This window comes from Trachurus trachurus, assembly GCF_905171665.1.
Source record: "Trachurus trachurus genome assembly, chromosome: 10".
Taxonomy (NCBI): Eukaryota; Metazoa; Chordata; class Actinopteri; order Carangiformes; family Carangidae; genus Trachurus; species Trachurus trachurus.
In genome coordinates, this window is record NC_139894.1 from 733856 (window position 1) to 805944 (window position 72089).

A 72089-nucleotide genomic window follows, 5' to 3' on the forward strand; every position below is an offset into this window, starting at 1 on the left:
GTTAACATGTAGTTTTTCACAATAGGTGTTGCATTGTTTTGAGACAGCCTGTAGCTTTCCCAGGTTTTGAAGTTCCTACTAGACATCATTTCTGGTGTCAAACCTTTTACAACGCTCTGTATATGTTTTCCAAAAAACTGGGATTTTGCCCCCCTGGGTATCCATCAGGGAGCTCGGACCACTATGACTGTATAGGGGGGGGGGGGTAAAGGGGGTATGGAGGGGTAGTTCTGTGCAGCCTGGCCCCCGCAGCAGCAGCAGCAGCATTAACAGCAGCAGCCATGCAGCATGGCAGCAGGCAGCATGCGGACAAAGGCCACGCTGCTGCCGGTGCTCGGAGCTCCGTCCCCGGCCTCTCCTCTCTCCTCAGCCCCGTCATGGCGGCTGCTGCTGCTGCTGCTCTGGACCCCCCCTCTCCTCCCTCTCCTCCCTCCTCCTCCCACCACCACCACGCTGCTGCTGCTGCTCCAGATATAACCCAGACTCAAATAGCAGCCAGTCCAGTCCGGTTGCGGAGCTACAATCTCCCAATTTTCCCCGATTTTTCCCTGTTAAAAGGGTTTTCCATTGAGTTTTCCCTCAGTGGATGTGACGGTCTAAGGGCAGAGGATGTTGTTATGATGGGATGTAAAGCCCTTTGAGACAAACTCGTGGTAAAAACAGGCTATACTACTAAATAAAACTGCCTTGTTAATGCCTACAGACTGGAGCTCCAGAGCTACAACACGTGTCTTCCTCTCCTCTGGCCGGCTTCAGCCACGCTTCCCCCGGCCCAGAGAGCTGCTCCAACCCGCTGTCTGACTCCCATTCAACACCGAACCACAAGCCACACTCGGTTTACACAACATAAGGTGAAATAAAGACAGAAAACCGGTGGATAAAGGCGGTAAAAGAGGAGAGAGAGAAGGAGTCACGACTGACTGAATGAACATTACATCTCTAACATGGGCTGCGGCTAATTCCTGGAGCAGCAATAGTGAAACATGACAGTAATGGCGGCGTAGTTTTCATCCCAACTCTAAACTTCCAGATTTAGATTTAGATTTAAAACACACTCATTAAAAAACACAGAAACGTTAATTAAAAACTCCAGATAGTAGTCAGTAGCGGTGTAACGGCCGCAATGCTAACGAGCTAGCCGGTTATGCTAACACTAATTCCTAGCGCCGCACAGTGAAACATGACAGTAGATTAATGGCGGCTGGTTTTCATCCCAACTCCTCATCCACAATGAAACAACCAGCTCTAAACTTCACATTTAGATGTAAGACACACTCATTAAAACACAGAAACGTTAATTAAAACTCCAGATAGTAAGTTAGTCAGCGGTGTAATGGCCGCGCTGCTAACGAGCTAACTAACCGCTGCGCCGGGATGTAGACGGAGCCCTGGAGAGCGACACACTTATCGAAAACCAGCCAGAAAAGACAGAAATTAAAACTTTTTCCCGCCGCGGATCGATGATATTGATCAGAAACAACCATAGCAACAACTCACCAGCAGGTCAATTATCAAAAATAACTCGGTTGTTCTTAGAAACAGCGATGAATGGTCTGAATCCCCGCGGCGGCGCCTCACTCCGGAGCGGCTTCACAACGTGCTGCTGTCCGCTGGTCGCTTACCGGCGGTTTCTGCTGGGCCGCAAGCCCCGCCCCCTTCTCACACCCAGCAGCCAATCAGCTAACAGCTCCGCGGCGCCTCAGCCAATCGCGTCACTGCGGCTTCAACGATCCCGGTTTTACAGCCAATCGTTATCCGCTGTGGTTCCTCTGCGGACCAATCAGGTCACAGCGATGGAGGAAGGAGCGTTTGATTCAGCACCTGGGATCTGCCGGTGTCTTTATACTGTAGTAGTAATTAGTGTAAACTCAGTGAGCAGCACCGCGGGCTGCGCTCCGCTGGGCGGCGACAACACTACATCTACTGCCTGGTAGGGGAGATGAGAGTGGAATTTTTTTTTTTTTATTCAAAAATTTGTTTCACAATACAAAACCAGTTTTTCATGGTACAATGCAATTAATAAAGCACATTTATATTATACGCCAGGGGGAATTTATAAGTTTACAACAAAATTTTCAAGTTTTCACATATATTGATAGTCTTGATCGCTTTCTGATTGTTTGAAAATTTGATGGAGGTTATGTATTGCTTGAGCTCACCGTTAAAAGCAGTAAAGGAAGGTTTTTTTTGAATGAACTTACATTTGTGAATATGAAATTTTGCCATTAAAATAATAACCTTGATAATAAAAGTTATGTTAGCTTTTTCCTTGTTTTTTTCAGGTCAGGGAGCCCAAACAGAACATTCCTCCAAAACAAAATAAAATCACCATCAACATTGATAGCAACAAAATTACAAATATCACTCCATTGTTTTTGCTCAATATGGCAGAGCCAAAACAAATGGGTCACAGTTTCAGCATGTACATAACCTACAATTCACATCAATGTCTTTTTAAAATCTTTTTACAATAGTGGAATACGAATACTTTATTAATCCCTAAAGGTATTTTTTTTTTCAACTTTATTTGACCAAATCATGTACAAACAACATGGCTTATATCAATATTAACATTGTAAAGGAGCAGGTGCATTGAGGAATGCAGAATACCGTGGTAAATTGATGTGTCTGTCACCTACTTCAGGTCTGGGTGTGACCCCCAGCCCAGGGGAGCTGATTGATTGCACCAGGTGAAGTTGATTTAGTGATCAGAGGAGTCAGAGAAGTCAGAGAAGGCACTCTGAGGACGGTGAGCAGCGTGTGAGGATGTGTGGAGACATGGAAATGGACATGAAGAAGTGACGCAGGACTAAAAGCTTGTTTCAAACGAGGAAGAAGGAGCCGGTGAGCTTTTGTTTGTGTGGATTTTAATATTTAGTGGATCATGCAGTTAAATTCATGTTAAAATGTGTGTATTTAAAAGTAGTAAATCATGGTATCAAACTCAGGTAAAATGTCAATTAATAAATCATGTTAAAAATGTCATGTATTTGAAATTATGTAGGTTTAAAAAGAGTTAAAAATGTAATGTATTTTAAAAGACTTTAAAAGGTTAAAAAGTTAAAAGTATGGATTGTGCGTGTTTATAGGAGGTTAAAGCTGCTAAGGTTAAAATTATCATTGAGAATGATAATGTCTTTATTTCATTTTGGTTGCTTTAAATATGTTTTTTTTCCTACATATTCTTCAGATTAATTTCTAGTTGTTTAAGATTAAGGTTAAAATCAATTATGTTGATTTATTTATTTTTTCTTGATCTATTTGTGTTTGTGTTTAAGGTTTTTCAGCTGCATTTGGCCATGACAACTTTTCAAATAAAAGGCCTACTATAGATTACAAACTAAGATGGAAACCAAATATATTTTATTTTCTAATTTTTTTATTTGATTGTTTATTTAATCGTCATGCACATCTTTTGTGCCCAGCTCACATGGGCTTAGATTAGAAGACACTGAGCATTAAAGGTCCAGTCTGTAACATTTGTCAAGGTTTAAGTAAAGTAAAGTAAAGTATGCCTTTACTCATCCCACGACGGGGAAATTCGCAAGTTACAGCAGCAGTAGCAACATAGAAACACACTCACATGCCATTTGACATATTGTCAAAATCTGAATACAAGTGTATATAATCGCTATAAAATAAAATTAGTTTGGTTTTCTTAGCCTTATAATTATTCTTTTATATACACATAGCAAGAGTTTTAGATTAGAGTTTCTAGAATCTGAACGCTGGATGTCACAGTTTCACCCTCATTTCACACACTGGACCTTTAAGTAGCCTACATAGCCTACATCAAGAATGGCTATAGCTATGTGTCGTCTCAACAAAACAGACAAGATAGTTATAGGCCTAATTTATGGTTTTATGTGGGATATAATATTTTCTTTTTTATCAATTTACCAACACAACATATAGTGGATTAGCGGATTAGCTCAATATTTTACACCAATCGTTCACTTTGTCATAAAAGCATGAAATTTGGTGGATGTGTTGGTGAATATGTTTCAAACAAATCTGGATATTGGGCCACCTCCAAAGCGCCCCCTAGTGGCCGTGGCAGCCATTTGTTATGCGAATAAATGAATGATGAATATAAACTGCCGTTTTAATAATACCAACTGATGATGTATTGTATATTGATGGAAAGCCTGATTAGTCACCTTTACAACGAGGTACAGCTTGTAAGGATCGTGCATTCATGGAAGGAGCAACGGGGCTAAACGTGTGGGTAGCGCCCCCCAACAATGTGCATCCCCTGTGGGGCAGATTAGCTCAATAAATCACAAGAATTGTTTATTTTGTGACAGAAGCACAACATTTAGTGGAAACATGGTTTTTAAGGACCCTTAAAGCAGATATCAGCTTCACGGCCGTTTCGGCTAATGCTGCGTTCAAGGCAGGCTTTTGAAACCGTAAGTTACAGCTTCAAGTCACAACTACGACTTGGTAGCGTTCCAGGTAACCCGTAGCTCGTGTTTTTACCATCCTGTTGTCTGTGAAAGTTCCCTATAACGGCCACTCGTAACTTCCGACCCGTGAACTCGTACCAGATCGAACTGGTATGACTTCACAGGAAGGAAAAACACAAAGTACGAGTTTCTTTGAACGCACCATGAGTTAGCAGCCCCCGCCCTTGTCAGGCATCAATTGGTCCTCGTGCTACGTCACCACATTCACGCGCATCCCTTGGCTGCACACACAGCCCTTCATGCCGTTCTCTCTCCTCATTGGATAACACTTGTATCCCACAAGGAAAATTTTCTCCTCGGGTTACAGCAGAGCAGAGTGACGGAGAGACTCGTGTTTAGGCTGAAATACTTCATGTAAGTGATTGCTGACGGAAAATAGGACTATTTAGGACTTATATTAACAAAAACATTCCACTGATATCTGCTTTAAGATGTCAACTTAAGATGTTTGCTTGTTGCCCGGGTCAACTAATGTCCCATGGGAGTTTTTCGGTGGCCATTTTGAATTTATGTCTGAACGAATGGCGAAAAGGCCAATTTTCATAACTCCTAAACAGGACATCATACAAAGACAAATGAACACACTTTTTCCAATAATTATGACACTATAATACATAGTTGGTATTATTAAAAGGGCAGTTTATATTCATCATTCATTTATTCGCATAACAAATGGCTGCCACGGCCACTAGGGGGCGCTTTGGAGGTGGCACCTTTAAGTAGCCTACATAGACTACATCAAGAAAGGCTATAGCTATGTGTCGTCTCAACAACAAAAAAGAAAGAGGAAAAAACAGACAAGATAGTTATAGGCCTAATTTATGGTTTTATGTGGGATATAATATTTTCTTTTTATCAATTTACCAACACAACATATAGACAAGCCCAGAATAAGTTCCTGTCTCAGTTCATCACACAAAGGACATTGAAACAGAAAATATAACAGTATTAATGTTAGATAAAACACATCAGCTGCTCTCCTGCTGTAACCTGTATTCCTCCTATGATTCTGTACAATAATCTTCTTTAGTTTGAACATCATTTCTAAGTTTTCTAAGGTCTCTGTGTGAATTACATCCTGAAACTTCTCATTTTGTAAATTAAGTTTTACACACAAACTGGATAATCTAATAATTTATATCAAGTTACATTTGTTTTATCTCTGTTCTCAGGGTTAACTTCATGTTTCTGGTGTCAAACCGTCAGAGCAGAGTGACAATAAAGTTTTAAAGACAAAAAAACATGAAGCTGCTGCAGTGACAGCAGAGCTACGGTGGCCCTGAGGACTCGGTTAGAGAACACACACACACACACACACACACACACACACACACACACACACACACACACACACACACACACACAAGCTGCATAAATAAGACTCATCACATTTTTCACTTGGAATAAGTAGAAAAATCTGATAGTGGAGCAAGTTTTTCTTTCTTATTACAAGCAACAACAAAAAAACTTGCTTTCACTGGCAGATTTTTCTACTTATTTCAAGTGAAAATTAGTTTGAAACAAGTGAAAATGATCTAAAAACAAGTTCATTTTTAGGTGATGAGTCTTATTTTAAGTGCAAAGAGATTAGTTTTGACTAGAAATGAGACATTTGGACAAGAAATAAGACAAATATTCTTGGAGAGGTGTAGAGTTTTTGCAGTGCTCTTCTTATCTCCCACCCTTCGCTTCTTCTCTCTCCCTCTCTTCTCCTTCTTTCCCTCCCCCTTTCTTCTTTTCTCTCTGACTCAGTCTGAGAGAAGGAGGGAGAGAAGGAGGGAGAGAGGAAGGGAGGGGCTGTGGTCTTTGTGGACGAAGCTCAGCTGCTGTTGTTCCACATTCTTCCCTCTGCAGCTCTGGATGAGCGGGTGGAGATGGTGACAGGGTGCTGCTGCAGCGCTGCGTTCTCCCAGGGGACCATGAACTACTCACAGCACAGTGCAACACCAACAGTAGCTATAGTATAGAGTCCAAGTGAGGCGTTCAAGGCCCAGGAAACTTCAACACTTATACTGTGTATTTTCAAGGCCCTTTTAGGCAAATTATTACCACCATATATTTTACATTAGTTAGAATGGAACTCAGGCGCTTACATACACGACCCGTTCAACTGAACTGCTGCTTTTCTCCACTCTATACTTTTGGCTGTCATGATTTTTGTTTTGTTGTGCACACTGCAAAAACTCAAAATCTTACCAAGAATATTTGTCTTATTTCTAGTCAAAACAAATCTCATTCTACTTAAAATAAGACTCATCACATTAAAAGCAGCTTGTTTTTAGACACTTTTTACTTCTTTCAAGCTGATTTTCACTTAACTCATTGAGTGCCGCGCTCCTTTCCAAAGTTTTAGTCAAGTGTACCGGCAATTTAGACCATTTTTGACATTTTATGTAGAGCCATAGTGTATTCTATATTATTGCCACCAACACATACTGTGGCTCAATTGAAAGGTTTAACTTTATGCTTCAAATAGCCACAAACCGTTTGTTTCTACGTGCCTCTGTTCCTGAGAAAAGTCAAGCTAAACATGGCTGGGTTTCACCAAAATCCCTCCTTTTTTTCTAGAAAAGGAGATAGAGCGTCTTTTATGAAAGCTGCTCTGTTTGTGTCTGTCGCTCTTCTGACACTCGCATTTCTGGATCAAAGGGCTCGTATAAGATAAATATATACAACAAATGTTGTTCTATTCACAAAACCACCATCGGGGGCGGGGGGGGCGCCACTAAACAACAATAACACAGACGCACCGTGCCGTGTCACAGCTTCTCGCCGCGGAACGTGAGGGTCTGTCGGCCACCGCGGCTCGGGAAGACCGGTCCCGCCGGTGGTCGCGGTCCTTCTGTGGTTCGGGTCGGTGATGCCGGTCTGCTTTGGCCCAGAGACCATCAGATTTTACCGCGGGAGGACTTTGGGGAGGACACGGTGTTGCTCCAGATGAAGACCGGGCGGACTGTCGGCTGAGAGCTTCCTGTTTCTGCTCCGAGCAGCTCGAGCAGCTGGAGCAGCAGCGCGGGTGAGAGCAGAGCAGCTGCTGCATCTGCATGCAGAACTCGTTTGCAGAAGCCGAGTTATGATAAAAACTTCCAGATCATGAGCTGTCATGTGACTTTGATCGTCATCTATTTCAGTTCTCCTCGTCGTAGAGTCCCCAAATTTACATATAATGTGTATTAAAGTGACTATTTTCATAATTTAAAAAAAAAGCAAAAAACGAAAAATCTCGTTTTTGGCACTCAACGCATGGGAACGAAAAACGAGAAATTACGTGGTTGGCACTCAATGAGTTAAAATAAGTAGAAAAACCTGATAGTGGAGCAAGTTTTTCTTTCTTGTTACAAGCACAAAAAACTTACTTTCACTGGCAGATTTTTCTACTTATTTCAAGTGAAAATTAGTTTGAAACAAGTGAAAATGATCTAAAAACAAGTTAATTATTAGGTGATGAGTCTTATTTTAAGTGGAAAGAGATTAGTTTTGACTAGAAATTAGACATTTTGACAAGAAATAAGACAAATATTCCTGGAAAGATTTTGAGTTTTTTGCAGTGCAGTGCGCGCCTATATACACGTATGTATGCGTGCGCTGAACTTGCCTTGTTTTTTTGTGTGGTCATTCGTCTGGTTTTCTTGTTGTTGTGCAGTGCATGCCTACATATACGTATGTATGCATGCACTGCATTTGTCTTATTTTTCTATATTGCAATTTATCTCTGTAAGTATGTGTGTGAATGGCACTTATACAACTGCTGCTACTGTCTCCAATGTCTTGGTGCGGGCCATCACATTCTAGATTCATCCATTTAGACTTGCACTTTACCTTTAAACTTGCATTTGCACTTTAGAAACTGGCACTTTACAGATCACATGCACTTTATGTCTAGGTATGACTGTGTATATGATTGTGAACCACTGTATAATTCTTGTGTATTTCTGTCTGGTTGTGTGTCACCTGCCAAGGGACTACGGATGCAAATTAGCAACCAGTGATTTGGTGTTTGCGCTTAGAGTGCAGGGCCACAAACCATAACCTTGTTTAGGGGGCCACCAACATCCTAGGGCCGGCCCTGTCATTAAGCCTTCAGGTGGATGAGACTCTTTGTAATTCAACAGTTTAACCATAGACTGTATAAGAGTTTATAACCTTACAGTATCTCCACAACACGCAGCGTGTCAGTGTGTCCACTAATCAGCTGTTACACAACCAGACGTTTTAATTAAACACCAATGTTGTTGTTGATGTGTTTAATGTGTAATGTGTATTTGTGTCTGCAGCCTCTCTGGGCCAGTGGTCCGTGTGTTTGTATAAATGAGAATCTGTTCTCAAACATTTGACCGGGATAAATAAATAAAGGTTAATGAAAAATCAAATAAATAGGCTACAAAGTTGAAAAGTGGAGACAAGATGGAGTAAAACTCTAACTAGTGAATGTGGAGGTTGTTTCAGAACGACGACACAGGAAGTTCACAGACGAAGCCTTTAAACTGGACTCACGAGGGGAAAGTCCTAACGAGGTTTCTGCTGCACAAAGACTTCCTTCAGACCCACTCTTCATCATCAAAGTGCAGATATTGATACTTCAGAAACCAGATGTGTGCGATTTGGGATCAATATCCATAATAAAGAATCAATACATCCACCGTCTGCACTAATTTGCGCTAATACACTGCAAAAACTCCAAGAATATTTGTCTTATTTCTAGTTAAAACTAATCTCTTTCCACTTCAAATAAGACTCATCACCTAAAAATTAACTTGTTTTTAGATCATTTTCACTTGTTTCAAACTAATTTTCACTTGAAATAAGTAGAAAAATCTGCCAGTGAAAGCAAGTTTTTTGTGCTTGTAATAAGAAAGAAAAACTTGCTCCACTATCAGATTTTTCTACTTATTTCAAGTGAAAATCAGCTTGAAAGAAGTAAAAAGTGTCTAAAAACAAGCTGCTTTTTATGTGATGAGTCTGATTTTAAGTAGAATGAGATTAGTTTTGACTAGAAATAAGACATTTTGACTCGAAATAAGACAAATATTCTTGGTAAGATGTAGAGTTTTTGCAGTGTAAACAGTTATTTTCCTCACAGTAGAAAGTTATTTGACTATTTAAAGGACCTGTCCCCTGTCGGTTGGAGGGAACTGCATCTGCTTCCTGAATGAGAGCAGCAGGATTAAAGTTAGGATGTTAATATTGGGGAAAAAAGTGTTTCTAATTACAGAATAAGAAAGATAATCTGTGATTTATTCTCTAAAATCTCAGGGAACTTTCAGACTGTTCCTTTAAATGTGAATTAAAATGGTCGATGGTATTAATAGCCTAATTATCTATTTTGTGAAGTGATTCTTTGTAACAAGGGGTAGACAGTATAAGTTGCTTCTTTCTGCCCCGTTTCATTCAACAGTTACAGTGTTGTCGTTGTTTTGTTGAGTTTTATTTTATTTTTTGTTTTTATGCTCGATAAATGACTGAAATAAATAAATAAACTAAACTAAACTAAACAACGTCGTCCTCAAAACCATGTTCTCAATTAACAATTAACACATTCTGGTGACACTTTATAATAAGTAGCCTACACACTATGACTGTAAGCTTTAGTTAAGCATTAATAAATACTGAATTCTTTATTTATTACACATGAATACTCATTAGTTTGTAGTTTATAAACAGTTAAAATGTTTTACTCATCTTTGATCAGCACTAACTGTGTTTATTAACTACATACTAATGAGTGTCCATGCATTATAAATGATGAATTCAGTATTTATTAATGCTTAACTAGTGCTTTTACCCACATTTTCAGATAAAATCATGTCGGAAATGAACTTTAACCCTCTATGTTACGCTGCATTATGATGCCAGTGGGGGAAAAAATGTTTGGAATGTTTTTGTCTCAAAATAGACTAAATAAACATAATCTAAAGACATTAGAAAAAAAAATTAATTAAAAAAACAAAATTATGATGAATTATATGTTTTTGAACATCATATTTACACCTAAACACACACTACCATAGTCTCATAATGCAACATTGATTCCATAATGGTCCACTGTCGCCTCAAGGCAACACTGCAATTCTCTATAATGGTACGTTGTTGCATTTTAACAAGTTTCCATTATTTAATAAATAAATAAATTGCATGGAACTGTTAAAAATTAAACTTTACTAATCTATTAGTGTAAATATATTTTTTTCCAGTTGAAAAAGGGCCAGGAAGTTACTGTATGTTTTCAGACCGTTTTAGTGGAGCAAAATGGCAAACCTGTTTCCTTTGAAGAAGTCTGCAGAAAAGGGTTTCAGTGGCTTCTTGAAAGTCATGTGATACATTAAAGCATTGTTATTGGTTCTCTAAGGTCTCCTCTCTTTTTTAAAGTATCCACCACTTTCCGGAGAACGACGCTGGGTGTCGCCATGACAACTCCATTCATTAGGTACATTTTAGATTAACGTTAGCCGGGCTAACCGTTAGCTGTTAGCCGTTAGCAGTGTCAATAAACAATAACTCAATAAACGCTCCATGAAAAAATATTTTCTCCAGCGGATATCCTAGTTCCAACATGACTGAGCTAACTGGAGTAGTTTCATGTCGTGTCCCACAACGGGAGGGTTTTAACAGCTGACGTCCTGCTGTTAGCTTAGCTGCTGCTGTTAGCTGTCAGCAGCAGCAAAGCTAACGGCTACGATAACCATGACTAGTTGCAGAGGCGTGCACACACTTCTATTTTTATTATCGTTATGGTTGTGAAGTCTGAACTCCAACAGTTTTACCAGTTTCCTTCTTTGATTAACAAAACAAACATTTGTGAGTTGTTTCTTTCTCATATTTGTTCAGTTTTAATCTCAGAATTGTGTGTTTGCTTTAATATGAACAGGCTCACCCCGTCTTATAAAAACTACACTGCAAAAACTCAAGATCTTACCAAGAATATTTGTCTTATTTCTAGTTAAAATGTCGTTTCTAGTCAAAACTAATCTCATTATACTAAAAATAAGACTTATCACATAAAAAGCAGCTTGTTTTTAGACACTTTTTACTTCTTTCAAGCAGATTTTCACTTGAAATAATCTGATAGTGGAGCAAGTTTTTCTTTCTTATTACAAGTGTAACGGATGCGCACTCACTCCACCCATAAAAAAGACGTGCTAACCAACCTGCCAAGTGGTTGTCAACCTCTTGGCGAAGAGGTTAGCATCGTCGCCTCCGGTGTGGGAGGTCGTGGGATCGAACCCCACCTAGGGCAGGCCGTGAGAAACACAACGCAGAGGGCCAGATATGACATCGGTTACACAAGCACAAAAAACTTGCTTTAAATGGCAGATTTTTCTACTTATTTCAAGTGAAAATGTGTTTGAAACAAATGAAAATGATCTAAAAACAAGTTCATTTTTAGGTGATGAGTCTTATTTTAAGTGGAAAGAGATTAGTTTTGAAGTGGTGGTCGGTAATTCGTTTTGTAGACTTGACAAACATCAGATTAGTCAGGGCGGTTTTGGCAGCCTGGAGCCCCCACATTTGGTACCTACACCGGTGGCTAACGCTACCAGTTAGCCGCTAACGCTACCAGTTAGCCGCTCGCTAGAACGCTACTGGACGCAATGGATCATGGGAAAATAAAGTGGTGGATTACAGCATTAAATGGGATGAATTGTGGAGATGTGAGAGGCCAGAAAGTGGTACGTTGCCTGAGGGCAACATGGTAGCCTACCATAGAGGGTTAAAAGAAAATTCAGGGGCAGAGCTCTGATTGTTGTCTCATGTTTACACCCTTACATACAGTATAATGTGTTTCAGTGTTTTATTGCCACTCTTTGGTTTGATTTAAACTGTCAAAGACATATATGTTTTATAGTGTCAATGCGTAACAAACATTTGAGACACTATTTTTTTTTTTGTTTCCCCCTCCTCAACTCCTACCACATCCATGACCCCTGGACAAACTTTAGACATCAGTTACTCCCAAAATATGTGTGATAGCCTCCTACATATAAGTCTGGGTCTTCTTGACTAAACATGAAACTCACTGTTGCCATGGGTTTCACCATGTTTAACCCCTTCCTGGCCGGTTGTTTTAGCTGCAGAAACACATGGTTTCTATATAATAGGGCTCTATGGGCTTTTTTTTTTAAGGCTTGTGACAGTATTTTCTCATTTACAGAGTGATAAAAAGAGATATCCACAATCCTCCTCTGGAAAAATGTATGACTCTAATATGTCAACAAAATAAAACAAGAATTTTGAAAGGGGCTTCATCCATTGTTTTAGATTTCGGTTCTGGAAATGTATGCAAATTAGCGCACATTTCATTAGATATTGCCTCATTTACATATTTAAACATAACATTTGACAAAACTTGTAATACAAAAAATATTTGTCTTAATGTGAGTGATAAATGTGGGATGTTTCATGTGATATCTGTTAGTTTTTTTTTTTTTTTTTTTTTTTACCTTAAAATACATTAAAAAAACCCATAGGCGGAGGTTGAAGGGTCATGGATGTTGTTAAAATGCATTACGAGTCCAAAAATTGGACTTTCATTCTGAAATTTGGGACATCCAGAGTTTACCCAAAGACAAACCTTTTTGCCAAAAACCAGCCCCCAGTGACCTTTCATTTGACCTCGGGGAGGGGGGGGTTGGGAAAGTGTGAAAGGTGGACAGAAATGTCCACACTGCAAAAACTCAAGATCTTACCAAGAATATTTGTCTTATTTCTAGTCAAAACAAATCTCATTCTACTTAAAATAAGACTCATCACATACAAATTAACTTGTTTTTAGACACTTTTTACTTCTTTCAAGCAGATTTTCACTTGAAATAAGTAGAAAAATCTGATAGTGGAGCAAGTTTTTCTTTCTTATTACAAGCACAAAAAAAAACTTACCTTCATTGGCAGATTTTTCTACTTATTTCAAGTGAAAATTAGTTTGAAACAAGTGAAAATGATCTAAAAACAAGTTAATTTTTAGGTAATGAGTCTTATTTTAAGTGGAAAGAGTTTAGTTTTGACTAGAAATGAGACATTTTGACAAGAAATAAGACAAATATTCTTGGATAGATGTAGAGTTTTTACAGTGCAGGGGTAACATAACAGGAGGATTCTGTAAAAATGTGTCGGTATCGGTGAAAACCAGCTTTGGGTTTTTCCTCGGTGTGGGATCGGGATGAGACTCGGTACCAGTCGGACAGATGAAGGCATGCAGAGAGGGGCCACGTCTTTTCATCATAGTCTTTTATTATTTAATGGCAGGTTGTGTTTGTGCTCTCAGTGTCAGTATAGAAACAATGTTAGTTCATTCGTTCGTCAGAGAGCGAGAAAAAACTCTCAGCCTGCGAGATTTTCCCCTCAACGTCCACACAGAAAATTGTATTTACTTGCTCTTTTTTTTTTTTGTTCATTTCTTTTTTTAAATATCAGTACAGGCGTGTGTGTCCGCAACAACAAAAAAAATGAACAACTCTCTTTGTAGTAGCAGTAGTCAACAGGTTTTAGAAAGCAAAAAAATTAATAATAAAAAGTAAAACACACAACGTGACACAGTCGTAGAGGAATGAATGAACCCACCACCACCAGAGAGACTGCAGAGCGCTGTGACCAAGCCAAGCAAAGGGAACATTTATTTAGAAACTTTATTTTGGACTTTTTACACTTTTTTTTTTGTTGAAGTTTCCAATCGACGTCCAAATTTTAAAAAATAACAAAACCCTGAACAATGACGACAACGATTCATTTACATCAGAGGTCTACTTGCACTCGGTTTCTCTTCTTTTTGTTCGGTTTGTTTTAGTGGTATAAGGTAGAAAGGTCTTTATTCAAAACAACATTAACAATTAAACAAAATAAAACATGACTTTGCAATTAGTTAGCACCGTTACTGTGATTTTATTTGTTTCTTTTTTATTTTATTTTTTTGTTTTAACGTAGCGATCGATCAGCAGCTTCGTCCCGTTAGTAGAAACTACGAGTCGTCAGGCGGCGGCGGCTGCTGCTGCTGCTGCTGCTGCTGGTCACCAGCTCAGATGATCAGGTCTTTGTCCACGTCCTCTGTAAACACACACACACACACACACACACACACACACACACACACACACACACACACACACACACACACACACACACACACACACACACGCGTCAGTGCACATACATAGTAAATATATTCTATTTCTAAAAAACCAAACCACGTAAACGCTGCTGCTGCTGCACTGCAAAAACTCAAAATCTTACCAAGAATATTTGTCTCATTTCTAGTCAAAACTAATCTCATTCTACTTAAAATAAGACTCATCACATTAAAAAGCAGCTTGTTTTTAGACACTTTTTACTTCTTTCAAGCAGATTTACACTTGAAATAAGTAGAAAAATCTGATAGTGGAGCAAGTTTTTCTTTCTTATTACAAACAACAACAAAAAAACTTGTTTTCACTGGCAGATTTTTCTACTTATTTCAAGTGAAAATTAGTTTGAAACAAGTGAAAATGATCTAAAAACAAGTTCATTTTTAGGTGATGAGTCTTATTTTAAGTGGAAAGAGATTAGTTTTGACTAGAAATGAGACATTTTGACATATATTCTTGGAAAAGATTTAGAGTTTTTACAGTGTATATAAAATCTGTTGATGTTATTTGATCTTCGACTGTAAAAACCTCCAGAAACAAAAAGTTTCATCCTCTTCGTCGTCTCAGCTTGAAGCGTTATGACTCTGCTGATATGTGTCTGATCAAAGTCTATAGTTTATACACTGTAAAAACTCAACATCTTTCCAAGAATATTTGTCTTATTTCTTGTCAAAATGTCTCATTTCTAGTCAAAACTAATCTCTTTTCACTTAAAATAAGACTCATCACCTAAAAATGAACTTGTTTTTAGATCATTTTCACTTGTTTCAAACTAATTTTCACTTGAAATAAGTAGAAAAATCTGCCAGTGAAAGCAAGTTTTTTGTGTTTGTAATAAGAAAGAAAAACTTGCTCCACTATCAGATTTTTCTACTTATTTCAAGTGAAAATCTGCTTGAAAGAAGTAAAAAGTGTCTAAAACCAAGCTGCTTTTTATGTGATGAGTCTGATTTTAAGTGAAAAGAGATCAGTTTTGACTAGAAATGAGACAAATATTCTTTGGTGAGGTTTAGAGTTTTTGCAGTGTAGGTCGTCATGGTAACGGCGTTTATGGACGGACACTCACGGTCCTTGATGCCGAAGCAGGCGGCCCACTCCTCCAGAGCGATGTACTTGTCGCTGTCGGCGTCGCACTGGTCGAAGAAGCGGGTGGTGCAGTGCTCCATGGGGATGAGAGGGGCGCGCAGCGGGGACAGCTCAGTGTGGGTCAGGTAGCTGCACGCACACACACACACACACACACACACACACACAGACAGAGACACACACACACACACAGAGACAGAGACACACACACACACACAGAGACAGAGACACACACACACACACACACACCGTCAGGTTAAGTTAAGGTAGAAGCTCAGTGGCCAAAATGTCCTCACTTGCTAAAAACGTCCTCAGTCTGTTGGTTAAAAACTCTTTACGGTCCTCACAACGTAGTAAGTACAAGAACACACACACACACACACACATTCTTGTAAATCTATCTTTGTGAGGACACTCGTTGACATTATGTATTCCCTAGTCCCTTACCCTAACCTTAACCATTACTCTAAACCTAATTTAAACCTAATTATAACCTAAAGTCTTAACCCTCAAACAGCCCTTTGAAAAAGTGAGGACCGGCCAAAATGTCCTCGCTCTGTTGGTTAAAAAAACTCTTACCTGTCCTCACAACGTAAGGTAAAGTACAACAACACACACACACACAGTAGGTCGGTTTAACTCAGCACCTGAGGATGAAAGACTATGCACATTATGTAATCTAAATGTAATTGAGGAAGAACTGCATTTTGTGTTTCATTGTCCGTTATATGACGAAGCCAGAACAGGCAGTTTGTGTTTCAGAAAATGCAAAATGTGAAGCCTGAGTTGTTTTGTGCTGATGATGATGATGAGGTGAAGTTGGAATGGTTCTTCAGAAAACAAGTCTTTACTAGAGCTACTTTCATAAAAAGTGAATTATTGATGTGAACTCCATGTGGTTTCTGTTTCTGTTTGGTTTTGTCTGAGCTCTGATGATTTTGTTTGGTGTCTAAATATGATGATAATGTGTCTTGTAACTAAGCCCTGATAGGCTGCTGCACGACACGTAAATACATATAAATTCATTCATTCATTCATTCATTCATTCATTCTCCTACCCGTCGACGGGGTGCTGGTCCAGCTGTCCGAACTGCCAGTGCACGGGGAAGATGTACATGTTGTAGTTCTTCTCAAAGTCGTGGGCCAGCAGGTCCAGAGAGTGTTCACCGGCCTGCAGGCGCTTCTCGTTCTCGTAGATCTTCTTCACCTGAAGACAGCCAACGCACCACACGTCACACACTATACACACACCTTACACTACACACATGACACTACACACAACTGAGGCATCAACACAACAGTGCAGCGCCGCGTTTTGAAATGAAGTTCTTGAATGCAATACCTAATAAACTTGGCTGCATTTTGTAACAAGTTGTTATATAAAGCACCAAATTATTACAAAATAATGCAGATGTTGCACTTTTTTATGAAAAAATTTAATAATTTGGTTCTTTATGTAACAACTTGTTACAAAATGAGGCAAAGTTTATTTCATATTGCATTCAAAATGCGCCGTAAGTATATAATGTGGCGCTACAAGCAGCACAAATTTAAATTTTGGGTTATTTTTCCAGAGTGTAACCCATTTTCAGGGTTATAGAGCTATTAATTTTAACCCAATTCCTGGGTTGTTCAAGTAATTGGGTTATTTTTCAGAGAGGAACCCATTCGTTGGGTTAAGGGTTGGGTAATTCTGTGACTTTGGGTTATTTTTAACCCAACTATTGGGTCGCTTTATATACGACCCAATAGTTGGGTTAAAAATAACCCAATGTTGTAGTTAGCATAACCCAACTCTGGAGTTCAATATTCAACCCAAAAGTTGAACGCAACATGTAATAAACTTTGCCGCATTTTATAACAAGTTGTTATATAAAGCACCAAATTATTACAATATAATGCAGATGTTGCACTTTTTTATGAAAAAATGTAATAATTCGGTTCTTTATGTAACAACTTGTTACAAAATGTGGCAAAGTTTATTTCATATTGCGTTCAAAATGTACCGTAAGTACAGTATATAATGTGGTGCTACAAGCAGCACAAACATTTGATCTGTCTTGACTGTTTTTGCTTCTTTTTATTATTTTCGTCTTTTATCTTATAACTTTGTTTTATTTGATCTGGTTCTTTTTGCTTTTATCTGTTTTCATTCTTTTAATATTTTGTCTCCTTCAGTTGTTAATAGATCCCCATCATCTCACTCTCAGTCTGTCCTCTTTCTGCTGTTCTGTGTTAAACTCTGTTTTTACTGGTGCTGTATAAATAAAGGGATGATCCGTGTTATTATTAATAATAATTATTAACATTCCAGTAGAGTTCAGTTTACTGTGACTCTGAACAGTATCAACACTCACAGAAACATTTCCTCTGTGAAGTGAATAAACTTCATCCTCCACTGTTGATCATTAAAACTGTATATTTAACTTTATATATTTATAATTAACACTTTATAACAGTAACTCTCGGTGTTGGAGACTTTAATGTTTCTTTCCTCTGAGGAACCAGAGCAACAACACGTTACTTCATGCAGCCGGTTGTGTTTTACAGTGAACGCACACTGCAAAAAAATCAAATATCTTACCAAGAATATTTGTCTTATTTCTAGTCAAAATAAATCTAATTCTACTTAAAATAAGACTCGTCACATTAAAAAGCAGCTTGTTTTTAGACACTTTTTACTTCTTTCAAGCAGATTTTCACTTGAAATAAGTAGAAAAATCTGCCAGTGGAGCAAGTTTTTCTTCCTTATTACAAACACAAAAAACTTTCTTTCACTGGCAGATTTTTCTACTTATTTCGAGTGAAAATGTGTTTGAAACAAGTGAAAATGATCTAAAAACAAGTTAATTTTTAGGTGATGAGTCTCATTTTAAGTGGAAAGAGATTAGTTTTGACTAAAATTAAGACATTTTGACATATATTCTTGGAAAAGATTTAGAGTTTTTACAGTGTATATAAAATCTGTTGATGTTATTTGATCTTCGACTGTAAAAACCTCCAGAAACAAAAAGTTTCATCCCTTTCGTCACCTCAGCTTGAAGCGTTATGACTCTGCTGATATGTGTCTATAGTTTATACACTGTAAAAACTCAACATCTTTCCAAGAATATTTGTCTTATTTCTTGTCAATATTAGTTTTTACTAGAAATGAGACATTTTGACAAGAAATAAGACAAATGTTCTTGGAAAGATGTAGAGTTTTTGCAGTGCAGCTCTAGCTGGTGCTGAACGACTATATAAATATAATAACTGATGCCTCGGTATTGATTGATCAGGTTGATTAGCCCCTCCCCCTCCTCTCTCACCCGGAGCTTCTGCTTCTCCGTCAGCAGGTTGTTCTCCACGTCGCGCTCGTACAGAGTCACCAGCACGTTCTTCAGCCAGTCCCTCATACGCAGCGGGAACTCGCTCAGCTCGTTGTCCAGACACGGCTCGATGTCTGTGGACCAGAGGGTTCAGCAATAAAACAACAAGCAATAACCAGTTATCAATAATAATAAAAAATGGTTAGCAAACCGATAAATTAAATCAAAAGAGCCGTGAAGCACTACACTGCAAAAATTCAATATCTTACCAAGAATATTTGTCTCATTTCTAGTCAAAACAAATCTCATTCTACTTAAAATAAGACTCATCACATTAAAAGCAGCTTGTTTTTAGACACTTTTTACTTCTTCCAAGCAGATTTTCACTTGGAATAAGTAGAAAAATCTGATAGTGGAGCAGATTTTTCTACTTATTTCAGGTGAAAATGAGTTTGAAACAAGTGAAAATGATCTAAAAACAAGTTCATTTTTAGGTGATGAGTCTTATTTTAAGTGGAAAGAGATTAGTTTTGACTAGAAATGAGACATTTTGACAAGAAATAAGACAAATATTCTTGGTAAGATTTTGAGTTTTTGCAGTGTAGATTATTGTTTTGTTTGTGTTTGTGTGTCTGTTTTATGTCTTGTTGCTTCTGTTTGGGACCTAATCTCTTTTTTTTTATCTATTTCATCTTGTTCTTTCTCTTCAGTGTTGTCGTCTATGTGCCTTAGTGTCTCTCTCCCATGTTTTTAGTCCATGTGTTGTGTGTTTGTCGTCCTTGTTTTAAATCCATGTGTAGCTAGTTGTCGACCATCACATAGGACCACAATGGAAACAAGCCTTTACAAGGGCTTTATTGTGTTTTTAATCCTTTTGAACACTTGTTGTAATGTTGTTCAATAAAGTTTTCAATCAATCAATCATCATCTGCATCCAAAAGAAGCTTCACATCACATCAACACGGTGTAGAGTTGCAGCTGAACCCGATCTCCATCTGAACCCTGCACACCGACTCACCTCTGGCTGTGTGTGTGTGTGTGTGTGTGTGTGTGTGTGTGTGTGTGTGTGTGTGTGTGTGTGTGTGTGTGTGTGTGTGTGTGTGTGTGTGTGTGTGTGTGTGTGTGTGTGTGTGTGTGTGTGTGTGGACAGCGTGTCAGGACTGGCAGCAGGAAGTGGATGTTTCTCCAGATAAACAGAGAAACAACTAAACAGCAACTTCACATTCCTGCTGCTCTAATGAAGCTGCAGCGTGTTGCTGCTCTACGGTGGCCCTGAGGGGACAACTCACACTCACAACCACACACACCGACACACACACACACACAGACACACAGACACACAACCGTGTTTCTGGGCCTTTAGTCCCATGACTTGTCTCAGCAGCTGCGTTTCCATCTCAGTTTTTTTGCAAAATCAAAGTGATATTTCTGAAATGTCCAAACAGTCCAGTTTCTGTTTTACAGGTGTTTCTATTGAAAGGTGTTTTTATGAATGAGCCGTAACTCTGGTAGATAGATAGATAGATAGATAGATAGATAGATAGATAGATAGATAGATAGATAGATAGATAGATAGATAGATAGATAGATAGATAGATAGATAGATAGATAGATAGATAGATTAAACTCTCGTCCCGCTAGACTTCAGTTAGAGGAAGACGGATGTGAGTGTCTTGTGTTTCCATCTCTCCTTCTGTTTTTAACAGAAGACGAAGGCAGCGCTCGACTGCTCCAAGGCAAAGCCCTTCTGTATTTATATTATATTATATACAGTATATGATGTGTTTAAGGGGTTTCTGTGAGAGCAGCGTTTCCTCTACATTCATTTAGGAGTGGCGGTCCTTAAAAACCCCTAAGAGCTGAACTCTGAATACAACATTTCAGGATGAAATCACCGTAGTTACTTAACTTTACCGGTGGAAAAAAGCAAAAGAAACATTTGTTGTGAGCTGAACCCTCCACTAATTAACCTAATTATCATTATAAATAATAATAATTGTTATTATTATTACAGGCTGTAGCTGTGTGGTGTCACTTTTTCCAGCTTCTCTCCTCAGCAGCTCGTTAGAACATTTAAACTGAAGCTACACAAACAGCACTTTGTATTTTCCACTTCCTTTCATTAACGAGGTTGTTGGCGTCGGACCGGACCGGACTAGACCGGTCTGGACCGGTCTGGACCGGTCTGGACCCGGGTGGAGACAAGGACAGACTCATGACTCAGCAGAGTGTGAGTTTCTACTAACCAGAGCTGAGATGGAGGCTCGTTAAGCTCGTTAAGCTCGTTAAGCTCGTTACACTGCAAAAACTCTACATCTTGAGTAACGGAGCGCCTCGGTCCTGACCGCATCACCGTCGTGCTCAAATGACGTTAAAGCTAACATTTAACGTCTCGGGTAATATTGCTTAAGTGTAGTATAGTGTGTAGTGTCTCACATTTGCAGGGTCCGATGTAGTGTAGTGTAGTAGTTTACTGTGTAGTGTAATGTAGTGTAGTATAGTGTGTAGTGTAGTATAGTGTGTAGTGTAGTAGTCTCACATATGCAGGGTCCGATGTAGTCCAGGTGCAGCTTGTGTCCCTTCTTGGTTTGTGTATAGTGTAGTAGTGTAGTGTAGTGTAGTGTGGTGTAGTGTAGTATAGTGTGGTGTGTAGTGTAGTAGTGTAGTGTAGTAGTGTAGTGTAGCTATAGTGTAGTGTGTATGAGGGTCTTACATTTGCAGGGTCCGATGTAGTCCAGGTGCAGCTTGTGTCCCTTCTTGGTTCCCTCCAGAGCACATTTGGTGGCAAAGAAGTGGCAGGAGGTGTCGAAGGTCTTGTTGTCGGTGCCGCACACCTGACGAGGAGGAGGAGAGAGGAAGACTTATATATGTTCATATTTTAGTTTAGGCCGGTGCATATTCTCATTTGTCCAGGTCATAGTATTTCAAAGGAGGTTAAATCGAAAGCAACTGGACTTAGTTATTTGTCTAGGAAGACGTTTCACCAGTCCAGTTGCTTTCGATTTAACCTCCTTTGAAATACTTTAGTTTAGTTTATGTATTTGTTTCATTCATTGAAGAAAAAGAAAAAAAAACAGTTTTATACAAAAAACAACACAACACCTGAATGAAAAGAAAAGAAGAAAGAAGTGAACTCATGTAGGTTTCCCCTGTTTTCTAAGAAATCCTTTTACAACTTAAATAATGTAGGTATTAAAACAAAAGAAAAGATAAATTAAATCAGAATAGAAGCAGCAGCTGAAGTCTTTCACTCACTCACTGTTGTGTTGTTCTACATTTCTGTTTGTGAAGCAGCAGCAGCAACATTTTTATGTCACAAAGACGTGAAACTCAAATGAATCTAAAGTTTCTGGAGCTAAATATTTAAAATAAGCTCAGTAAGTGGTAGGGTTGCAAAATTCCAGGGGGAATTAACAGGAATATTATGGGAATAAATGGGAATATATGGGAATAAACGGGAATAAATCCGAAATTTACAAAATTGATTGGTGCGGGTGAGTAATATTTTACTCAACATTCATCATGTTTTTGTGGTTCAGTAAAATAATCGATTGTTCATACAAGAATTAAAACTTGATAAAGTTCTACTCACAAATAAAACAGTTGAAATGTTTTTTAATTGTATTATATTACATGGACGTCTGTTTATGACAAAACTAAATATTTACATTTATGTTTGGATATGATACAGTTTGTTTAAATTAATTACCCCCAAGTTCCAGTTAATTCCCATACATTTCCATGATTCGCATTAAATTCCCATATTTGTCTTATTTCTAGTCAAAACAAATCTCATTCTACTTAAAATAAGACTCATCATATAAAAAGCAGCTTGTTTTTAGACACTTTTTACTTGTTTCAAGCAGATTTTCACTTGAAATAAGTGAAAATGATCTAAAAACAAGCTCATTTGTAGGTGATGAGTCTTATAGAGACTAGTTTTGACTAATAAATAAAAATAAATAAAAATAAGACTAATATTCTTGGTAAGATGTAGAGTTTTTGCAGTGCAGGAGGTAAATGAACGCCGCGTTCAGTTCAGACTCACGTGTTCGAACTCTCCCTCGGCGGCGGGGCAGCTGGTCGGGTCCTGGCACACACACATGGGGGTGTTGGTGTCGTCCACCTCGCACACTTTGCCCTTCTTGCAGTGGTGGTTCAGGCAGGGATCTACACACACACACACACACACACACACACACACACACACACACACACACACACACACACACACACACACACACACACACACACACACACACACAGTTACAGATGTTTTCCTTCTCTTTGAGCCAAAACAAAACTCTTTTCTCTCTGAGTCTGAATTCAGCTTCTGTTCAGGTGAAAGGAAACGACTGTTCCCATGGAAACAGCTGACGTCAACACAACAACAACAACAACAACATGACAACATTTCTACCTGAGCAGCAGGAAACATCTGTCACATCTGCACCTGCACTGCAAAAGCTCTACATCTTTCCAAGAATATTTGTCTAATTTCTATTCAAACTAAACTCTTTCCACTTAAAATGAGACTCACCTAAAAATCAACTTGTTTTTAGATCATTTTCACTTGTTTCAAACTAATTTTCACTTGAAATAAGTAGAAAAATCTGCCAGTGAAAGCTTTTTGTTTTTTGTGTTTGTAATAAGAAAGAAAAACTTGCTCCACTATCAGATTTTTCTACTTATTTCAAGTGAAAATCTGCTTGAAAGAAGTAAAAAAGTGTCTAAAAACAAGCTGCTTTTAATGTGATGAGTCTGATTTTAAGAAGAATGAGATTTGTTTTGACTAGAAATAAGACAAATATTCTTGGTAAGATGTTGAGTTTTTCCAGTGCAAACTGTGTTTTTCCTGTTTGTTTAAGTTATTAAACTATTAAAGTGTTAAAGTGAATGTTTCGTGATGTGTTCAGGTGCAGGATTAATGCAGGAAAACAGAGCTCTGTTCTTCTCCAGTGTGTTTCCATTGAGTCATCAACAGAGCTGGTTGTGAACCAGCGGTCTGAGCTGCTTCCTGTCCTGCCTCAACCTGTAATTACACTGCTCTCCTCTGTCATTAGAGGCTGCACCTCCTCACTGCTCCTTAAAGGGGAATTCACGTTTTTTTTGTTTTTTTTTTACATTCTGGACCTTATTTCTATCCTAAAATCCGATCATCTCCTCCCCCAGATAACTTTGGTGTCATTACAAGTGGTTGTGATGAAATGAGCTCCAGCCGAGAGGCGCGTATATCCGTATAATGGAGTCTACAGGGCAGCAGAATGCAGCCTCTAAATAACACATTATCTGCAGAGAAACTCCTTCATTTCACCAAGATTTAGTTGTGATAGGCTAGTGCTATTCCCCTCTGAGTCCGGGGTTAGCTGTTATCAACATCCGGGGTCTGTAGGTTGACCTACTGACCTCTGACCTGGATGATGTCATCTCTGTAGGTTGACCTACAGCCTATCAGAACTGCTCCTTACTGCTCCTCAAAGCTCCTCTCTGCTCCTTAAAGCTCCTTACTGCTCCTCTCTGCTCCTCAAAGCTCCTCTCTGCTCCTTAAAGCTCCTTACTGCTCCTCTCTGCTCCTTAAAGCTCCTTACTGCTCCTCTCTGCTCCTTAAAGCTCCTTACTGCTCCTCTCTGCTCCTTAAAGCTCCTTTCTGCTCCTCTCTGCTCCTTAAAGCTCCTTACTGCTCCTCTCTGCTCCTCAAAGCTCCTTACTGCTCCTCTCTGCTCCTTAAAGCTCCTTACTGCTCCTCTCTGCTCCTTACTGCTCCTCTCTGCTCCTTAAAGCTCCTTACTGCTCCTCTCTGCTCCTCCCTGCTCCTTACTGCTCCTTAAAGCTCCTTACTGCTCCTCTCTGCTACTCTCTGCTCCTTACTGCTCCTCTCTGTTCCTCAAAGCTCCTCAAAGCTCCTTACTGCTCCTCCCTGATCCTCCCTGCTCCTCCTCCCTGCTCCTCGTCTCCAGCCGAGTGTCAGTGAACGCATCGCGGTGTGTTTGTGTGTTAGTGAACTCACTCTCGGTGACTTCGTCCTCCACGATGTCGATGGCCTCGTCGAAGTCTCCCACCTCCACCTGCACCGGGTTGGCCCCCACCTCGGCCCCCACCTCGGCCTCCATCTCCGTCTCCTAGGCAACAACAGGTCAGAGGTCAGAGGTCACTCAGCCTCCGTGGTGCGTTCAGGTTCCTTCGGTTCTGTCCGAGCGTTTTGAGTCTATTTCTATAAAAACCAAACCACGTAAACGCTGCTGCTGCTGTAAAAACTCTACATCTCACCAACAATATTTGTCTTATTTCTAGTCAAAACAAATCTCATTCTATCTAAAATAAGACTCATCACATTAAAAGCAGCTTGTTTTTAGACACTTTTTACTTCTTTCAAGCAGATTTTCACTTGAAATAAGTAGAAAAATCTGATAGTGGAGCAAGTTTTTCTTTCTTATTACAAACACAAAAAACTTTTTCTACTTATTTCAAGTGAAAATTTGTTTGAAACAAGTGAAAATGATCTAAAAACAAGTTCATTTTTAGGTGATGAGTCTTATTTTAAGTGGAAAGAGATTAGTTTTGACTAGAAATAAGACAAATATTCTTGGTAACATGTAGAGTTTTTGCAGTGTGCTTCTGCTTCTGACTCGGACGTCACCGCTAACGACGGCTTCGCCCTGAGCAGCCAGACCATAATAACATCCCCCAACAGCAACAGCAACATACATGTGGTGGCTGTAATGGATTCCTGCTGCAGCAGCTAAATTTACCGGCTGTGGGAACGCCGAGCAGCAGGAAGTCGTTAAAGGGACAATTCACCCAAAATTGAAATTTCCCTCTCATAAGAGTGGACTATTAAGGGCTGGGAGAAGTTTCAGAGTCCTCCGTGGCTTCTCTGAGTTACAGGGGGTCTCGGCGTAGCAGTGCATGTCCATATGACGGTTGCAAATGTCAACTGTCTTCGTAACAAAAAGACACACCAAAAAACATCCAGATACCATAGTGCAAAAACTCAAAATCTTTCCAAGAATATTTGTCTTTTTTCTTGTCAAAATGTCTCATTTCTATTCAAAACTAAACTCTTTTCTCTTAAAATAAGACTCATCACCTAAAAATGAACTTGTTTTTAGACACTTTTTACTTCTTTCAAGCAGATTTTCACTTGAAATAAGTAGAAAAATCTGATAGTGGAGCAAGTTTTTCTTTCTTATTACAAACACACAAAACTTGTTTTCACTGGCAGATTTTTCTACTTATTTCAATTGAAAATTAGTTTGAAACAAGTGAAAAGGATCTAAAAACAAGTTAATTTTTAATGTGATGAGTCTTATTTAAAGAGGAAAGAGATTAGTTTTGACTAGAAATGAGACATTTTGACAAGAAAGAAGACAAATATTCTTGGAAAGATTAAGTTTTTGCAGTGTAAGGACATGCACTGCTACGCCGAGACCCTTAGTCCACATGAGGGGGAGGAGATAATGAGTGAATGAGTTCAATTTTGGGTGAACTATCCCTTTAAAACCTTCTCACAGCAGCGGGACCAGAACCGGAACCGCTGCTGCTGCTGCTTTAACACACAGCTGTAATTATTATTTATTCTAGTTTCTCCATATAAAGCCACAGAGAGAGGACGCAGCAGCAGCTGGACCAGGTTCAAGTCCTGTGGGAAACGAACGGCCCGGTCCAAAGCCTCGGACGACGTGACCGATGGATTTCAGAAGGAATCTGCTGAACGGACCGGATCAAATCCTGGTCTGGGAACGGATTAAAGGTCCAGAAGAACAGCTGGACAGAATTATAGCTACACGTTATCTGTTACTCAAAGACACTTTACACTTTACACTGCAAAAACTCAATATTTGTCTTATTTCTTGTCCAAATGTCTCATTTCTAGTCAAAACTAATCTCTTTCCACTTAAAATAAGACTCATCACCTAAAAATCAACTTGTTTTTAGATCATTTTCACTTGTTTCAAACTAATTTTCACTTGAAATAAGTAGAAAAATCTGCCAGTGAAAGCAAGTTGTTTGTGCTTGTAATAAGAAAGAAAAACTTTTTCTACTTATTTCAAGTGAAAATCTGCTTGAAACAAGTGAAAATGATCTAAAAACAAGTTAATTTTTAGGTGATGAGTCTTATTTTAAGTGGAAAGAGATTAGTTTTGACTAGAAATGAGACATTTTGACAAGAAATAAGACAAATATTCTTGGAAAGATTTTGAGTTTTTGCAGTGTAGCTCTGAGCAGCTCACGGCTCTGCTCCACCGTTCTAAAAACATCTTGCACCGACAATTAATAAAGGTAACGAACCTACTGCTATGACTATAGAGATTATAATGACAATGGGAACAATTTGACTAAATGTTGATGAACTATCCCTTTAAAGTACTGACCTCAACAACATCTGGCTCCTCAGTCACCGGCTCGTCCACGATGAACTCCTCCTCGGTCTGGGGAACGCACACACACACACACACACACACACACACACACACACACACACAAAGACACACAGACACACACACACGCACGCACACAGAGAAACACACAACATTAAACCATTATCACCTTTGCACGCGAGTAAAGAAAATAACATGATCTCACACGTGTCCACACCCAGTAACACACACACACACACACACACAAAGACACACTCTCTCTCAGAGGAGCAGTTGAGTTTAGGAAAATGAACACAAACGTGTAACCGCACACACACACACACACACGTACACAAGTAGATACACACAGGAAACTTCACATGGATCAGACAAGACAATTATTGTTCACACGCACACACAAGGACACACACAAACAGACAGACACACAGTGAGTCATAGAAACATCAGAAACCTCTAAAGAGTTGGTTGTTGACTTCAGAAAGAGGGCTACCCCTCTGAGGCGGTTGAGCGGGTGGAACCACCATCCATCCATCCCTGTCATGGCAGCTCAACACCAGTCTTGTAATCAGTAAGTGCCATCAGCGACTCTACTTCCTGCAGCAGCTCAAGAGATTCAGGGTCAGCCGACCAGCCATGACCCACTTCTACAGGTCTACCATAGAGAGTATAGTCACTTTCTCAATGCTGGTCTGGTACGGTCACACAACCTCACAGGACACGACGCGGCTGGAGGAAGTAGTGCGTCGAGCCTCTAGGACAGAGGTGTCAAACTCATTTTAGTTCAGGGGCCAAATTAAGTGCAATTTGATCTCAAGTGGGCCAGACTGGTAAAATAATACCATAATATCCTAGTATAAATAATAAAGAACTGTAAACTTTTCTCTTTGTTTTAGTGCAAAGAAGCACATTATCAAGATGTTTACATTAAAGGTGTACAGAAAAGAAAATTGAATTTGAGCCCACTTTGGGTCATAAAATTAGTGTAATAACTCATCTTTCAGACGTTGTAGGCCAAACTTTGTGCAAAATTCTATTTTTGAGTAAATCCGGGATGAAAGTGTGTATTTTTTTTTTCGCATTGGATAATGCAGGCGCACGGATTATACGTCAGCCTGTACACGATTCACCAGCCACTGATATTGGATCCGTAATCCGTCATTCAAACGTCTGAGACACACACACACACACGGAGCTCGGTCTCGCCCCAAGCTTTGAATATCCCGCCCGCTCGATAACGACCAATCAAATTCGTTTTCCTTACTCGGGTAAACTCGTGTTGCAGCTCGGGACAACTCGGCGCGACAAACAGGACAAACGGCCATTTCTGTAGCTACACCTTTAAAGAACTATCCTATTACAAAATATATTATGACCAACCTGAAATTTCTTGAGATAAACAATTGTATATGTACAATTTCAACAACATAATATAATGCCTCTTCTGTCTTCTATGTCATTTTTACATCTGGTAAATTCATCCCACGGGCCGGATTGGACCCTCTGGCGGGCCGGTTTTGGCCCCCGGGCCACATGTTTGACACCCCTGCTCTAGGACTATCGGCTGTAGTAACCTGCCTACACTCACATCACTTTACTCAACCAGACTCATCAAGGCTAACAAGATCATAGCAGACCACTCTCATCCGGCTCATCATCTCTTTAATCTCCTCCCATCAGGCAGGAGAGACAGAAGCATCAGACTGCAGCTACCTCCAAGCTGTTAGACTCATGAACTCACACTGACTCGCACTAAGCACTGCACTCTGCACTGCACTGTACATGATGTTGCTGGGTAGCCTACTGTTCCCTGTAGTTTGTAGTTTGTATTTTGTAATTCATTCTGTCCCCTGCATGTGTTTTCATGTGGTGGTCTCAAACTCACGTGAAGGACGACAAAGGAGAGGACACACACTCAGGAAAACACACAACAAAGGCAGGAACACACTCATAAAGACAAAGTAGGACACACACACACACACACACACACACACACACACACACACACACACACACACACACACACACACACACACACACACACAGACACACACACACACACACACACAGACACACACACACACACACACACACACACACACAGACACACACACACACACACACACACAGACACACACACACACACACACACACACACACACACACACACACACACACACACACACACACACACACACACACACAGACACACACACACACACACACACACACACACACACACACACACACACACACACACAGACACACACACACACACACACACACACACACACACACACACACACAGACTCACGGGAGCGGCCATGGCGTGTCCCGCCAGGCAGAGGAGGAAGACGATCCACATCCTCATCTTCTAAATCTGTGGAGACAAAACAAAAAACAAAGAAAAAACTTTATTTAAAAACTTTATTTAAACTTTATTTAAACGTTCTGCTTCTTTACGTCGACGTTAACACACATTAACACACACATTAACACACAACTACACACTATGTTAAACTCAACGATCTCTCAGGTTCAGTATCGATAACATCATGAAGCTCTGCTGTCGCCGTGACGACAGGAGGGAGTCATGGAGACTCTCCCTCCCCCTCTTTCTCCCCTCTCTCCCTCTTTTCCCTCCCTCCCTCTTCCTCTTTTCTCTCCCTCTTTTCTCTCCCTCTCCCTCCTCCTCTTTTCTTTCCCTCTTTTCCCTCCCTCCCTCCTCCAGTTCCCGAACAGACATATTTTGAAATTTGCAGATGACACAGTTATTGTTAGTCTTCTTCGTGATGCTGAATCAAGCCATGGCCCTGTGTTAGATTATTTTTTAAAGTGGTGCAAAAATTCCTTTTTAAGTTTAAATGTTACTAAAACGAAGGACATGTGCATTGATTTCAGACGCCATGTCCCTGCTACTGGCAGCACTGTCATTGATGGCCAAGAGGTGGAGTCTGTACTCAGGTAGCCTGGTCGCGCCCACACTAGTGACGTCACGCCTCGCAAAAGCGCTGCTGACTTCTAGTCTGGCCAACCGTGCTATTAACTGGATTTCTGTCTCCCGAATTTTCGGGAACTCCACCCTCTTTTTCGAGAGCCAATCAACGTCGAGCCTCTCCAACGGCTCTGGGTAGAGGCGTGTTGCAGTAGAGCAGCGACCGGAACCTCATTGTAAACAGCAGCATGGAGCAGCGGAAAGAGCGGTGTGATTGGTTTAAGCTTCGACACCGCCTATTCTGGCTTCGACCAATAGCAGACTGAGGCATTTGAGGGGGGCGGGTAAACCAGGTTTGAAGGATGCGCTTTGAGAAATGGATTCTCTTAACGTCTTGGCCAGACCCAATGCTGAGTATCAACATTGGAAAGTCGTGCCAACCAGGCTAGTACTCAGGTACAAATACCTTGGTTCCATCATTGACAACAAGCTTGCATTTGGTGAAAACACTGACAGGATTTGCAAAAAGAGTCAGCAGCGACTTTTCTGCTTAAGAAAACTTGCAAAATTTGGTATTGACAAAACTCTGATGACCCTTTTTTACAAGTCCTATATTGAGTCAGTTTTGATATTTTCTTGTATATGTTGGTTTGGAGGTCTGAATGTCACCCACAAGAATACCTTAAATAGAATTGTGAACATAGGCAGCAAAATTATTGGTTCACAGCAGAGCAATCTCTCTGTTCTTTACAACAGGCAGGTGGTGAAGAAGGCAAATTCGATCTTGTCTGATCATTCCCACCCCCTTCATCAACACTTTCAGCTCCTCCCCTCTGGCACCCGCTTTAGCTTCCCCCCAGTCAGAACCAACAGATACAAACACTCATTCACCCCCACAGCTATCACCCTCCTTAATGCGGGGAAAAGAAGGTAGTCATGCAGTCACTTTGTTTTGCACTTTTATTTATTTATTTATTATGGTTATGTCCATGTATTTTTAGATTTTGATCGATTGTTGTTTTATCTTCTTCTGGATTTTTATAGTGGCTTGTTGCTTTTCACCTGCCATCATTGTTGTAGTGCTGTGTTCCGTGTTCCTTGTCTCTTTGTCTCTCCATCTCCTTGTTGCCTGTCATGTATTTTAAATGTTGAAGCAGTTGCTGCAAAACACTTGCCCGTTTCGGGACAATAAAGGAATTTACTTACTTACTTACTATTTTCTCTCCCTCTCCCTCTTCCTCTTTTCTCTCCCTCCCTCCTCCTCTTTTCTCTCTCTCTTTTCCCTCCCTCCTCCTCTTTTCTCCCCTCTCTCCCTCTTTTCTCTCCCTCTTTGCCCTCCCTCTTTCTCCCCCCTCTCCCGCTTTCATCCCCCCTCTCCCCCCCCCCCCTGATGGCAGCTCTCCAGCCTTCAGACAAGAGGCTTCAGTGTCTCTTTGTTTCCTGTTCAGACTCAGATTCTCTCCATCATCTCAGCTCCACAAATCACAGCAAACACACAAACGCAGCCTCGGCCAATCAGAGCAAACGCAGCCTCGGCCAATCAGAGCAGAGCGCCATCAGGCCGACTCAGCAGATCTCTGCTGTGAGTAAAACTTTATTCATGTTTGTTTCAGTCTGGTTTGTTTTCCAGTCTTATAATCCTATAGGTAACACTTTACAATACGTTACACTAAAATACTTAGTTACTGAGTAACTAATGAGGAACTAACTATGACTGAATCATTAGTTACTCTTTCTGTAAAGTAAAGTGAGACATCAGAATGAGTAACTACTCTGAGTGTGTAGCCTACAGTAGTTCCTCAGTAACTACTCATTAGTTCCTCATTATAGTTCCTCACTAGTTCCTGCACCTTATTGTGAAGTGTTAATGTAAAATGACTTATATTCTCTCTTATATGTGTGGTGGCCCGGGTAAAACCCGTCGGAAGTCGCTGACGTTCGATTGTGGCAAATAGCCAAAATAGGTGGAAAAGGACTATTTATTTCAATGATTTAGATATTTAGTGTGATTCTGGTACTTTGAACTCCCTACGACATCGTGGTGAATAAATATTTTAAGAAAACAAAACGGAAAATACTTATTTTTATGTTTTTGTGGTGAGTAAAGCCTTTCATTTCCAGCAGCAGCTAGAGGAGACAGGTCCGTTGTTATTGTAGAGGTAACATTCAAGGACCCTCGGAAAGCAGAGAATCCTGTGATTCAGATGCTTTTTTACAGCTGATCTTTATCATAAACAGTTCAGAAGTTATAATATGTTGTTGATGTTTTGTAAAACATGTGCAAGTGCTGATGCTACGTTCTGTTTAGCATTGATGCTATGTTCGGGTTAGCATCGATGCTACGCTAGGTTAGCGTCTGTTCCCGTACCACGTGATTACACGCACCCTATACGGTCCCTTCTTGCTACCATACAGTTTACAGCTCGTCTCTATCATAAACGGTTCAGAAGTTGTTTAATGTTTTGTAAAACACTCGTCTTTAGAGGGTTAAAACAGCAACGTTCTAGTTAAAGCCATTTTTCTCACTTTTCAGTTTTTTGGTCATAATAGATTAAAATGCCCATAACTTTTGACCTGAAAGGGATATCTCAGTTATTCAAACAGTTATGAATGGCTGAAAACTTCTAGTTTATGGAAATATCAAAAAATAAAAATGTCAAAATCCCACCATGTGAAGGGTTTTCCCAGGCCACCACACATATGAGCCGGTGCATATTCTCATTTGTCCAGGTCGTAGTATCTCAAAGGAATTTTAAATCCAAAGCAACTGGACTTGGTTATTTGCTTTCGATTTAAAATTCCTTTGAGGTATAAATATTCTCCATGTTTCAATAAGAAAAGAACATTTCTGTATTTCCTGTCTCTCTCCTCCTCCTCCTCCTCCTCCTCCTCCTCCTCCTCCTCCCCCTCCTCCTCCTCCTCCTCCTCCTCAGTCTGGTCTGTAGCTCCATAGGGGCTCTTTTGTCTTTTATCTCCGGTTCACCTCCATCGTGTTGCAGCTCCTCCACCCAAACATCCAGGAGAGATGGGGGCGACTTCTTTACATCTACAGTATTATTATGGTTTATGTTTCTCTTCTTGGCTGAAGATCAAGGACACTGTAAAAACTCTACATCTCTCCAAGAATATTTGTGTTCTTTCTAGTCAAAACTACTCTCATTCTACTTAAAATAAGACTCATCACATTAAAAGCAGCTTGTTTTTAGACACTTTTTACTTCTTTCAAGTAGATTTTCACTTGAAATAAGTAGAAAAAAGTTTTTCTTTCTTATTACAAACACAAAAAACTTGCTTTCACTGGCAGATTTTTCTACTTATTTCAAGTGAAAATTAGTTTGAAACAAGTGAAATTGATCTAAAAACAAGTTAATTTTTAGGTGATGAGTCTTATTTTAAGTGGAAAGAGATTAGTTTTGACTAGAAATGAGACATTTGGACAAGAAATAAGACAAATATTCTTGGAAAGATTTTCAGCCTCCATAGCTTTCCACTTAAAATAAGACTCATCACCTAAAAATGAACTTGTTTTTAGATCATTTTCACTTGTTTCAAACTAATTTTCACTTGAAATAAGTAGAAAAATCTGCCAGTGAAAGACAGTTTTTTGTGTTTGTAATAAGAAAGAAAAACTTGCTCCACTATCAGATTTTTCTACTTATTTCAAGTGAAAATCTGCTTGAAAGAAGTAAAAAGTGTCTAAAAACAAACTGCTTTTAATGTGATGAGTCTGATTTTATGTAGAATGAGATTTGTTTTGACTAGAAATTAGACATTTTTACAAGAAATAAGACAAATATTCTTGGTAAGATTTTGAGTTTTTGCAGTGTAGGAGGAGGAGGAGGAGGAAGAGGAGGAGGAGGAGGAGGAGGAGGAGGAGGAGGAGGAGGAGGAGGAGGAGGAGGAGGAGGAGGAGGAGGAGGAGGAAGAAGAGGAGGAGGAAGAGGAGGCTCAGGTTGTTTGTGTGCAGTAGGAGATAAAGATGAGCATCGACACATTTACCCAACAGAGTCGTGTGTGTGCGTGCTTTACATTCCTGCAGCTCGATAAGAAGCTTCACGGTGACAGATCTGAACTCAGATCAGCTGCAGGAACCTTTAACATTTAACATTTAAAGGGATAGTTCAGCCATTTCTCGTGTGGACTAAGGGCTGGGAGAAGTTTCAGAGTCCTCCGTGGCTTCTCTGAGTTACAGGGGGTCTCGGCGTAGCAGTGCATGTCCATATATAACGGTTGCAAATGGATACCAACTGTCTTCATAACAAAAAGACACACCAAAAAACATCCAGATACCTCCACACTGCAAAAACTCAAAATCTTTCCAAGAATATTTGTCTTATTTCTTGTAAAAATGTCTCATTTCTAGTCAAAAATAACCTCTTTCCACTTAAAATAAGACTCATCACATTAAAAATTAGCTGCAAGCAGATTTTCACTTGAAATAAGTAGAAAAATCTGATAGTGGAGCAAGTTTTTCTTTCTTATTACAAACACAAAAAAAACTTTCTTTCACTGGCAGATTTTTCTACTTATTTCAAGTGAAAATTAGTTTGAAACAAGTGAAAATGATCTAAAAACAAGTTCATTTTTAGGCGATGAGTCTTATTTTAAGTGGAAAGAGATTAGTTTTGACTAGAAATGAGACATTTTGACAAGAAATAAGACAAATATTCTTGGAAAGATGTAGAGTTTTTGCAGTGTAAGGACATGCACTGCTACGCCGAGACCCTTAGTCCACACGAGGGGGAGTAGGAGATAATGAGGGAATTAGTTCAATTTTGGGTGAACTATCCCTTTAACATTTAACTCAATTATCAAGTCAGACACGAAGCAGGAAAACATGGCCTGAAGGGAGAAAAAGGAGGAGAAGGAGAAAAGAGGAGGCATGTTTGGACTCGGGTAAAGTTTGCATATAGCGTGAGGCGTTTGAGGAGCCCTCGGGGCAGTGGGACGTTTCAGCTGCAACACAAACATCGTAATGTTGTGGAGGAACATATTTTCCATTTTTGCTCTTGTTGTGTCAGTGTTTGACATTTTGCTCCAGTGGTTTCTTTCTATACAACGAGGCGGCGAGTCGCTGCACGTTTCAACCTCCAGATCAGATTAAAACTTCTCTGACGGAGTTCAGTCGGTTCACGACTTCACGTTCACCACCGACCGACTTCTGCTGCAACATCTAACAACGTCTTTACCTTTGTTCACTGCAAAAACTCTACATCTTTACAAGAATATTTGTCTTCTTTCTTGTCAAAATGTCTCATTTCTAGTCAAAACTAATCTCTTTCCACTTTAAATAAGACTCATCACCTAAAAATTTACTTGTTTTTAGATCAAACTTGATCCACTATCAGATTTTTCTACTTATTTCAAGTGAAAATCTGCTTGAAAGAAGTAAAACGTGTCTTATTTTTAGTAGAATGAGATTAGTTTTGACTAGAAATAAGACAAATATTCTTGGTAAGATGTTGAGTTTTTGCAGTGTTTCATCACAGTTTGAACTTAAACAAACATCTTTTTTTTTTAAACTAGCCTATGTGTTAAAGCTTCAGGAAGTGATCCGGTGGTTTTGGAGTTAGCAGCCCCCGCCCTCGTCATGGATCTATTGGTCCTCGTCCCTACGTCACCACATTCAGGCGCATCCCTTGGCTGCACACACAGAGAGGACTGCCCCTTTATGCCGTTCTCTCTCCTCATTGGATAAAGGTTGTAGGATACAAGGAAAGTTTTCTCCTGGGTTCAGAGCAGAGCAGAGTGACTGACAGACCCGTGTTTCAGACCAAACACTCTATAGAAGTGATTGCTGTCGGAAGATACAACTATTTATTATATTAACACAAATATTCACCTTACTTCTGCTTTAACTATATTTAAACCGTATTTAACCAGTTAGATTAAAACACAACTTGTAACTATAATTAAACCACATTTAACCAGATGTGAGATTAAAACACAACTTATAACTATAATTAAACCGTATTTAACCAGATGTTAGAGCAGCTGGTTTCAACAACACTGAGCTCTAAACCCAAACAACACGACGCATCGGTGTTCTGCATCTGATCTGAGATCTGCTGATGTCTGGCCTGGATGAGGGTGTGTGTGTGTTAATGTGTGTTACATGTGTGTGTGTGTGTGTGTGTGTGTGTGTGTGTGTGTGTGTTAATGTGTGTGTGTGTGTGTGTGTGTGTGTGTGTGTGTGTGTGTGTTAATGTGTGTTACATGTGTGTGTGTGTGTGTGTGTGTGTGTGTGTGTGTGTGTGTGTGTGTGTGTGTGTGTGTGTGTGTGTGTGTGTGTGTTAATGTGTGTGTGTGTGTGTGTGTGTGTGTGTTAATGTGTGTGTGTGTGTGTGTGTGTGTGTGTGTGTGTGTGTGTGTGTGTGTGTGTGTGTGTGTGTGTGTGTGTGTGTGTGTGTGTGTGTGTGTGTGTGTGTGTTAATGTGTGTGTGTGTGTGGTGTAGTAAATATGGGGGGGTTGACACGGTTCAAGGGTCCACTACTTTTTATTGAAGTTTTACCACTTTTTACTAGAATGTTTTTAACTTGTTATCACTTTTTTAATTATTGTTTGACTTTACCAGTTTCTTCTCAATTGTTTTTTTTTTAACTTCTTATTATTTTTTGTATTATTGTTTGCCCCTTTTTTTGAGAGAGAAGTTTTGCCACGTTTTTCTATAATTTTTTGAGGAATTTTACCACTTTTTTTTTTTTTAACTTTTTTGCGAAATCTTGAGAAATTTTCCTTTTTTTTCTCAATTAAAAAAAAAACATTTTACTATTTTCTTTTTCTTTTTTTAAATGTTACCACTTTTTTCTAAAAAATCTTAAACTTTCTTTTTTTGAAATTGTACCACTTTTTTCTAGAAATGTCTCTATAATCTTTCTAAAAATGTAGCTACGCCTAATTTAACCGTTTAACCGTTGGGAAAGTGTGAAAGGTGGACAGAAATGTCCACACTGCAAAAACTCAAAATCTTACCAAGAATATTTGTCTTATTTCTAGTCAAAATGTCATTTCTCAGTCAAAACAAATCTCATTATACTTAAAATAAGACTCATCACATTAAAAATTAGCTGCAAGCAGATTTTCACTTATAATAAGTAGAAAAATCTGATAGTGGAGCAAGTTTTTCTTTCTTATTACAAACACAAAAATATTTTTCTACTTATTTCAAGTGAAAATTAGTTTGAAACAAGTGAAAATGATCTAAAAACAAGTTGATTTTTAGGTGATGAGTCTTATTTTAAGTGGAAAGAGATTAGTTTTGACTAGAAATGAGACATTTTGACAAGAAATAAGACAAATATTCTTGGAGAGATGTAGAGTTTTTGCAGTGTGACTTCCACCTGCTGCAGGAGGAAACTCTCCGTCTGCAGCTTCGTCGTCCTTGTGAGGTGGAAAACTACAGCGACGACGTCTCTAAACAACCTGCACACAAGGAAACGACTCTGCAGCAGCTGCTAAAAAAGAAAAAAAAAAAAAAGAAGATGAAGAAGAAGGTGGCGTGTTGTTGTTGTTGTGCTGACGGGAAGTTGTTTAAGCCGCGCGTCGCACGAAACGGCCACGAAGGGCCAGAGAGCTAAAAGCAATCACAGCAAAGAGAGAAGGAGGGAAATAAATGAATAAATAGAGAAAAAGGCGTGGGTTGGGTGTTTGGTTTGGAGGGACACGACGTCCTCGTCTTCATCCTACTGCACTGCAAAAACTCTACATCTCTCCAAGAATATTTGTCTTATTTCTTGTCAAAATGTCTCATTTCTAGTCAAAACTAAACTCTTTCCACTTAAAATAAGACTCATCACCTAAAAATGAACTTGTTTTTAGATCATTTTCACTTGTTTCAAACTAATTTTCACTTTAAATAAGTAGAAAAATCTTTTTGTGTTTGTAATAAGAAAGAAAAACTTGCTCCACTATCAGATTTTTCTACTTATTTCAAGTGAAAATCTGCTTGAAAGAAGTAAAAAGTGTCTAAAAACAAGTTCATTTTTAGGTGATGGGTCTGATTTTAAGTAGAATGAGATTTGTTTTGACTAGAAATTAGACAAATATTCTTGGCAAGATGTTGAGTTTTTGCAGTGCACATCCAGGTTTAGGTGTTGGAGGATGAAGAGGAGGATGAAGATGAGGAGGAAGAGGAGGATGATGAAGATGAAGGAGGTGACGGCAGCAGAAAGTGTTTTATTTGGAAGCAGCTGGTAATCAAACAGGACGGAGACTAAAAGGGAAAGTCTGGACTCATAGAGGACGCCTGTCTAACACACACACTAACACACACACACTAACACACACACACACACACTAACACACACACACTAACACACACACACTAACACACAGACACACACACACAGACACACACACACTAACACACAGACACACACACACACACACTACAGCTTCATAGCAGCAGCGTTAGGTAACAGTGTAAACTCACTCGGCACCGACTGAGGAGGAAAACAACCGGACCGGACTCACTGACATAACAGGCTGCAACAACAACCTGCAGCTGTGTGTGTGTGTGTGTGTGTGTGTGTGTGTGTGTTAGTGTGTGTGTGTGTGTTAGTGTGTGTGTGTGTGTGTGTGTGTGTGTGTGTGTGTGTGTTAGTGTGTGTGTGTGTGTGTGATTTCCTCTGAGTCCAGACTCTCAGACATAAACTCGTCTCTTCATCTCCTCCAGATCAAAGACGTCAATAATAAAAACCTCAGACAGAGTCTCAACCAGACTCTGGTCTCCTGGACCGGATCAGACCGGACCGGACCGGACCGGACCGGACCAGACTAGACCGGACCGGACTAAACCAGACCGGATCAGACCGGACTAGACCGGACTAAACCGGACCGGACCGGACCGGACCGGACTAAACCAGACCGGACTGGACTGGACTGGACTGGACTGGACTGGACTAGACCGGACCAGACCGGACTAGACCGGACCGGACCGGACTAGACCGGACCGGACCGGACTAAACCAGACCGGACTAGACCGGACCGGACCAGACTAGACCGGGTCTGGGTCCAGGTCTGGGTTACATAAATAAAAGCCTCGTGGTCTCAGTTAGAAGTCGAGTCTGTTTCTATTTTCTATATAACAGTGTAATGTGACAGATATGGAACTGCTGGTCACAGCCTGAGAGACTCTTTAACATCTTAACCTGCACCTTTATTTATACCTGACTGGACTAAAGTCTATTGTAATGTAGTTTATATGGAATATTGTTTCTTTGTTATTGAATATTGAAATATGTAATACTGTTCTGTTATATTGAAATGTCTTCGTAAATAGTTTGTACAATGCTTTGGCAACAACTAATTTCTGTTCATGCCAATAAAGCTAATTGAATTGAATGTAAATTGTAGTGTGAGCTGGTTAAAGCAGCAGATGAAGCTGCTCTGTGATTAAGATGAAGTGGCACTATAAGTTATTAAAAAACTTATAGTGCCACTATTACTGAGGTTTCACTCTTTATTTATGCATTTTAACTTTTTCATTTATGTTTATTATGTATTTAGTTTCTAACTACTTCACTACTTCCTGTGTCGTCATGTTTTACAGTTTCATGTCACGCTGGTGTTTCTATGGAGCTTAATGTTCTGTCCTGAGTTGTGTTTTTAATTGTGGTAAAACAGATCTACAGGTGTTAGTGAAGTGAAGTGACTTGACTTCTGCTCTCAGGGTTTCAGACATTTCACCCCTAAATGTTGAAGCAGTGAAGTAAATGTTTCATCTACGTGTGCCTGGGGGCAACCGGTAAATTTACTGTTTTGTGTTTTGTTTTTATATAAAAAAGGAAATGTGAATATTTAGTGTTGCAGATGGAGTCACAGTCTGCAGCTGCATGAACTTTTTATGTTTGTGCTGCAAAACTTGTTCAGTTCAGGGCCTAAAAACAAGTGATTCTGTGAACGTGATGATGAAGATGTTATAATAAAAACACTGGAGCGTTGTGGTGGTGGAGACCAAAGCTGAGGCTCATTGTCCTGCAGCAGTAAGACACCGGACACCACGGCAACACGGACAAAGAGTTTTCAGTTTGTTACCTGAGCTGCTCTCTCTCTCTCTCTCTGATGCACATTGCTCTTCTGCACTTTTTTAACGAATGTTTCTTAAAGGGACAACCAGGAGTTTTTCTCCGTCGGCAGAACGAAAAATTCGGCAACAATAAAAAAAAAAAGTCTGATATTAATGTGGATGAATCTCCGTTACCACTTGTTAATGGGCCCAATTTAGATAAATCTATGGTTTTGTCTCTATGGTTATTTTGTTATTATTAGTGGTGGTGGAAATGCTGGGCGAGCCGACCAGCGTTTCTTTACAAAAACTCACAATCTTTACAAGAATATTTGTCTTCTTTCTTGTCAAAATGTCTCATTTCTAGTCAAAACTAATCTCTTTCCACTTAAAATAAGACTCATCACCTAAAAATGAACTTGTTTTTAGATCATTTTCACTTGTTTCAAACTAATTTTCACTTGAAATAAGTAGAAAAATCTGCCACTGAAAGCAGGTTTTTTGTGTTTGTAATAAGAAAGAAAAACTTGCTCCACTATCAGATTTTTCTACTTATTTCAAGTGAAAATCTGTTTGAAAGAAGTAAAAAGTGTCTAAAAACAAGCTACTTTTTATGTGATGAGTCTGATTTTAAGTAGAATGAGATTTGTTTTGACTAGAAATAAGACAAATATTCTTGGTAAGATTTAGAGTTTTTGCAGTGCAGGTTCAGGCTTCACTCAAACTTTATCAGTTTGTTCTGTTTGTTTGTTTTTCCAGAGTTTTACTTTTCTCTTTGTTTTTATTCCTTTGCTGTCTCATCACTCCTTTCTCCTCCTGTTTCCTCCCTCTCTCCTTCTCTCTGTCTCTCCGGCAGCAGCAGAACAGTCCTTCCTCCTTCCTGTCGGGGGATTACAGCTTCTCTAGACGATGCCAAGCTGGCCTGAGATTTCCCAGCATGCTCTTGGTTCAGAGCTGCCACCTCAACAGCAGCAGCAGCAGCACCTCCTCCTCCTCCTCCTCCTCCTCCTCCTCCTCCTCCTCCTCATACTAATGCAGAGACACATTGTCTGCAGAGAAAACCGCCGACAGGTGTGACCGACACGGAGAGACAAGGAGCTTCTTCTCTTCAGAGTGAAGAAGAAAAAGAAAAGAGGCCGATGACGGTGAAACAGAGGAAAACACTCCACACTGCAAAAACATAAGACTCATCATTAAAAGCAGCTTGTTTTTAGACACTTTTTACTTCTTTCAAGCAGATTTTCACTTGAAATAAGTAGAAAAATCTGACAGTGGAGCAAGTTTTTCTTCCTTATTACAAACACAAAAAACTTGCTTTCACTGGCAGATTTTTCTACTTATTTCAAGTGAAAATGAGTTTGAAACAAGTGAAAATGATCTAAAAACAAGTTCATTTTTAGGTGATGAGTCTTATTTTAAGAGAAAAGAGTTTAGTTTTGACTAGAAATGAGACATTTTGACTAGAAATGAGACAAATACTCTTGGAAAGATGTAGAGTTTTTGCAGTGCAGACCTCTGGTGTTAACTCATAAACACAGAAACCAACTCCTTCTCTGCAGCGAAACAAAAATCAAGAATCTGCCAGATCACAAACAGTTTCAGTTTCCAAAGAACAGAAGACGTCGTAGCTGAACATCTGCACATGAAAACAGCTGCTTTAACCTCAGCTGAGAAAACAACCAGAGTCAGTTTGCTGCTCTGCACCCTTCATCATCCTCTCCTTCACACGTTTCACTTTAGTTTGATTCATTTGCACCATAAAAATCATCAAGGACCGTTACAGAAACAGAAATGAGACGAGAACAGTTTTTAAAAAATTGTGTTTTTTGTTGCTTCTCACATGTCCCTGTGGTATTTCTTTGATGTTAGAGGACGTAGCAGCAGAAAAGTATTAAGTGCAAAGCTGCATTTCTGAGTTTTTCTGCCTTCACATTGCCGTGAACCAACCAATGAGCTGCTGGAGCTCTGCAGAAGGAGAAGTCCTAGTTGGAAATGACACAGGATTTGATTTGATTTTGGCCAAAAAAAACTTCATAAACACAATTTAAAGAGAACAGAGAACGCTTTAAAATAACTAAAAAGGGTCGTTGGAGGAGGATTTTAAGTGCAGAAGAGGTTTTTTTTTTAGGAAAAATACACCAAGACTCAAGAACAATTCAACAACAACAAGAGAAAGCAACACTACAAGTGCTAGAATAACAAGTGAAGTCTGTCTCAGTGTAGAATGATTAGGCGGCATGAAGAGATTCACCTGCGATCCAATCATTGATAAAGTACACTGCAAAAACTCTAAATCTTGTCAAAATGTCTCATTTCTAGTCAAAACTAATCTCTTTCCACTTAAAATAAGACTCATCACCTAAAAATTAACTTGTTTTTAGTTCATTTTCACTTGTTTCAAACTAGTTTTCACTTGAAATAAATAGAAAAATCTGCCAGTGAAAGTAAGTTTTTTGTGTTTGTAATAAGAAAGAAAAACTTGCTCCACTATCATATGTTTCTACTTATTTCAAGTGAAAATCTGCTTGAAAGAAGTAAAAAGTGTCTAAAAACAAGCTGCTTTTAATGTGATGAGTCTTATTTTTAGTATAATGAGATTTATTTTGACTAGAAATGAGACAAATATTCTTGGTAAGATGTTGATTTTTTGCAGTGTAGAAAGGAAACGGTTAAACTGAGACGACAGCAGGTCTGAGACCAGCTACAGAGTCTGAGCTCACAGCGTTTTCCAGACTTTTATTTCTCCGACACTTGAAGGAATCTGAACTAATTCACAGAGCGTTTTCCAACAGCTGGCAGCTGATCGCCATGGCAACCCGCATTCCTTTACACGGGAGTAATCAGAGAGGGAGAGAGAGATAAACACTCCCATTACTCCGTCTCTCTGTCAGGCTTTGTTGGAATCCTCTCCTCTCCTCTTTCCTCCCTTCTTTCTTTCTTTCTTTCTTTCTTTCTTTCTTTCTTTCTCTCTCTCCCACACAGAAAACTCCACTGCAAATACTCAAAATCTTTCCAAGAACTTGTTTTTAGATCATTTCCACTTGTTTCAAACTAATTTTCACTTGAAATAAGTAGAAAAATCTGCCAGTGAAAGTAAGTTTTTTGTGTTTGTAATAAGAAAGAAAAACTTGCTCCACTATCAGATTTTTCTACTTATTTCAAGTGAAAATCTGCTTGAAAGAAGTAAAAAGTGTCTAAAAACAAGCTGCTTTTAATGTGATGAGTCTTATTTTAAGTAGAATTAGATTTGTTTTGACTAGAAATGAGACATTTTGACTAGAAATAAGTAAGATTTTGGTAAGATGTAGAGTTTTTGCAGTGTAACAACTCTGGTGAACTCCAGAGAAACAAAGAGGCCGTTGTGTTTTCTGCAACAACACGTAATAAGCAGATTATGAAAATGAACACAAGTTTGCATCATTTTAAATAACTCCAACAAACGCATTATTAACCTCCTCCTCCCCCTCTTTCTCTCCCTTTCTCTCCCTCTTTCTCCCCCTCCACCCTTAACACACAGTCCCCCCCTCTCCCCCTCCTCCCCCTCCTCCTCTTATTGCCGATGTGGCACACAATACGTCCACAGAGACGCAGCTCACACTGTCTGGCCTGATGACAGAGTCGGAAAGGAAAACTTGCTCCACTGTCAGATTTTTCTACTTATTTCAAGTGAAAAAAGTATAAAGTGTCTAAAAACAAGCTGCTTTTAATGTGATGAGTCTGATTTTAAGTAGAATGAGATTAGTTTTGACTAGAAATGAGACATTTTGACTAGAAATGAGACAGATATTCTTGGTAAGATATTTGAGTTTTTGCAGTGAACTAGTTTCTGCAACAAAAAACTTGAACTAAACTTTTACTCAAACAGAAAAGTGTCACATTTTTATCTTTGTTTTTCCTTTGCAAACAGTCAGAGAAAGTCAAACATGGAGCCTCACACCTCCTCCTCCTCCTCCTCGGTGCATTTCTAGCAGAGTTAGACTGAAACAGTGTTAAACCCTCAGTCAGCAGAGTGAGATGTTTCTTACCTTCAGCTATAGAGCAGAGCAGAAACACCAGGAGAGAAGCTGTCAGCTGTGTGCGGGACCGGCTCGATCTGAACCGCCTCAACTCTTCAACACCACAGACGTTTCCAGTGGGACGTCCCACTCAGGACCACCCCCACCCCCCTCCATCCCATCCCATAATACCCCTCCCTCCCTCCCTCCCTCCCTCTCTTCCTGCCCTGCTGGGCGGAGCCTCGAGTCAACTGAACTGAAGGCCAGAGTTGATATTTGAAATAATAATGTACAGATATAAATTAGGGCCGGGACTTTAACGCATTAATTACGATTAATTAATTACACAAAAATTATCGCGTTAAAAAAATTAACGCATTTTAATCGCACTTATTTAAAAAAAAATCTTTTTTCTTTTTCTCACGTGTGTCCCCACGAGAGAGGCGGCAGTTTGAGAGGCTGACTGGCAGAGATGAGAGCTGGTGAAACGCTAGCATGGTTATTTAAAACACCATCTCTGATCTCTGCCTGCACATAGATACACAGACACGGCGCACGCTAAATGCGCTATATAGCGCTAATTGCTCAGCTGCAGCGCTATATCTATGACCTGTCACTGTCACAGGTGCAGCTCATCTCATTATGATAGGACTTCACCCTCAGAGCTCTGTCTTCAGACTGTCCTGACCTGTCCCTGAACATCACACAGAGACAACATGGAGCTGCCTGTGTGATTGGTTACTGAGTTTTATTAATGTTTACATCAGGCTGAGTTCAACAAATCAGTTTATGCTACTGTGATTTAAGTAGCCTAGTTAAATACTACAGTAATCATCATAGTGTATTGGAAGGAAAGACCATTTAATCTGTATGTATCAAATATCGATTAATGAATTAATGGATAATTTGCATCTCTTGTCTGTTGGTCTTGGTTAAGTACCACCTTGAATGCTTAAGCTTATGTATTCAGTCATTCAATGGTATACTAAAATCCATGTGAAAAAAAAATGCTTCTCACTGTTCTCAGGTCAAATATTTATATGCGATTAAAATGCAATTAATTGCGATTAATTAATTACAAAGCCTCTAATTAATTCGATACATTTTTTCAATCGAGTCCCGGCCCTAATAAATATATTTGTTTCAAAACCTTGGGGGCAATTTTGGCCCCAGGATCATGATTTTTGGGGGCATGTTACCTTTATATTGTAAAGAAATTATTTAAATGTGACCATTAGTGCCTAATGTGATACATTATGGAAATTGCATCACTTATATGTAGCCCATCTTTTGAAATAAGATTTACTGTACAACATGTGATGAATAAAACCAATGATCGTAGACTAGACTAGTCTGAAAATAGCATAGGCATCTGTGCTGTAAGAAAAAGAAAAAAAATCGAGAATCGAATCAAATCGAGGATTTGGAGAATCGTGACACCCCTAGTCTTCAGTATTGAGCTCCTATTATGACTCATAAACAATCCAATGGTGCTGTAACCACACATTTTCTTGAGTTCATTGATGGCAGTTCATTGTTCACTGCTTTACACAGTCTTATACAGATGCATCTCAGTAAATTAGAATATCATGGAAAAGTTCATTTATTTCATTTGCAGATATTAAAGGTCTCCTCTCCCCCGTGAGCATCTGTTTTCATTCCATCTCCATTCTCCCTGGAACTAGTTACAAGTCATTGGTTTCAATGGTTATTACACTGTTAGCCTGGATTTCATTTCTACTCAAACAATCTATTTCAACATACACAGATAATTTAAGTTTGATTGTATAACTATCAAATTTAAGTGCAGTCTACTAATTTGAAGTAGAATATACTTACATTTGAAAGTAATGTCATGAATGAGTAGGCTACGTTTAAGTTAGGTGGGATGGAATTTTTAAGTTTTGGTGATGACCACGCCTCTAAACTTCACGCCGCATTCAAGTAGTGTAGGAAGGTTCGGTATTCCTGAGGCCATTAGTCAACTTTGTGGATGCTACAAATAAAATGTTTTATGTTTTAATACTCAAAACATTAAAAAAAAAAGACATGGTTAGCCGTTTCTGGTGATAATTCATGTTGTTATCAACTATGCAGAAACACTTTTAAGCTTTATATCAGTGATTTTATCTCAGACTCGTTGTTGTATTCTACGAGTAGACTCTATAATACCTAAAATCACAAAAATATTGACTTGATCTCATTGATATCAGGATTTATGCAAATAAATAACTCACTAATCTAATTTACTCTACATGGGCAGAAATTTACTGTAGCCTATCAGTGTTCGTGTGATTTTTGTCAGTCGGAAAATCATTTGGCCGATTATTCTGACACGACTTGAATGCAGCATAGGTAACCTGAAGGCATGTTGCAGCACGTCACTTCTCCTGCGTGAATTTTCAACTGTGTCGGAGAGACATTTTACAACTTATTAGTTTTTTTTTGCCAGAGGACGTGTGCCTGAGTGGAGTAGAGACGAAAAAAGAGGGCGACAGGACGACTGAATCTGGTGAGTGAGCGACCGCGTTTTACTCTGTGGCTTTTGATTTTACTGTTAAAGTTAGCACTAGCTCCAATGACTGTTAGCAGTGAAAAAAAACGTGTTCATTAGCTAAACTGACGTGTTAAGACACATTTGGCTAGCAGTGTAAAGCATTTCAACGGACATTTTTCTGATTTCTTGATATTGCAATGTGTATGTGACCCTTTACTTCCACAAAGTAACATTATTTTTTAAGAAGTGACCGTCAAATGGCATTGTACAGTTTTATCACTACCCAGAATTAGTCTCAAAATACAGATAGATTGTAGAGGATAATCTAACATTACTTCCCCGTCTCTTATGTTTTTTTTTCTTTTTTATTGTGTTGCAGGTCTCCAGAAGACATGTTGTGGAAGTGTACGTACTGCCCTTTCATCTGTGAAAAGAGAGCACAGCTATTTAAGCACTATAGACTAAAACATGGGAGCTATGCAAGAACAGAACCATTTCCATGTTTACACCAGGAATGTCTGTGTACATTCAGATCACTCAATGCACTAAGAGTACACTTATCCCGCTTTCACACCAAAACCTCAGAACAGCAACCAACTGTAGATGTACCAGTAAAGTTTTGTTGTCTGTCATGTGGGTTTGCTGAGTTTTGTACTGAAAGTGACTACTTTAGTCACCTGCATAATGCACACTTAAAAGTCAACCATAAAGTCAGTTGCCCTTATAAAGACTGTGACGTTCAAAGCACACAAGAGTAAAGCACACAAAGAACACAGCTGGAAGAGGTTCAAGTCAGAAATAATTGGTTGTGATTATGAAGGTCATGATCAGGATGGTGCACAAGAGCAAATATCACATGCTGATGACATGGCAGAGTTGGAAGGAGATAGTGAAGAAACTAGTGAGAATGATATTCATGATTTAGGAAAGCAGCTAGAGCACAACTTAGCATCTCTTCTGTTAAAGATGCAAACAGTTATGCACATACCAGAGAGTTCTGTGCAAGAGGTATTGCAGCAGCTTTGTCAAATCAATAAGCTGTCAGAGCCACTTCTGCATAACAAAGTGAGGGCTACACTAAATAAATACTTTGATAATGTGGATGATACAGATACAAATTACCAGTGCTGTGTCAGAGTGTAACATGATGTCATTTTGTGCCAAAGATGGACCCTTAGGAACTGCTAAAAAGAGAGCAACCTATGAACGCAAAGAGTTCCCACTGGTAAACCCTATTGAATATGTTGTGGAAAAAGGCAAAAGCCACTTGCATATGTCCCCATTGTTCCAATGCTCCAGAAGCTGCTTAACAAACTGACGTGTTAGACAAAGCTATGTCAGAAAAAGTCCATGTACTGCAGGAATACACGTCATATGCAGATGGGCAGCACTTTAATTAAAATTCTCTTCTTGCAAGCGATGAGTTCACAATTGCTTTTGGCCTTTACATTGACGACTTTGAAGTCGCCAATCCTCTTGAAACGTAAAAACTGAAACATAAAATGTGTGCTGTATACTGGGTCATTGCAAACATACCTGCAAAATACAGGTCCACTCTCAACTCAATACAGCTTGCTCTACTATGCAATACCTCTATAGTTAAAGACTGTGGTTATGCAAAAGTTCTGCAACCACTCATCTATGATCTAAAGATATTGGAGCAAAATGGTGTTTACATAGAGTCACTAGGTGCAAGTGTGAAGGGCACAGTCTTGTATGTTGCTGCTGATAATCTTGGTGCTCACTCTCTTGCAGGATTCCTGGAGAGTGTAATGGGAAATTTTGGTATAGCATGTTATTCAGGTGTGTGCTTTAAGACTGGGGCACAAACATGTTATTCAAGTGAACATTCCTGTGCTGACAATTTATGTGGCCTTATCAGGGGAAGCAATATCCACACTTAGCAGGCCCGAGGTCAGGACCTGAAGGATCGCTTTGACACAGTGCCTGTGGATTTACCACTCTCACTATCAGGGGGTAAAGCCAGGCATGGCGCCATATATTTTGTCTGTTCAAAGCTTTGTTTTACTATAAGATAGCGTGTCTCTAAACTTCTTCAGCTCACTCACTCACTGACTGTACTCCTGTTCGGTTGTCTGTGTGTGACTCCATTCATGAATGCCTTTTATTAAAGCTCAAGAAAGACAGCTGACGTGTCCACTCATCCTTTTTTAATATTTTGGTGAAGGAACAACATTTTTGCCACCACAATTTGGCGACCACGAAGGGACCCCATCTGTGAGCGGATTTTTCGTTTCTGGACCGAAGGTGATTAAAGCGCACACCTCGGACTCCCCCGTCAAGGAAGGTTGAGAAGAGGGCCTGACGTCCAGAGGACTGAGAGTCCCCTCACCGTTCGGGGTCCAACGAACTCGGTGGCTACAGAAAACACCTCGCTGTCTTTTTCTGGTGAGTTTTGAGAAAAGAAACGGCCAAAGTCCCGTCTCTACCTACTGAGTTCGCAGTAGTGGCGGCAGACGTGCCGGACAACTCGGCTTCCTATTCGGGGGAGGCCAAGTGTCAGGGAGCGGTAGACTTCCCTCAAGTCGAGGACTTGGGGCTTCAGGTTCTGGGAACCTGCAGTAAGCCAGACCCGGGAGTCTGAGGCACTTAGGGGCTACAACACTAAGACAGGCGGAGTAAGGAGAAGAAACAATTTTGACTGTCTGGAGAACTACAATTTAATTTTGAGAAAATAATTAAAGTCGGAATCCGGTTAAAGTTAAAGAGTAAATTTAAAATTAAAATTTAGCAGTGCTACTCTTCTTCTCTTTTCTTTAAAACAGAAAATAATCTAAATTGCGGTTATTCTGAAATTAAATCTAAATTTATTATGCTTAAAGATTTTAAAGATTCAAATTTGAACGGTGAAGTAAGTAAGATAATCTAAATCTGAGTGGCCTACTGTTTTTCTTTTGTGAAAATTAAACTTGCAAACGTCTGAGAGAATGCAATCATGGGAACGAAACAAAGCAAACCCTCTGGATGTAATCTATCCGAGGGACCAGATTACGAAGCCCCAAATATAAAGTACATGACAGATAACTATGGAGAGGAAGCCATAGCCCAATTAGATCTGTGGGTCAGAGAATTTAAATTTCCAAAAATGGGCAGCCTGAGCGTTGAAGAGTTAAAGGCTTTAAATGCGAGACTGCCGCGTCGGAATAATAAAAGCAAGAAGGGAATTAGGATAAATTGGAAAGCTTTTGACATGTGGATGTGTGAAGCAGAGTGTAGGCAGGGCTCCAACAGGACCGTGCCCCAGTGTCTGAAGCTGGATCCAGACCTGGACTCGACTGCACCGTGCCATCCACCTCCACCCCCACCTTCATCGTCACTTCAGGATGTTTCTCCTCATCATCATCATCATCAGCAGCAGCAGCTCCCACCCTGCCTGGCGCTCCCCAAGCCCGGGGAAAAAGAACAATGTGAGCAGCCCGTGTCCATGCCATGGACAGTGGCTGGTAAACATGCTGTCTGTGCACAGTCGCCACTGGTATACTGTGTAAGCCTGGACGAAGTCAAGGCTTATGCCATTGAAGCAGTCTTGACTGCAGAACTGATAAAGAACATGGACAGTGGTGACGGAGGGGGCAGCTGTGGCCGCGACCGCCAACTCCACCCGCGACGCAGGTCTCAGAACCGAGGCCGGGGCCATGCCGGCTGCGGACGCGGAGCAGCAGGTCGCGGCAACAAAAGGGGGGGCCGATGCTTTCGGTGTGGCAAGATAGGACACTGGGCACGGTACTGCCCCAATGAGAGGAGAGAGAGGGTGAATTGGGACTGACTGTATGGTGGAGGTGGGAGCCGGGACGGGTCTGGAGGAGACACTGGGCCGGCAGCTGGGAGTGCGCTGGAGACACGTGAGAACACCTACACTAACACACACACACTGATACACAGACACATGTTGCACGCCGTAACACTGATACTGACCACTAATTCTAGTTAAGCAGGCTGTGCATTTCGTGAGAAATAGCTTAAATTCAGCGACACGTCTTAGTAGAAAGTTGGTGTGGGTGGGGAATTTTCCTTTGATTTTTTTTAAAAGATACACAGGTCCACTAAAATGCATTTGATCCTAATTTGGGAAACATTTCCAGTTTTAAATTTATGAAAAATGATTTTATTTGTTTATTAGGGTTATCTTTGATTTGTACACCAACGGGGTATAAGTGAGATAAGGGTGGAAAACTATCAATGCTTTTCCACCCCCCCCGACACACAAATCATGCTGGGGGAAAGTACTCTCCCCCTGCTCTGTTGTGCTGCAGCTCTGAGCACACACACACACATTGACGTCACATGCCTGTGCTGCAGTACACACATACACTCCTATTATGACAGTAAGAGTATCACTGATGAAATAATGCTAGGCGGGGATTGTTTGAATGCAAATAGGTTATTTTGAGATAATGTTAAATGTATTGCCTCAACAATCTGAACCACACATCTCATTGGTGAATCCTGCATGTACAAACTTGGAAAATTGGGTAGAGAAGCTAAATGCTTCCTCAAACTAGACGGCTAGAGCTGATCCTCAGGTGCACTTTAAAGAAGTCCTGAGGGGAAATTGCAAATTGTTGAATAATGATGTTGAAGTTGAGGATGAGATCATATTTTTCTTTGACTATCCCAATTTTCACATAGACAAGAAACTGTTTAAATCTGTTGAAGAGATCTCGGAATTAAAAGATATTCTCAGTCATCTCTGGGCTAAAAGTAAGCATGACGTTTCTGATTAAAAACAATTATAAGCCTGTTGTTATAACGATTAGCCTAAATCACACTGTTTTATCCCTGTTATAACCAGCATCCTCTCAGACATGAAGCAGTTGAAGGCTTTAGGCCTGTGTATGATGCTTTGTTGAAAGCTGGTGTGATTGTGCCATGTGCTGGTTCTCCAGTGAGAACCCCCATTTTTTCTGGTGCATAAGATTCGACCTGAGGGCGAGCCTGCGGAGTGGAGATTTGTGCAAGACCTGCAGGCTGTAAATGTTGCTGTGCAGGCCAGGGCGCCGATGGTACAGAATCCGTACACGATTTTGTTTAGAATTCCAACAAATAGTAAATGTTTTTTCTGTTGTTGATCTTTTTAAACGCTTTCATGTAAGTTTGACAGTCAATTTTGGTTTTGCCTTTTGGTTTGGTGGGAAGGTGTATGCGTTTTGCTCGGTTGTGTCAGGGTTGGTGTAAATCTTCAACGATTTATTGCTTTACTCTGGGGGACAGCCTGGAGCCTCTGGTGTTGCCAGAGAAACGTGCTTTGTTGCAGGATGGTGATGGTATCTTGATTGCAAGTGAGACCAGAGAGAGATGCGTTAAAGCTGCTCTGGCTCTTTTGACCCATCTGGGTGAACAGGGGCACTAGGCCAGCCTGTCCAACATGTAGTTTGTTGCCACAGAGGTCACATCTTGGGTCACATGATCTTAACAGAGGGAGGATCCCCCTCATTCATAAAATAAATAAATAAATACATTTCAATTCTGTAAATTCATTAAAAGTGATATATTTTTTGGCCATGAGAAGCTAGCAGACAATGGGTCGCTCGTTGTGCAGTAATTTAGGCACCATTCGCAGCAATTGCTTATGGACAAGGCCTAAAGCTCAGACCCTGTCACTTAGGCTTGACACTGACGACTGTGGAGGCTGACAAAGTGTCGTAGTGACTTTAAAGTAGCTTTACAAAGCACCTCCAGTACTTGGACTGACTGACTGCTCATGACCTTTGACCAGGACTGTTGACGAGAAGGAGGGATTCTGACTTCTGTCATGTACTGTTTTAACCCTGTTACTCTCCTTCCAACAGCTGAGGACGGAAAGCCACATGACCATGTGGCCATCATAATGTATGTTTTTCTCCCACAGGCCAGAGTTAAAGGATACTCTACTCAGTATTTTTTTTTTTTGAAGAGTGTTAATTTTCAGGAGGTTGGACATATTTGGGTGAATGGAGACGACTTCAACAGGAAAACCTAAATGATCAGCATTAATTGATATTTCTTTTTGGTTGAACTGCTGGTACCGACATAACAAATTGCTGTGCGAAAGTTCACGTAAACAACATTGACATTTTCTCTCTAGGTGATACCAGGACAGATGCAGCTGCAGTCGCAGCTTCAAGGCTACTTTTGGCTCACGAAGTATGTGTCCGTTGTTTTTCTCTAACACCCCCGTTCCATCCCCACAGTTGTGGCTACCGCTGAGATAGCCAACTTGTTGATATGAGCCTCTCTGGCAAGAGAGGGCCGTGTGGAAAACCAGAGAACAGCAGTCTCTGCTGTTTCCCTTGTTTATGTTTTCTCCACAGTGTGTGAAGTTGACACATGGGTTGAACCATGTGTCAAAAAGGGGGAAGGATGAATGATTGAAGTATGTATGAAATCACTGGCCAGTGTGTGGATGAATGATGTGGTATTGTGCATTCTCGTTGTTGTCTGTTTGTTTTTTTTCCTGTTGTTTGTTTTTTCGTATAAATTTTACCAACAGGTGGAGGTTGCCCTACAGGGCCAGCAGACACAGAGCTGTGTGACCGCAGGTCAGGTGACTACATCGTGGTGAACGACCATGACATCCCTGTAAGCAGCTCGGGTGCGGCCTAAGGGTGGCGACCAGTTTCCTGCTGGTTATCTCCATCACCGCGTGGCTGTCGGTGCTGTTACTGAAGGAGATCTACAACCGCAGGACGAGCAACAACGTCATGACAGATTCACCTCACCCAGACCACAAATCTACACCACACGCTTTGCATCCTGGTGAAGACATCTGCTGTTACCGTGAGTAACACAACATCGAGCTGGAGGACAACGTCGGATGCAGGGCAGTGATGAGAGCTGCAAGGGTGCTGACCAACGCAAGCTGCCGTGCTTGCGCTGCCCTGTCACATGACAAAGGTAACTCTGTGCCGTTGAACACCTCTTCCTAAAATTCTGGGGGCAATGATTGCTTTTACCCAGAATGACATGGCCCTGCACTCGTAGTTCACAACCCGACAGAGGAACGGCTGAGGATTCAACGCAACTGTTGTGAGTTACGAGGGGCTGAAGGTTTGTTCCTGGAATGTTTCCACAGTTGTTTTGAAAACAACTCCACTTTTCCCAAAGGACCACAAATCCTACTACTCAGAGAAGCGCAGTTTGTTCACTCGGGATCGTGTTACACCCAGAGAGCAGTCTCTGGGTACATCAGCACGTGGACAACCTGTGGTGGCGACAGGTAATGTGGGACGACAACTGGGACATCTTCAGATGTGACCTGATATGGTCGCAGGTTTCAATTCTCATAAACATTGACTTTAGGATCACTCTCACTCTCACAAGAACTACAGAGTTGCGGGATGAGCTCCTTTAAGTTTCCATATTCAGTGTTGATAATTTTTCACATTGAGTGATGTAACCAATAAAGTTGTTTTTTTTTATGTTTTCAGTTTAGGATAATCACAAAACACCATGCTTGTTTTCATGCATTGCTATATGTGTGAGTTTGATGTTTTTGCTTATCTTTAACAGTAGTATTTTATCATTGCTTGTGATTTTGTTTCTACTGCTGGACATGACGGTGTTTACTGAAAGTCTGAATTTCACAAACACAGTTTTGATATCTCTGATTGTTTCATGTTTTTGGTTATTCGTACCATTGGTGAAATCAGTGATGGACTGGAATGACGAGTGGGTTTCCCCCCTTCTGGGGAGGACGATGAGTTGCTTTAACTTTGTATTTTGCCTTAATCATTCCTCACTGATGTGCAACTTATGTTTTTATGCGTGTTGTTCTGAACTGTATTGGAGCTGTCATGTCCTGTTGATGTATGAGAGGGAATCAAGCATTAGCCTTGTCACGAAGGTTTAACTCATGGAGGAGTGTGTGCCAGGACATGTGAAAAGAACTGTTACATTTTGCTTTCTTTTATTATTAGTCTAATTACACTCGTGTAATCAATGTTAGTGATTTCTACTTATAGTTGAACAACGGTCATGGTTTCAGCTTACACCGTGTTATGATTGTAATCTTTTTCCTTACGTTTTTTCTGGGTCTTCTGCATATTATTTGAAGTAGTTTAGTTTAGTATTGATTATGGGATTTTTTCCTCATCATATTCGAGGTTTTTCCCCTTTTATCTTAAGTTAAGAGCAGCTAGACGGATGAGTCTTTTACCCTCCTCTTGTCAAGTGAGGGGAGGGGTTTTGGCTCGTCTGTGCCTGTGACCTGGGGTCCTCTGCCTGGGGTCTGTAAACTCCCGAGTTGGAGACTGGGGGTGCTGGCGTTTGGCTGGTGCGGGGCAGGGCACCAAAGGTCATGGGGTAGTTCAGTACAAAATTTCCTGTTTCTTGTTTGGTTTAGCATAAAAATGCTAAAAAGGGTGGAATGTAATGGGAAATTTTGGTATAGCATGTTATTCAGGTGTGTGCTTTAAGACTGGGGCACAAACATGTTATTCAAGTGAACATTCCTGTGCTGACAATTTATGTGGCCTTATCAGGGGAAGCAATATCCACACTTAGCAGGCCCGAGGTCAGGACCTGAAGGATCGCTTTGACACAGTGCCTGTGGATTTACCACTCTCACTATCAGGGGGTAAAGCCAGGCATGGCGCCATATATTTTGTCTGTTCAAAGCTTTGTTTTACTATAAGATAGCGTGTCTCTAAACTTCTTCAGCTCACTCACTCACTGACTGTACTCCTGTTCGGTTGTCTGTGTGTGACTCCATTCATGAATGCCTTTTATTAAAGCTCAAGAAAGACAGCTGACGTGTCCACTCATCCTTTTTTAATATTTTGGTGAAGGAACAACATTTTTGCCACCACAAGAGCTTCAGGGTCGACAAGTTCTGCAGATTCTGTCTGGCGAGCAGCAGAGACACGCAACAGCAAGAGGTTTGTTCTGGATTCTTTCAGCTCAGAGACAAAGACTCTCATGATAGGCAAGTGCAGGAGGTGAGAGAGGACACAGCACTGAGCCAGACTTATGGTGTGAAAAGAGCGTGTCCGTTAACTGAAAATCTCGAGCACTTTCATGTAGTCACCGGGTATCCTCCTGACATCTTGCACGATCTCTTTGAAGGCATTGTGCCAACTGAGTTGTCCCTCTGTCTTACAAATCTGATAAGCAAGAGGTATTTTTCACGTTAGATACACTAAATCAGGCCATCAGACACTTTAATTATACATTCACGGACAAAACAGATCGCCCTCAGATGATCGGAAAGGGATTTTCCACCAAAGGAAGCATTGGTGGAAATGGCCATGAGAATTGGTGTCTCATAAGGCTCCTCCCATTTCTTATTGGTCACTGTGTTCCTGAGGGTGATGACACTTGGGAAATTCTGTTGCTTCTGAAAGACATAATCGAGCTGGCTGTGGCAACAAGGCATACTGAAGAGACACTGCATTTCATGGAATGTAAAATAACAGAACACAGACGGCTGCTGCAGTCAACTTTTCCAGGTTTTCAGTTAAAGCCAAATCATCACTACCTGGAACACTATCCTTACCTTGTGAGGAAGTTTGGTCCCTTGTGCGATGTTTGGACAATGCGCTTCGAAACACTCAAAATTTCAAAAATGTTGCAATGACACTTGCTACAAAACACCAGAAAGCAGTCACTTACCATCTTGACCACAGTGCATTTTTCAAACCATCAGTGGAAATGACAAGGGTTACTCCAGTTTTGCTTGCCTCTTTCCCTTTGAATGTTCAGAGAGTATTTGCTCGAGACATTGCAAAGGTAGAGTCTGTTCTGGATGTGTCATCTGTCTGCATAGATGGAATCATGTATCATCCAGGCATGATTCTCTCTTTTGGCTCATGCTCAGGTCTCTCTGAATTTGCCCAGATTGAAAAGATTGTTACAGCTAACACAGAAATCCTGTTCATCTCCCACAAAATGATCACATGGTACTGTGAGCATTTGAGATCTTACCAACTTCTCTGTGGTGATATCCCCTCCACATATGTGGTCAAGATATCGGAGCTGAATGATGTCTTCCCGTTATCAGCATACAGGGTCCAAGGAGAACTTATGGTAACACTGAAACGATATGTTATTTGCTAAATTCTTGTTTATATCCTTTCTCCCCAGATGGCTCTGCAAGAGAAATTCATCATGAGGGTTATTGTATGGTTATTATTATTCCGCCATCAGTGTGTGAATGTGTGTGTGAATGGGTGAATGTGATGTACTGTAAAGCGCTTTGGGTATCGTTCAGGTATAGTAAAGCGCTATATAAATACAGACCATTTACCATTTACCATTTATTGTCTCAGAGGGAGACATCAGAAAGTTGACAATGACATTGAAGATTTGATTGGCTGGCTTAAAGGCAAATTACAGCTTTGTCCTACAGTACCAAGACCCAGACTTTAACAATGAATTGTGTAACCTTGAAGATGTCTCAGAGCTCCCAGATAAGCCAACCATTAAAATCATCCCTATGATTGAATTGGTACCAGTCAGTGAACCAGTTGAACAACCAGTTGCACAGTCTTCATTGTGTGTCCACCTCCTCTCTGGATAGAAGTGTGCCATGGCCAGAGGTGTTTGAAATTCCTAAATTTTCAGTTGACGTCGAGTACCGACTCCGTCAAGGTAACTTGTTATATCTTAGAGATGGAACCTATCTCAAAGTGACAAAAGAGCTAAAGCATGATATCCTTGAGAAATCAGCTGAGGTCATCTATGCATTTGATGCATACCCAACAAAGGAAGATTTAGCGGCTGTTGCACAAGCTTTAGTGGAAACGCACCCATGTCTTAAAGAAGCGGGGTCACCCTCTGGCTGTCTTGGATGGAAGAACAGTCTGAAGTTCAAGGTTGGAAATTACAGAGCCAAAATGTGCAAGCTGGGCCGACTTGATGTCACTGTCAATAGTGGTAAACGTGGAAGATACTCTACAAATGGCGACCCTCCAAACAAGGACATCAAGAAGCCAAGGAAAGGAGAAATACATTTCCTGCCTCAATATCCAGAGGGGTTGGATGACCACAACCTGGAAGCAGCCCGCCAGGTTCAAGTCAATGAGATGATGAAGGCGAAAAGCCAAATGGGTCCCTTATTAAGGAAGAGATGGATAGGACCTTTGCTCTTCGGAAAAAAGAAGTTGTGACAGACAAGCCTGCAATTACCCAGATTGTACAGCGATGGCCAGCACTTTTCTCCGAAAGCAAGGTTTGTATGCCTGTTTTGAGACAAAAAGTGGTTAATACTGTGTGACCCAAATTGTGTTGTGTTGAGGGTCATAAATGTCTTTCATTTGACCATGGGCCTATACATGTTGGGCTATGTTTTATATTTTCAGGTGTGTTACGAGTTCACCCGAGAGGTGGGGAAAAATCTGAAGGAAGACTTCTTTGAGTCACTTGACCGTTTCTCGCCAAACTTGATGGACCTCTTCAGGAAGAAGAAGGGCCTCAGTGGACAGCTTTTAACTGACCTTTTACGTCAGACAAAGGTAGGCTGACTTGTCTACCTAAGCTGACTTCCTCTCTTGCCTGTCTATTCTTCCCCCTTTCTTCTCCCGTTTCTATTTCCTCCTCTTTTCTCCTACTCTATATACTTTGCTCTTTTCTTGTTTTTATCTCTTCTCTTCTGTCCTTCTATCCACTACTCTCTACTTTTTGTCCAGGAAGTTTGTTATGAAGTAATTAAATTGTGGCGACTTTCTGGAATCTATTTAACCATATACAGTATGAGTGTACTTAGTTATGTCCACTATCTTCGAGACCAGTGAGCCAACAGACATCAGGTGCCTTTGTCTTCGGGGACTGCCAGTCATCTTGGGGGATGACCCCTCTGCGTTCTTCAAAACCTGCTCGGTAAGTAACTGAATTTGTTTTGAAAATCTGCATTATTGATTCACAACACGACCATCTGATATGAATTTACTATAAAAATTTAAAAAAAAATTACTACTACAACATGTACAAAAATTTGAACTTTCACCTTTGTCTCTTTATTTCTGTGAAATTGCCATCAGCTAGAATGAGATGGGGCCACAGGGAGGGACCCCTCTTTTTATTTTACTGAGGACTATAAAAAACTCTACATAAATTCTTACTTTTTGAGATTAAAGGGATAGTTCAACATTTTGGCAAATTGGCCCATTGCCATAATCGCTATAGTCATAGCAGTAGGTTCGTTACCTTTATTTGTCGGTGCAAGCTATTTTTAGAACGGAGGAGCGGAGCGGCAGGCTGTTCAGAGCTATACTATGGAGGCTAATGGAATTTCTTGGTTTCCCTCATCAAACTCATCAAATACAAAATCCCCAAACTCCAAAACGCTCTGGTGGACAAGTTGTGACCTGCACATTCACCACGCTATGAGATAATAACACAACGTTACGAAACGGAGCCGTTTTCGAGGTAAATACAGAGTCTGCTTGCTGAAAAACTGTCCCTGAACGCAACGTGCATCCGCGGTTTTGCATGAATTTACCTCTAAAACAACCCCGTCTCGTAACGTTCCGTTATTATCTCATAGCGTGGTGATTGTGCAGCTCACAACGTGTCCACGACAGCCTTTTGGAGTTGTTGGGTTGTGTATTTGATGAGTTTGATGAGGAAAACCAAGACATTCCCTTAGCCTCCATAGCGTAGCTCTGAGCAGCCTGTCGCTCCGCTCCTCCATTCTAAAAATAGCTTACACCGACAATTAAAGGTAACGAACCTACTGCTATGACTATAGCGATTATGGCAATGGGCCAATTTGCCAAAATGTTGAACTATCCCTTTAAAGGACAATACTCGTCTTAAATTTGTATTAACTGCAACAATGGGCTCTATGCTTAGCTCCACTACTTCCTGAACGTAATGCTGCTCTTTTATTTCCTGTCTTACATTATTGGACAAACTGATAATAATCCAGGTGTGTGTGTCTAAGTAGTCACTGGTCAGACACACCTGGATTAATCAGTTCAATCCAATTTGCTCTCTCTTTTAGTTCTGGTTCTGGTTTTAGTTCTGGTTCTGGTTTTAGTTCTGGTTTTAGTTTTAGTTCTGGTTCTGGTTCTGGTTCTGGTTTTAGTTCTGGTTCTGGTTTTAGTTCTGGTTTTAGTTCTGGTTTTAGTTTTAGTTCTGGTTCTGGTTTTAGTTCTGGTTCTGGTGTTTCTCACAGAGTGAATCCGCTGCATTTTCTTTAGGTCACTCACATGCCGAGTCTGGAAACACTGAGTCCTCAGGAGGAAACTCTCAGTCTGGAAACATTCACTCCAACAACACACACACACACACACACACACACACACACACACACACACACACACACACACACACACACACACACACACACACACACACACACACACACACACACACACACCTGCTGCTGCAGCTGACAGACAGAAGCAACAGAGCTGCAGATCCGGTTCACTATCTCTGCTCTTCTTTACTTCACTCTTCTCTGTTTTTCTTTTCTTTTTGGGATGGGAGGGGGGAGTTTGGATGAGGAGGAGGAAGAGGAGGAGAAAGGAGGAGGAGGAGGAGGGGTGAGGTCAGTCCTGTCTGTTCCCACAGCTCAGAGCTGATGTGAGGAACAGCTGGATGAGAAGAGAGGGAGGAGGAGGAAAAACACTGCTGCAACGTGGCGCTGGATTCTGTCTGAAGCTACGGAGAGGAGGAGGAGGAGGAGGAGGAGGAGAGAGGAGGAGGAGGAGAGAGGAGGAGGAGATGTATTAGACTGATCGGTTCATTGTAAAACATTTATTTATTTGCGTAAATGTGGTGATTTCAGTCCGTAGCCCAGAGGCAGCCCTGCTCACTTTTCATTCAAACAAACTAATGCCACTGCCACAGTTGTTAAATTTCATCAATGAGACCAACATTAATCTCCCCAAAACAAATTAACCAGCCACGTGTTAACGGCGCTAAAGCCAAAATTAAAACAGTTTTTAGCAGCTTACTGCTGTGGCTCGGTTGCCGCGAATTGGCGATAGCTGATGCTAATTTCTGTTAGCCCGTCTATGGTGTTTTACATTATACGTTAGCATTAAGCTAGCGGATTTTATATGCTTAGTTATACAACAAGTAGTTCCGACCAAGCAATCTGATTGGTCAATAAGACATTTAAGAACGTGCTCAAATCAGCATTACAGCACGGCTGACTTATCACTGAAAATATTACTTCGCCATGTCATGTTGTTTACACATCTCCATGGCAACATGGACTTTTCCCCCTTTTATTTTGAAAAACGTAATTTATTACTCGTGAAAATAAATCACAAACTACATTGACCTCCTGTAGGTTGTTCCTGTCAGCTGCCAAAGTCACATTTATAGAACAATTATGTTATTTTATTTTTTGTTAATATATTGTAAACCTCCCCGTTACAGCCGAGAGGATTGTCTCCCTCCCATGTGTGTAACGTTACAAAGTCGGAGAGACACGAGTTGTGATCGCGGTGAATATGTTTTTTTTTAAAATATGGCCTGGAGCTGAATATTTCATTGGATAAAACGGAGGTGACTACCTGTATGTTTCTCTCTCTCCCTCTCTCTCTCTCGCGCCTTTTGGGCTTTTAAATAGTCTGGAGTAATCGTTTGGCTTTCTCTATCAGCTGTGTCGGCGACACGGCGCTATAACTTCATTTACATGCAGAGTTTGCGGTTGTAGAAGCTACATCTGTGAAAGGAAAAAAACGGCATCTTTGTCATAACTTGGGCGAGTTTGTGCAGTGTTGATTTAGTTGGGGAAAGTCCGAGACCGCGTTAAAACATGAACGTCAGCTCAGAGTTCACTCATCTGGGACTAGAAAATCATTTCTGTTGCTAGGTCGTTACTAAGGTTCGGACTATTTGCTGTAGAGGTGAACTAGGTTCCATTACACATAGGAGTCTACTGATGTGACTGGTTGTGTTTCAGTTATTAGTCAGACCCCATTTATTTCCATGGAAACGGGAAGCACACTCGCAAAAAACTTTAAATTTTGAGAGCAAAACGTCCATCAACATGAATATTTATTTAATTATACGCTCTATTTTGTTGGTAATTGTTGTATAATCGCGGTGATGCTTGCGGACCTCGGCGCAAGCGCCTCGGTCCTGACCGCATCACCGTCGTGCTCAAATGACGTTAAAGCACACCCTCTCGGGTAATATTGCTTAATTGTGACACTGGCTGTGTGTGTTTTGAACGTTGTTTCAAACTATGTGGGTTTGATTGAACATCTTTGATGTTTAAATATATATATATATATTGCAGCTTAATATATTGCTTTACTCCTCTTTTTATTTTGTAGGACAGGCTAGGACACCGTTTGTTTACTGTGGTCACTTCCGTCCCTCCCACACACTGCGCTGATTCGCTTAGGGCACCGCCAATCAGAATCACCATAGCTAGCACACAGCCAATCAGAGTACCCGACGAGTCCCTGGCTTAACAAACGTCTACTGCTCAGGCATACTTTCACCTAGAGACTCCATTTAAACTTTAAACAGTAGACACAAGTCTTGTGTATTGTCGTATTACTCCACGTTTTGATAGGTCATATAGTTTTTGATCAATCCCTGATCAATGAGCATGATCATTTTTGGAGAAATTATGAGATTATAATGGGTGTGTATTGCACGGAATGTTCGCGTCAGAGTGCGTGACATCATCGGTTAGAGTGGGAGAGATGCCAGAAAAACTCCAGATTTTTTCTCTTTCCAAACTCGGCCCGGCCACAATTTACACTCTACACACATAATTTTTTCAGAAAATTGTAGACAAACTTGTTCTGTTTCTCATCATGTGCTCAAAATATCAGAGAGATTTACAGAATTTACAGAACAAGCCTCTGAGTGCGGCCACGTCTGTCTCTGCTCCTCATTGACTCCAATATAAATATTTTCTGAGAGAAGCAGAACGGCCTGATGTTTTAAAACTGCCAGCGTCGCCAAAATATTTACTGTAGAAACACCAAATCCTTTCAGTAAGTCCTTAGAGCAATGTGATCTGTGTTTTGTTCTGATAGGAGTTACCGTTTTGTCATGCTAAGCCTAATTGTGAGACCAGTGCAGAGGCAGAAAATGGCTCTTTTTCTCCACGTTTCTGTCTGTCTCAGCCTGCGGGGGCCCCTATCGCCGTGGTAACCTCTTTGATCCTCAGGCCAGAGCTCGTTAACTTCATAAACAATCCACCTGGCGCTCGTTTAAATGTTTATAAACACAGACACAGCTAAATCAGACTGACACAGGATGCAGCTACTAACTAACTATGTGTCAAGTCAGTCACACACACACGTGTAACCGGTCTAGTTTGTCTGTGCATGTGGAGGTGTCTACGGTGGAGGAAGAACGGCACGGCCACACAGGACTCACTCTCACGGCTCTCTGGCTCGTTTTTCTTTTATTCTGGTACAAAGACAACACAGCGACAGAGATGTCATCAAAGTGCAACTGCGAGCGTTCACGTCTGTGTAACACAGGACAGGTAGGTTATTATTTACATCAACCACGGAAATTATCATGACGGGACGAGCCGGCTAACTGTTAGCTCATATTAGCTTGATATGCCGTCAGAAACACTTCCTCATAAAGTTACTATTTCTGCACAGAATCGTCTGCAACTTTCCACATACATGCTAGAAGTGCTTACAGTCAGAATACATGTCACCGATAGTTTCCACAACACCCAAGAAACATTAAATATGAAAATATCGCTAGCACCGTGGCTGCCGTGGACTCACCTCCAGCACAGAAGTTTTTCACTTTGCGGAGGGATGTACGGTGAGCCGAAAGAAACACTAAGCCCGCAGTTACACTATTAACCCAGCAGGTGGCTGCAAAACTATACATCACACATCGCACATCAATTTTGTAGAAATTCATAACAAAGGTTATTTCTAACCCTGTTACACACGCACACAGTTAAAGCAGAGGTAAGCCATCCGGTGGTTTTGGCTAATGCTGCGTTCCAGGCAGGCTTTTGAAACCGTAAATTACAGCTTCAAGTCACAACTTACGACTTTGTAGCGTTCCAGGCAACCCACTCGTGTTTCTCCGACCTGTTTTACCTGTGAAAGTCACTATAACGGCCACTCGTAACTTCTGACCCGTGAACTCGTACCAGATCGAACTGGTACGACTTCACAGGTCGGAAAAATACGAGTTACGGGCTGCCTTGAACGCACCATAACGTCTTGTCAGCCGATGGAGTTAGCAGTCCCCGCCCTCGTCATGGATCTATTGGTCCTCGTCCCTACGTCACCACATTCAGGCGCATCCCTTGGCTGCACACACAGAGAGGACTGCCCCTTTATGCCGTTCTCTCTCCTCATTGGATAAAGGTTGTAGGCAGTGTGCGAAATACCCATCAATATTCGGGGGGGTCCCTAACTCGCGATTGTTGCGCCATACCGTTATTTTTTTTCTTTTTATAAAGTAGGACTATAACATTACAATAAGCCAAGAAAATTAGCCTATAGCCTAAAAAGGAGAGGCAAAGTTGTGCATTACAATGCAGAAAGTAATTGACGATAAATAGACGATAATTCAAATAAATAAAAGACAATAATTGGCACCACACTGGCGCACTTGAACAATGAATAAATGCCAGGTATAGGAGACTGGCGCGCGATCAGGGCAATGCAGAAACGAATAGACAATAAATAAAATACAACAATTAAAATGAATGAAAGACACACGTGCACTCGAATAACAACCAACTGTATAAATCTGGAGATCGGAGACTGACGTGCAATTATGTGCACGAGATCCTCAGCCTGCAACTATGACCGATCATGTAACCTTATCTAACCATCCATCTAGAAAGGTTTAAACACAGCATTGAACACATCCACAAATCACATTCGTATAACGGGCCATCATGAAAATTGAAAAAGCGCAGACAAATAGCTCACAACAGGCGCCTGGCCAAACAACACCACTGGGGGTTCAGGCCATAGTATGCTGAAGCAGGCTAGCCTCTTACCTCAAGTTATTTTCCTGCCTTAATGTCAAGCCAATGGTTGCGGTATTTCCATTACCCCACCTGCTTAGGTGTAAAAAAAAAAAAGCGGCCAATCACCAGTGCCAGCAGCAGGGGCTGCGGCTACGTCTTCAGAGCACTCGGCCTCAACTTCACTTTCTTCGGCAGAGGGTGGAGAGGAACGGGATCCTCTGTTCTGATAGCGAGTGGGCTCGACTCTTGCGCTGGGCTGGCGCACATGGCTAATTTGCATAATGCGCAGGTGACATGGTTCAGCTTAATGTTAAACGAATAAATGTTTTGAATTATGAATACTGGACATGGTGATCTTAAACACATTTAATTGACCACAATAAAATTATTGTATTATATATATATATTTTTTTTTGACAAGATTGAGACCCCCCTCAGATTTTGCTTTTGAGTCTTTCAGGGGGTCTCAAGGGGTTAATCGGGGGGGTCCGACCCCCCCAAACCCCCCCGTATTTCGCACTATGGTTGTAGGATACAAGGAAAGTTTTCTCCTGGGGTCAGAGCAGAGCAGAGTGACTGACAGACCCGTGTTTCAGACCAAACACTCTATAGAAGTGATTGCTGTCGGAAGATAGAACTATTTAAGACTTATATTAACACAAACATTCACCTGACTTCCTCTTTAACCTAATGTGGTTACAGCTCCTCCATATCAGTGCTTATAGAAAGATGATCATGTGTCTGTCTGATCAGCTCTGTCTTGACCTTAAGATCGTGGGTTTGATTCCCATGTTGACAGAGATGGCAAAACCGGCAGTAGCCCCATGGCCCTCTCAAAATTTCCCCAGAGGAAATGTTCTAGTTTATTCTCTCCTTCTCTCCTCCTCTCCTCCTCCTCCTCCTCCTCCTCTCTCCTCTCTCCTCCTCCTCTCTTTGTAAACGTGGCAGTTCTCTCCGTCTGTGTTTGACTTCACATGTTTTACAGAGTCGATGAACTGAAGAGTTGTAATTATCAGTTTCTCTCCGGTCGCAGCTGCAGGTTCAGACTCGTGGAACCAAAACACACACACACACACACACACACACACACACACACACACACACACACACACACACACACACACACATCCCATCGCCACGTAACACACCTGGATAAAAGCAAAGAGAAAGATGAACCTGCTGAGAATAAAACTTGTTTATTTGTTTGTTTGTTCATTTGTTTGTTTGTTCATTCATTCGTTTGTTTGTTCATTCATTTGTTTGATCATTAGTGACACTATTGTTCTTCCTCTCCGCCATTTTCTTTATACTTATTAGTGTGATTGCTGAAAGCATTCACACTATTGTTCTTCTGTTCCGCCATTTTCTTCCGCCTTTTTACGGTCTTCTTCTAGTCCTTCATACTTTGTGCTATTTCAACAATTCATATATCAAAGCGTGCAGCTTTTTCTGGACTTAATCGGATGTATTCAAATTTTTCATACTTTTTATACTTTTTCAAATATTTAACTTTTTCTGATTTTTTTTCCCCATAGAGAATGCATTGGAACAGTCTTCAAACTCTTCAAATCTTCTTACTTCTTTCAGCCACTAAAGCTTCACCATACTTTCTGCTAGAGACTTCATTCAAATTTTAAGCTGTAGACAAACTTTTTAAGTGTTCCTCTGTGACTCAGCTTATTGATATCTTCAACAGTGTGTGATATTTGGGAGTTTTAAAATCATTAAGTTGTTTGACAAAATCCAGCTTTATAATGGGTGTGTGTTGCGTCTAACGAGCAGAGCTAGAGTGGTGACATCGTCAGCCAGAGTGGAGAGAGGCAAAAAAACATTCTAGAGTTTTTCTGGCTAAACTGTCAGCACGGCCACAAATTAAACTCTAGACACATTATTTTCTCCAGTTTTGTAGCCACACTTGTCTTCTGGCTAAAATTCTGGTCAAAAATGCAAAGAGACTTAGATAATAATTTAAAATATTTTTTAAATGCAGCCAGGGAGCTCTCTGCTCTCATTCAGCCCAATGCATTTTTTTCACAGCAGCAGGAGAAGGAGCTCAACTTTGTAACTTGCTGTTAAGTGCTTTTTAATTCGTTTTAATTCACCAAAAAATTGTCACAGGTCACAAAAAAGTCCTCTTCTTACGTGGTGTGGCTAATTTCTGCACTTTCCTTACTTTTTTTTTAAGCAGAAGCCAATGATCCTCTTATGAAAGGTTTTCTTTGCCCCTCACATGCTGTCTCTGTCTGTAGCCTAGTGGTTTTGTGGCAAGGTGAAGAGGGGACTGAAGAGACTGGCTAGCGCGCATGACTCTTACCCGGGAGGTGTGGGTTCAATCCCCGCCCGGGTAAGAGTCATGCGCGCTAGCCAGTCACCCAAAGGGACATCCCCTTGGCCAAATAGCCAGGGCACATGATCAATTGGAGGCATAGTGAGGTTTATTGATCATGAGGTCATGGGTTCGATTCCTGCCTCATTCATATTGTACTTTCTGCTAGAGACTTCATTCAAATTCTGATTTGTAGACAAACTTCTAATGGCTCATTTATACTCTCTTTTTTTTTCTTTAAGCATCATTGAAAAATCTCACATTCATCAAAGTCTCAACCTCTCTTCAGAAGTCAGTGAGCCTCTTATACAGGGTTTCTTTTACCCTTCTCATGTTGAATGTAACTATGGTGAAGTGGTTAGATCACTGGGCTGATGTACTGAAGGTTGCAGGTTCAAATCCAGCCCGACCACTTTGTTAGTGAATCATTCCCCCAGTCTTTCTCTGTTGATTTCTGATAACTTGCTCCTTGTTTAAACTGTGTAAACTACAGCTGCATTGGACAGTGTTTGATTTATCACGGTATAAAATTCTGCATGTTTTATCTCCCTCTGTGGTTGAGAGGTTAGTTTGCTAGGTTGCCAATCATGAGGTCCAGGGTTGTGGACATGTTTCTTGTTCATACTTCTGCTCTAAGATTTAAATTCACTGGAGCAGCAGAGAAAAGCAAAGCTCTTGAATGATTTGTATCCATCATTTCTTGTCCTGCGCTGCCCACTATTGGACGTCACTGGCAGAATTAACCTCCCCTCCCCCGCCTTCAATTGGTTACAGGTGTTTGTTATCTCCTTGATTACTCGTACCAGTTTGCAGCACATCATCACATTACAATGAATGACAACAGTCTTGAAAGCAGTGTGCTCTCTGTAGCCGAGTGGCAGAGTAAAGGTTTAGTGATCATGAGGTCATGGGTTCAATTCCTGCCTCAGTCATGTCACATCATTGCTTGACTTTTGATTCCAATTATTCAGCTGTCATTGGACAGTCTTTGATTCCTCATAGTATAAAGCTCATTGTAACTCAGGTCCTCTGTGGCCATATGGTTAGTGTGTTAGGTTACCACTCATGAAGTTGTGGGTTCAATTCCTGCCTTGGACATGTTTCTTGTATGCCATTCCGCATGTCTTTGTCAATTTATTCTGCTAATTCAGCATGGTTCATCAATGGCTTTCAGCATTCACATGCATGTTCCCCCACCACTAAAAACATGTCGCTAGGTTGATCCTCCAGTCAGCGCCACTGACCAAAGGCACTGGCTCATAATCTGGAGTTGGTCCCCGGGTGCTGCACCGCGGCTGCCCACTGCTCCTCAGGGTTAAATGCAGAGAAAGAATTTCACTGTACTAGCTGTATATGTGACAAATAAAGTACCTTTAAGATAAAGTACCTTTTTAAATGCTGTTTCTAGTTAATTCATTCGTTTGTTTGTTTGTTCATTCATTTGTTTATTCATTCATTTGTTCGTTCGTTCGTTTGTGAAAGTGTAAAATGTCGAGTGGCGTTCACTGTCACCTCTTCGTCCTCTGTAAACGGATTCGTTTAGTTCAAGTGTTGACGAAGAGAGGTTCACTGACCTTTGACCTTTAGCCTCCAGACTCTTGTTTCATGTTTTTATATCTTCTTCTTCTTTTAACACTTTTATTTTTATTTTTATCTTTAACTTGTTGTTGTTGTTCACCTCCCAGACTTACCTGTACATAAACAGTCCAGTAAACTAATGAGAGGAGGAGGAGGAGGAGGAGGAGGAGGTGAGGGATGAAGGCGGCAGAATATTTATACCCAAAAACAAACATCAAAGCTTTTTTTTTTCCTTTAACCACAGTTTCCTCTGTAAAGTCACAGCAGCTTTCACTGGACCGAGGCTGTTTGGCCTTCGCTGCTCCTCCTCCTCCTCCTCCTCCTCCTCCTCACCCAGCAGACATAAATTATGGGTCTTTCTTTCTTTCTTTTTAGGTCTTTTTTTCTTTCTTCTCCTTCTTTCTGCTCATATATGAACAACACGTTGCCTGAAGGTGTAAATGACACGTTGGCTTTTCATTGGTCGACCGACACTAAACACAAAAACAAACTTCACAGTCGCCTCAGGAATGAAACTAAATGAGGAAAAAAAAAAAAAAAAAAAACTTCACGAGATCCAATTAAAAGTTATTGTCGTCTGCACACGGTTCCTCTTTGAAGAAGAAGCTCAGTGCTGCTGCCAACAGGAGCAGATGAACCACCAATACCAATATGAATATGAATAACTTTATTAGGGAACTTAACTGCAGTGAATCAGCTTTAAAGGGATAGTTCAACATTTTGGCAAATTGGCCCATTGCCATAATCGCTATAGTCATAGCAGTAGGTTCGTTACCTTTAATTGAGTTGTTTTAGAGGGAAATGCAGAGACTGATGATGAAAAACTGTCCCTGAAGGCAACGTGCATCAGTGGTTTTGCATGTATTTCCCTCTAAAACAACTCTGTGTGGTAACGTTGTGTTATTATCTCATAGCGTGGTGAATGTGCAGCTCACAACTTGTCCACCAGAGCGTTGTGGAGTTGTTGGATTGTGTATTTGATGAGTTTGATGAGGGAAACCAAAAATCCCATAATGAGCCTCCGTAGCGTAGCTCTGAGCAGCTCACGGCTCTGCTCCGCCGTTCTAAAAACAGCTTGCACCGACAATTAAAGGTAAAGAACCTACTGCTATGACTATAGGGATTATGGTGATGGGCCAATTTAACTAAATGTTGAACTATCCCTTTAACATTCACATGTATGGCATTTACAAACAGCACAGGATTGGGCCTGTCCAATCAGCTGCTCGCCCATTTCACTGTCTGGTTCATGCAGCCATTTCACCACTCACTTCAACTGTTCAGCGTTTTTTTCCATCAAAACATTGAAAGATGTTCATTAATTTGTTCTTTATTGAGAAACAGAGCTCTGTTTCCTCGTTTTGCTGCTGCCATGTTTGTTTTGCTGATACATCACTTGTGCAGATTCCATAGATGTATATACTGACTAGATGCCGCGTTCCCAGGCAACTCTATTCAGTGGAATACATCAACGCGGCGGCCATCTTGGTCAGGGGGAAGCCGTGTCTACTTCCTGCACTAGTCAACAGAGGCAGAGGTCTATCAACCATTAACATCACCACAACTCACTGAATATTCAACCGATTTTCAAGCCGTTTGGTTTATTATAAATGTCAGACACATATTTATGATACATGTATATGGCGGCAGTGGCTCAGGTGGTAGAGCGGGTCGTCCAATGATCAGAGGGTTGGCGGTTCGAATCCCGCTCTGTCCTGGTTGCTGCCGTAGTGTCCTTGGGCAAGACACCTTACCCACCTTGCTCCTGATGGGTCGTGGTTAGCGCCTTGCATGGCAGCTTCCGCCATCAGTGTGTGAATGTGTGTGTGAATGGGTGAATGTGATGTACTGTAAAGCGCTTTGGGTATCGTTGAGATGGAAAAGCGCTATATAAATACAAGACCATTTACAACAACAAAAATTTGATTTTTTTTTAAAATAATTTTTGTTTTTATGTATTAAACATACACTTAGATACTCAGACACACACCCACATGCATAAATTCACTGAAATGTGTTCTACAGGGTCTGACCGGGTCTGACTGCTGGTCAGACGTTTATATGTCTATGGTCAGAAACCCCTGACCAAGATGGCTGCGCTATTGACGCACGCTGAGAAGCAGAACGCGGCATCTAGTCAGTATATATATCTATGTGCAGATTCCTCCACTTGCTCAGTTCCTCGTTCTCCCGAGTGGAAAAATAGGTTCTCAAAACCGGGACACTGGTGTTTCCTTCGTTTCTGAAATCAGGATGTGTTGTTAACCTGCACAAACACAAGAACAGGATCCTCAAGTCCATGTAAAGGCACTGTATAAATGTAAATTATATATACACTGTAAATGTAAATGATATAAACACTACTAGAGTTTCTCTCTGGTTGGACAGCCGGACGCCTCAGACGCGACGGAGCGAGCTGTTTGGAGCTGTTCGCTGCGTTCAAGGGAAGTCTGTGATTTAGACCTTCCTGAAAAACAGCCTGACCGCACTCAGACCAAACCCTGGTGTAGGCTGTAATTACACACACACACACACACACACACACTACAGACACACACCACAGAGGAAGAGATGAGCTCAGCGCCTGGATCACAGTCCAGTCTGAAGGAGGACACGCTGTCCGTCACCGCCACCGCCGCCCACAGAAGGACAGAGTACTCCACCCCAGTACTTGACTGAGAGTAGGCTACAAATACCAATGGTCAAAATGTACTCCGTTACAAGTAAAAGTAGCTCAGTCGACATGTTACTCCAGTAAGTTACTTTAAGTCAAAGTAAGAGTCAGAGTAAATGTCTTATTCTCCACATCAATGAATGAGTCTAATAGTTTGTAAATGAATGTAAGGAGCTTTTAACTCTTGTTAGTGAGAATGAACTCTTTGAAAGCAGCTGCACTGATGTGCTGCTTTTAGGGGTTAGGGTTTCCTTCTCTGACAAACACAGCTTGTGTCCAATAGGATTTTAGAAAAAGACCTGAAAGTAACCAGTACTTTTCAGCCGTACTACTAATTAACTCCAGTAAAAGTACTAATATTTGTCTTGGAAATGTATTCAAGTAAGAGTAATAAGTACCAAAGAAATCTATTACTCAAGTAGAGTACAAATCCTCTAGATATGTACTTAAGTAAATGTACTCCATTACTGTCCACCACCGCCGCCCACAGGAAGTGGCCACAGTGGGCGGAGCCACGGCCACCTGGAGGAGGAAGAGAGAAGATCTGAACATGTTTGTGCTGCAGGAGGTTTGTTCATGTGTTTAGTTCCCTGACTGAGGTTGTGAATGTATGTATGTATACACTGCAAAAACTCAAAATCTGTCCAACAACATTTGTCTTATTTCTTGTCCAAATGTCTAATTTCTAGTCAAAACTAATCTCTTTCCACTTAAAATAAGACTCATCATCTAAAAATAAACTTGTTTTTAGATCATTTTCACTTGTTTCAAACTAATTTTCACTTGAAATAAGTAGAAAAATCTGCCAGTGAAAGCAAGTTTTTTGTGTTTGTAATAAGAAAGAAAAAC

The 72089-nt window shown here is 40.6% G+C and overlaps 2 protein-coding genes across 4 annotated transcripts in view; both read right to left on the reverse strand.

Annotated features, from left to right (window-relative positions):
- The window catches only part of g3bp1 (GTPase activating protein (SH3 domain) binding protein 1), a 24140-nt gene extending 22519 nt beyond the window's left edge, over positions 1 to 1621 (reverse strand). The window contains exon 1 of the mRNA XM_083980411.1: positions 1498 to 1621. The gene's annotated coding sequence lies outside the window, so the exon portion shown is untranslated. The remainder of the gene's footprint in view (positions 1 to 1497) is intronic.
- A 12066-nt stretch (positions 1622 to 13687) lies between these two features.
- On the reverse strand, positions 13688 to 44388 carry sparc (secreted protein, acidic, cysteine-rich (osteonectin)). 3 transcript variants are annotated; one of them, XM_083980431.1, is made up of 10 exons: positions 44318 to 44388; positions 29665 to 29730; positions 27357 to 27404; positions 24983 to 25091; positions 23024 to 23145; positions 21689 to 21809; positions 18976 to 19109; positions 16726 to 16874; positions 15648 to 15796; positions 13688 to 14504 (listed from the first exon to the last, which is right to left on the reverse strand). In XM_083980431.1, exons 2-10 carry the CDS (start codon positions 29719 to 29721, stop codon positions 14476 to 14478), a joined length of 918 nt encoding a protein of 305 aa, XP_083836557.1. In that variant the 5' UTR covers positions 29722 to 29730; positions 44318 to 44388; the 3' UTR covers positions 13688 to 14475. The 3 variants fall into 3 exon arrangements, with proteins under 3 accessions (XP_083836557.1, XP_083836556.1, XP_083836555.1); XM_083980430.1 differs by having other exon boundaries at positions 24983 to 25094; positions 27354 to 27404; positions 44318 to 44386; XM_083980429.1 differs by having other exon boundaries at positions 24983 to 25094; positions 27348 to 27404; positions 44318 to 44386.
- Between the last annotated feature and the right edge of the window lie 27701 nt (positions 44389 to 72089).

Coding starts and splice junctions, on each gene's coding strand:
- sparc (XM_083980429.1), bottom strand. CDS start 29,721: ATGAGGATGTGGATCGTCTTCCTCCTCTGCCTGGCGGGACACGCCATG. Junction 27,405..29,664: donor GACACGCCATGGCCGCTCCC/GTGAGTCTGTGT, acceptor TGCGTTCCCCAG/ACCGAGGAGGAGTTCATCGT. Junction 19,110..21,688: donor CTACATCGGACCCTGCAAAT/GTAAGACCCTCA, acceptor TCTGGTCCACAG/ACATCGAGCCGTGTCTGGAC.